The sequence below is a fragment of the Elephas maximus genome, chromosome 1, assembly GCF_024166365.1.
Source record: "Elephas maximus indicus isolate mEleMax1 chromosome 1, mEleMax1 primary haplotype, whole genome shotgun sequence".
Lineage (NCBI taxonomy): Eukaryota > Metazoa > Chordata > Mammalia > Proboscidea > Elephantidae > Elephas > Elephas maximus.
The window spans coordinates 78,353,377-78,425,465 of NC_064819.1; the positions used below are offsets into that span (position 1 = coordinate 78,353,377).

At 40.9% G+C, this 72,089-nt stretch overlaps 5 non-coding genes across 5 annotated transcripts; 1 reads left to right on the forward strand and 4 right to left on the reverse strand.

Moving 5' to 3' along the window:
* Nucleotides 1-3,417: 3,417 nt before the first annotated feature.
* Nucleotides 3,418-3,524, reverse strand: TRNAL-CAA (transfer RNA leucine (anticodon CAA)). Its single transcript has 2 exons — nucleotides 3,487-3,524; nucleotides 3,418-3,463 (listed from the first exon to the last, which is right to left on the reverse strand). It is a non-coding gene; the product is annotated as a tRNA-Leu (tRNA).
* A 17,646-nt stretch (nucleotides 3,525-21,170) lies between these two features.
* Nucleotides 21,171-21,242, reverse strand: TRNAW-CCA (transfer RNA tryptophan (anticodon CCA)). The gene has a single exon. It is a non-coding gene; the product is annotated as a tRNA-Trp (tRNA).
* A 6,682-nt stretch (nucleotides 21,243-27,924) lies between these two features.
* Nucleotides 27,925-27,997, forward strand: TRNAR-ACG (transfer RNA arginine (anticodon ACG)). Its single transcript has one exon. It is a non-coding gene; the product is annotated as a tRNA-Arg (tRNA).
* A 9,948-nt stretch (nucleotides 27,998-37,945) lies between these two features.
* TRNAL-UAA (transfer RNA leucine (anticodon UAA)) lies at nucleotides 37,946-38,052 on the reverse strand. Its single transcript has 2 exons — nucleotides 38,015-38,052; nucleotides 37,946-37,991 (listed from the first exon to the last, which is right to left on the reverse strand). It is a non-coding gene; the product is annotated as a tRNA-Leu (tRNA).
* Nucleotides 38,053-61,360: 23,308 nt separating this feature from the next.
* Nucleotides 61,361-61,467, reverse strand: TRNAL-CAA (transfer RNA leucine (anticodon CAA)). Its single transcript has 2 exons — nucleotides 61,430-61,467; nucleotides 61,361-61,406 (listed from the first exon to the last, which is right to left on the reverse strand). It is a non-coding gene; the product is annotated as a tRNA-Leu (tRNA).
* Nucleotides 61,468-72,089: the final 10,622 nt, after the last annotated feature.

Genomic DNA, 72,089 nt, shown 5'->3' on the forward strand with positions numbered 1-72,089 from the left:
CATCTCGTTTCTGCTATTCTTGGCAGATATATTACACATGTATTACATTTCTATATGTTGGTATTCGCCATTTTGAATCAGACAATCATACAGTCCACTATGCTGGGAATGACAACTTGACGAGGAATGGTGTTGCATTCATCATCAAAAAGAACGTTTCAAGATCTATCCTGAAGTACAACCCTGTCAGTGATAGGATAATATCCATACGCCTACAAGGAAGGCCAGTTAATACGACTATTATTCAAATTTACCCACCAACTACTAGAGCCAAAGATGAAGAAATAGGAGATTTTTATCAGCTGCTGCAGTCTGAAATTGATCGAATATGCAATCAAGATGCATTGATAATTACTGGCCATTGGAATGCGAAAGTTGGAAACAAAGAAGAAGAATCAGTAGTTTGAAAATATGGCCTTAGTGATAGAAACAATGCCAGAGATCGAATGACAGAATTTTGCAAGACTGACGACTTTTTCATTGCAAATACCTTATTTCACCAACATAAACGGTGACTATACACATGAACCTCACCAGGTGGAACACACAGAAATCAAATTTTCTACACCTGTGGAAAGAGACGATGGAAAGGCTCAATATCATCAGACAGAACAAGGCTAAGGGACGACTGTGGAACAGACCATCAATTGCTCATATGCAAGTTCAAGCTGAAACTGAAGAAAATTAGGGCAAGTCCACGAGAGTCAAAATATGACCTTGAGTATATCCCACCTGAATTTAGAGACCATCTGAAGAACAGATTTCACTCATTGAACACTAGTGACCAAAGACCAGACGAGTTGTGGAATGACATCAAGGACATCATCCATGAAGAAAGCAAGAGGTCATTGAAAAGACAGGAAAGAAAGAAAAGACCAAGATGGATGTCAGAGGAGACTCTGAAACTTGCTCTCGAACGTCGAGCAGCTAAAACGAAAGGAAGAATTGATGAAGTAAAAGAACTGAACAGAAGATTTCAAAGGGCCTCTCGAGAAGACAAAGTAGTATAATGACATGTGCAAAGAGTTGGAGATGGAAAACCAAAAGGGAAGAACATGCTCACCATTTCCCAAGCTGAAAGAATTGAAGAAAAAATTCAAGACTCAAGTTGCAATAGTAAAGGATTCCATGGGGAAAATATTAAATGACACAGGAAGCATCAAAAAAAGATGGAAGGAATACACAGAGTCATTATACCAAAAAGAATTAGTTGATGTTTAACCATTTCAAGAGGTGGCATATGATCATGAACTGATGGTACTTCTAGAAGAAGTCCAAGCTGCTCTGAAGGCATTGGTGAAAAACAAGGCTCCAGGAATTGATAGAATATCAATTGAGATGTTTCAACAAACAGATATAGCGCTGGAGGTGCTCACTCATCTATGCCAAGAAATATGGAAGACAACTTCCTGGCCAACTGACCAGAAAAGATCCATATTTATCCCTATTCCCAAGAAAGGTGATCCAACCGAATGTGGAAATTATAGAACAATATCATTAATATCACACGCAAGCAAAATTTTTCCGAAGATCATTCAAAAACGTCTGTAGCAGTATATCGACAGGGAAATGCCAGAAATTCAGGCGGCTTGCAGGAGAGAACGTGGAACCAGGGATATCATTGCTGATGTCAGATGGATCCTGGCTGAAAGCAGAGAATACCAGAAGGATGTTTACCTGTGTTTTATTGACTATGCTAAGGCATTCAACTGTATGGATCATAACAAACTATGGATAACTTTGCAAAGAATGGGAATTCCAGAACACTTAATTGTGCACATGAGGAACCTTTGCATAGACCAAGAGGCAGTTGTTCATGCAGAACGGGGCATACTGATTGGTTTAAAGTCAGAAAAGGTGTGTGTCAGGGTTGTATTCTTTCACCATACCTATTCAATCTGTATGCTGAGCAAATAATCCGAGAAGCTGGAGTATATAAAAATAACAGGGCATCAGCATTGGAGGAAGACTCATTAACAACCTGTGTTGTGCAGAGGACACAACCTTGCTTGCTGAAAGTGAAGAGGATTTGAAGCACCTACTAATGAAGATCAAAGACCACAGCCTTCAGTTTGGATTGCGCCTGAACACAAAGAAAACAAAAATGCTCACAACTGGACCAATGAGCAATATCATGATAAACAGAGAAAAGATTGAAGTTGTCAAGGATTTCATTTTACTTGGATCCACAATCAACAGCCATGGAAGCAGTAGTCAAGAAATCAAAGGACATTGCATTGGGTAAATCTGCTGCAAGGAACCTCTTTAAAGTTTTGAAAAGCAAAGATGTCACCTTGAAGACCATGGTGTGCCTGACGCAAGCCATAGTATTTTCAATGGCACCATATGCATGTGAAAGCTGAACAATGAATAAAGAAGACCAAAGAAGAATTGATGCCTTTGAATTGTGGTGTTGGCAAAGAATATTGAATGTTCCACGGACTGCAGAAAGAAAGAACAAATCTGTCTTAGAAGAAGTAGAACCAGAATGCTGCTTAGAAGCAAGGATGGCGGGACTGCATCTTACATACTTTGGACATGTTGTCAGGAGGGATCAGTCCCTGGAGAAGGACATCGTGCTTGGCAGAGTACAGGGTCAGCGGAAAAGAGGAAGACCCTCAACGAGGTGGATTGACACAGTGGCTGCAACAATGAGATCAAGTATAGCAACGATTGTAAGGATGGGTCAGTGTTTTGTTCTGCTGTGCATAGGGTCTCTATGAGTCGGAACGACTCCACGGCATCTAACAACAACAACAGTGCCGATTATGGATTTATTTTCTCTCAGCCCCAAATCATCCTTTTCCCTGCCTTGTGAAAATAAATCTGAGCCTTTAAAGTAGTTTTCCTTTGCTTCCTAGCCCTGAGGATTTGCCTGGAGAGAATGCTGGCTAGATATTGCGGGAGGAAGAGGGCTTCTCTTCCTGGTGTCCAGGTGTTGCTTGACCTGTGGCTTCCCCAGCGCGCTTGCCCCTTGCATGGCTTTCTCCTGCATCAGGCGCCACGAGGCTTTACATTTCGTCCGAAAGACTCTGGAAACATTCCAGAATTCTCTAGTTCAGGTCTTTTCATTTGTCAGCTGTTTGGCTTGAGTTGCCAGAGATGCCTCTTTCTTTGCTATGTTTTGCTGTGAGATCGGTACAGAGTCGCTAGGCCCTTGGCAAGAGTGCTCGTGGCTGGGCATTTTTGAGGTAAGAAGGGTTGCATTATGGACGGTGGGAAGAGAGTAAAGGCCAAGAAACGGAGAGTGATGGCCTAGTACTTGCGGGGGGAGGGGCAGGATGTGGCGAGGCAGATAGGAGGAGCTGGTTAAGAGCATGAGGAAAGTTAAGCCGGCAAGAGCAAGAAGAAATCTCCACTGTTGTGGGGTCCAAGCTTCAACTTTTAAAGAAGCCTGACAGGAACAAAACTGAACAGTGTCAGAAGTGGGATTCGAACCCACGCCTCCATCTGGAGACCAGAAACCCCGAGCGCGGGAAGCGAAAGCTTGAGTCTGGCGCCTTAGACCACTCGGCCATCCTGACACGTCCTCTAACCCCTTTACAGGATGGCAACCATAAAAAATGACTGAAAACTGGTTTGTTCACAAAAGAGAAAAAGATTATTTCTAAAAACAGAAAAGCAGGAAAGAATACATTTTACAGAGAACCTGGAACTTGCCCTGGACAACAGAAATAATGCAATAAAATTTTTTCTTTTTTTTTAAAGACCGGAGGCCACGCCACCCGCCCTACGTCCCCTTTTCCCAATGACCCCACCCCCGCCTCGCCCTAGCCTGCCCCTGAAGACCACGGAGTTACAGGATCCGCTTTAAAGAGTAGAGGCCTGGGGATGCAGATTTTATCCGCGCGGGGTTGAAATGGTCTTTCAGCAGCTTTCTGCGATGCCCACCCACAGTGTCTGTCGCCCACATTTTATTTCAAAAAGTTATATTAGTGGGGATTGGGCCCATGCTCGGGACTTAAATATTCCCTGTTCAACCCTGTTTCCGGCATTTTTACTTTTTCTGCAAGAGTACGCGTTTTCCACACTCCTCCAGTTTTCTTCCCTACGCACGCTCCCCTTCCACCCCAACCTCTTTTTCCCTTTCTTGTCTTCTCTGGTTGCCCTTTTCTTTCTCTCTCTCACATAATGTACCCCTCTTCTATTCTCTCTGCTGGCCGTGAAAGAAAGGATGTCAAATGAAAGTCAGAACGTGTTTAAAAAGAAGAAGAAGAAGAAAAAAAAAGTCGCCCTCGAGTCGTTTCCGACCCATAGCGACCTTATAGAACAGAGTAGAACTGCCCTTTAGGGTTTCAAAGAGCGCCTGGTGCGTTTGAACTGGTGACATTTTGGATAGCAGCCATTGCACTTAACCACTACACCACCCGGGTTTCCAGGATGTGTGTATAGGATACATAATAAGAGAAGCATGAGACCATAGACAACAACAACAGCAAGATCTTTGTCTTGGTGTCAAAGGTCTACATAGATGTTAGACAGATAGATAGGTAGACAGACAGATAGACAGATAATAGATGATAGACGTATTCCTACAGGTTTGTTTAAGGTAAGAGGCATTCATTCCCTGTTCACTTTCCATCCATAGTAACTATTTATTATGTAGGTCCCTAATTTAATTGATAGCTTTAGAGACTTCATTTTCTGTGGAAGATAATCTGAGTATTGTCTGTAGGGATTTGAAAACAACTAATGCGAGATCCTAATTTCTGTCCCCAACGATCAGAGATAAGTTGTTTTATTTTGTTTCTTTCTGCTTTCCTCCCTACCCTAGCTCTCATGTGAAGAACCAAAATACTGTTTTGAAGGCAAGGTAAAGTAGTAGAAAATGTGAGGTCTTGAATTAGACCTCTAGAATGTACTTGCGTTTATGCTTTATTACTTTAAAAAGTATGATGTTTTGTATTACTTTGACCTTCTGGGGACTGTTCCTTCACCTTTTAAGTAAAGGGAACCTAGTAGGAATGAATAGAAAAAAGGATTCGGAACAAAAACAAGATGATACATTTTTAAAAATAAACCTAACCATGCCAATAGGTGAGGAGTGGGTGTATTCCATAAGGCAAAAAAAAACTTAATGTTTGAGGTTATCATTTCTACTGGCCAAAATGGTACCACAACTGAGCAAAATTGTTTGCATTCATATGGATAAGTCATTCCCATGTATCTCAGGGCCATCACAAATTGGTTTGGAAAGAGAACAAGTTATGTTCCCTAACTTGGAGCAGTAACAGTTCTTTTCTTACATTCCCTAGGTCAGTCCTTTTATCATCTTAATGAGCTGATAGATGACCTAGGAATCTGGTGAAAATGCAGGTTTTTATTTAGTATATACACTGTACCTAAGACTCTCCTAGAGCTTTTGTTAAAACACAGATTTCTGGACGTGACCCCCAGAGATACTGATTTAGTAGGTCTAGAGTATGTTCCAAGAACATTGCATTTTTAGTGGGCTCCTGGGTGCTGCTGATACTACTGGTGAATGGACCACCCTTTGAGTAACACTCCTCTAAACCAATACTTCTCACACTGTAATGTGCATAGGAGTTGGCCTCAATATTTTGCTAAAACGCAGATTCTCTTTCAGTAGATGTGAGTGTGTCTGGAGATTCTGTGCTTCTAACCATCTCCCTGGTGCTGCAGATGTTGCTGATACAGAGACCAGACTTGGAATAGAAAGCTCTCAATGATCCCCAAATATTGCTGTACATTGGAATCCCCGGCAGATCTTTTAAAAACTCTGATGCCTGAGTGGCATCCCATAGGAATTAAATCATATTGTCTGTGGGTGGGAGCCAGCAAACCGTTATTTTATAGATATCCTTAAGTGATTCCAATGTGCAAAGTTTGGGAAGCATAGCTCTAGGCCATTTCTTTGTCATTGGTATTCTGATTATGCTACTCACGTGCTTATACTCTTTATTGTATATAATAAAATAAAATCTATTTTTATAGGGCAAAAATCTGACCATAATCTAGCATAGATCGTGTTTAACACCATCCACCATGTAACAAGAGTAAAGTAATTTTGTGTTTCTTCTCCACGCTATGCAGTCACCACAGAATACCAAAATGTACTGTGAGAATGATATGTTTTACATCTTAGGAAAGTATGGCTATTTGCTTGGCACCTTCCATAGCTCTAATTTATTAAATCATCTGTTATTCATATGTAAGAAGCAAAACTCACCAAAAACTTGGCCAAAAAACAAAAAAAAATATATATATATATGTTAAGAAGTGAAGTTATTAGAGACTAATTCACATAAATTATCTAAATATATATTAGTAATTAAAGTCTGTTGGCATCTATTATGTGCTGAATTTTGGAAAATCTTGATAATGTAAAAATAGAAACAAAAGTTTGTTTCATTACTCTTTTAGGTGAAATTAAAAAAAAATTTTTTTAATTGTACTTAAATGAAGGTTTACAAAACAAACTAGTTTCTCATCAAAAGGTTAGTACACACAATGTTGTATGACATTGGTGAATACCACGACATGTCAACACTCTCTCTTCTAAACACTGGGTTCCCTATTACCAGCTTTCTCATTCCCTCCTGCCTTCCAGTCCCTGCCCCAGGACTGGGGAGCCTCTTTAGACTTGTTTTGTTCCATGGGCCTTCAATCATTAGCTGAAGGGTGAACCTCGGGAGTGGCCTCATTACTGAGCTGAAAGGGTATCCGGGGGCCATACTCTCAGAGTTTCTCTATTCTCTGTCAGCCTAGCAAGTCTGGTCTTGCTTTTTGAATTAGAATTTTGTTCTACATTTTTCTCCAGCTCTGTTAAAAAAAAAAACCCTCTATTGTGATCCCTGCCAGAGCACTCAGTGGTGGTAGCCAGGCACCATCTAGACGTACTGGACTCAATCTGGTGGAGGCCATGTTAGATGCGGTCCCTTAGTCCTTGGGACTAATCTTTCCCTTGTATCTTTAGTATTCTTCATTATTCCTTGTTCCCAAAAGGGTGAGATCAGTGGAGTATCCTAGGTAGCCGCTCACAGGCTTTTAAGACCCTAGATGCTACTCAGCAAAGTAGAACGCAGAACACTTTCTTTATAAAGAATGTTATGCCCATTGAGCTAGATGCTCCCCATGGCCATGGTCCCCACAGCCTTTGGCCCAGGGATTTGGATCTTCAGGGAGTTTGGATGTGTCTATGGAACTACCATACGGTTTCCTTGTACAGGTTGTGCTGGCTTCCCCAGTATACTATGCTTTCTTACAGGTTGCCCAAGTTACCACTTATCCCATCCCCAACCCTCCTCTCCCTGCTAACCATCAAAGACTGTTTCTTTTTCTATAGAAACCTGTTCATGAGTTTTTATAGTAGTGGTCTCCTACACTATTTGTCCTTTTGTGATTGACTTATTTCACTCAACATAATGCCCTCCAGATTCATCCATGTCATCCATGTTATGAGATGCTTCACAGAATCATCATTGTTCTTTATCATTGTGTAACACTACCAGAGTTTGTCCATTCATCTGTTAATGGGCATCCAGGTTGTTTCTATCTTTTTACTATTGTGAACGATGCTGCAGTAAACATGAGTGTGCATATGTCAATTTGTGTGACAAGTCTTATTTCTCTAGGATATATTCCTAAGAGTTGGATTGATGGATCATACGGTATTTTTATTTCTAGCTTTCTAAGGAATCGTCATCATATTTTCCAAAAGGGTCGTATCACTTTGTATTCCCACCAGCAGTGCATGAGTTTGGATCTCCCCACAGCTTCTCCAACATTTGTTATTTCCTGTTTTATTGATTTGTGCCAATAACGGTGGGGTGAGACGGTATCGCATTGTGGTTTTGATTTGCATTTCTCTAATGGCTAGAGATCATGAGCATTTCCTCATCTGTCTGTTGGCTATTTGAATGTCTTCTTTGATTAAGCGTCTGTTCATTTCCTTTGTCCATTTTTTTATTGGCTTATTTGTCTTTTTGTTGTAGAGGTGCTGGATTTTCTTGTAGATTTTCAAGAATAAACCTTTGTCTGATTTGTAATAGCCAAAAATTTTTCCCAGTCTGTAGGTTCTCTTTTTACTCTTTTGATGAAGTCTTTTGATGAGCATAAGTGTTTAATTTCTAGAAGATTCCAGTTATCTCGCTTATCCTCTGGACCTTGTGTGTTGTTGGTTGTGGTTTGAATCCTCTTCACGCCGTGTATTAGGGCCTCTAGTGTTGATCTTGTTTTTTCTTCTATGAACTTTATAGATTTTGGCTTTATATTTAGGTCTTTGATCCATTTTGAGTTAGATTTTGTATATGGTGTGAGGTATAGGTCTTTTTTCATTTTTTTTGCAGATGGACTTCCATATTTTCCAGTACTATAAAAAGACTGTCTTTTCCCCATTTGATGGGCTTTGGGCCATAGGTGACCATAGGTGGATGGATTTACATCTGTGTGCTCAATTCTGTTCCATTGGTCAATGTATCTGTCCTTGTAGCTGTTTCAGCTGTTTTGACTACCACAGCTGTATATTAGGTTCTGAGGTCAGGTAGTGGGAGTCCTCCTACTTCATTCTTCTTCTTCAAGAGTGCTTTACTTATTCAGGGCTTCTTCCCTTTCCATATAAAGTTAATGATACGTTTTTCCATCTCTTTAAAGAATGTTGTTGATATTTGGATCGATATTACATTGTATCTGTAAATCACTTGAGTTGTCATTTTTACAATGTCAAGTCTACCTGTCCATGAGCGTGGTATGTTTTTCTGTTTATGTAGATCTCTTTTGGTTTCTTGCAGTAGTGTTTTATAGTTTTCTTTGTATAGGTCTTCTATATCCCTGGTTAGATATATTCCCAAGTATCTGGAGGTGTGGGGGGGATATTATAAATGGTATTGTTTTCTGGGTTTCATCGTTCTCTTTACTGGTGTATAGGAATCCAAATGATACTTGTATACTACTACTCTGCTGAACCTTTCTATTACTTCCAGTAATTTTCCTGTGGAGCCTTTTGGGTTTTCTAGGTATAGTATCATATCATCTGCAAATAGGGGTGGTGCAACTTCTTCCTTACTAATTTGGATGCCCGTTATTTCTGTTTCTTGCCTTATTGCTCTAACTAGGACTTTCAACACAATGTTAAGTAGGAGTGGTGATTAACGGCATCCTTTTGGGTGAAATTTTAAAAGCCTCTGATGACTCCTGATAGTAATAGAATTACATTTTTTAATATAGCTATTGGCTTTTAAAAGCTGGGCTAATTCAACACTAAGATAATAATGCATTTATTGATTTAAGTATCTTTTAAAAATAATAGTTCAAACCCCTGAGGGAGCAGGAGATCAGTGGGATGCAGAACCCAAATTCTCATAAAAAGACCATACTTAATGGTCTGACTGTGACTGGAGGAATCCCAGCGGTCATGGTCTCCAAACCTTCTGTTGGCACAGGACAGGAACCAGCCCCGAAGATAATTCATTAGACATGAAAGGGACTGGACAGTGGGTAGGAGAGAGATGCTGATGAAGAGTGAGCTAATTATATCAGGTGGACACTTGAGACTGTGTGTTGACATCTCCTGTCTGGAGGGGGGATGGGAGGATAGAGAGAGTTGGAAGCTGGCAAAATTGCCACAAAAGGAGAGACTGGAAGGGCTGACTCATTAGGGGGAGAGCAAGTGGGAGTAAGGAGTAAGATGTATATTAACTTATATGTGACAGACTGACTTGATTTGTAAACGTTCACTTGAAGCTCAATAAAAGTTAATAAAAAATAATAATAATTGTTCAACACTGAATTTATATGTCACTAGAAAGTAAGCTCTGGAAAGGAAGATTTCTTTTTTTAAACTCACAATAATGGAACCAGGAAGATTTAACCAGTTCAAAGGAAAATCCAAAGGACAGAGATGTTTACAGATGAGGACTATTGAAGCAAAGGTGAGCATGGATACAAGGTTAACCTCTTGCACAGTAAACCAACCAAACCAGGAGGAGAGAAACTATTTGTAGACAGAACAGAGTTTACACATCTATAGATGAGAACTATTTTGTATTGCTATCAGTTTTTTCATATTTACACAGTTGGACATTGAATCAGAATAGGTAGATAACCCAGAGGGGTATCTTCTAGACAATGCATCATTTTCCACTGACCCAGGACTTTTTATCCTACAGTGTTAATTAAATTTTTTATGTTTTTTTACCCCTATTCATTTATTTTTTTATTGTGTTTAATGTGAAAGTTTACAGTGCAAATTAGCTTCTTATTCAAAAATTTATACACATTGTTTTGTGACATTGGTTGAAATTCTAGCAATATGTCAGCACTCTCCCTTTTTCAATTTACACCCAGGGTTCCCCATGTCCATTCCTCCAGATCTCCTGTTGCTTCCTGCCTTCTCATCTTTGCTTTTGGTAGGTGTTGCTCATTAGGTCTCCTATACTTCATTGAACTAAGAAGCACATTCCTCACATGTGTTCTTGATTGTTCTATAGGCCTGTCTGATCTTTGGCTAAAAGGTGGATTTAGGGAGTGGCTTTAGTTCTGTCTTAGCAGGGTGTCAGAGGGCCATAGTTTCAGGCGTGCTCATTAAATCTTTGTTCATTAAGAAACAAGTACCATTATAAAAGACAAAAAAGGTCCTGGTGCCAATAAAATGTTTGCTTTCTAACATCTGATTTCATGAACATTAACTGTTTTTTTCTCCTTTATAGAGTAGTTTTATCTTTTTATGCCTGAGCTTGGACAGAATTGTTTCTGGTTATTGGAAAACCAAATACATGCTAGATGGTATAATTTATAAAGGCTAAATTAGAAAAGTGTTAACCTTCATCGCTTTCCACAAACCCCAGTCTACTGGAATCACAGTAATATCAAAATTTTTTGTGTGTGTGCTTTTCAGTTACAACGTTTTTTCCCAATAAAGGAAAGATACTGAAAGGGTTGCATTGGTAGGAATCAAAACTGATGAAAATACGGGAATCCTAAAGTCATGTTAATGTAGACATTAAGCTGTGGGGGTGGTTTCGATTCTCACGTTCAATACAATGCTCACATAACTTAAAAAGATACGTCTACTTCAGGTAACCTTAAAAAGCAACATTTTAAAAATAAGCTCTAGAAAAAAACATTACCTTGAAGTTATTAGTTGTCTTGCAATAAGGTTTAAAATACTCATGGTTTTACTATGGCTCCTGATGCAAATTGGAAACTATTTCCTAATATCCTGGATTTTTAAAATAAGCTTTGGATTGGCATTTTATGGAAATGATATACTAGCTTGGTTTCTACAGTGAAACAGAGGCAGAATGTAGCATTTCCTTACCAAATGCTAAAGTCAGTAAATATGGTTAGAATATATCAGTATGTTAGACATCCCAACTAGAGAGTGCGGTGGGAATGGTGGTGGGAAATGAAACCAGATGCTCAGCTAAAAGATAAATCCAGTGAAAACAGTAGAGTATGCATATATAAAACCTAAAATTGGGAAATCCTTGTGTCAGATTGAATAAAAATATCATTTTTATTTACTCTAAACAGAATAATTTTTAAATTCATTTTTGGAAAACAGTCAACTTCCCAGACATGATTACTGCTTTGCTTTTGTCTCTTGCTCCGGGGTTTGGACCTCAGCTTTATTGGTAGGCTAAACTCAGTGAAATTATCCCCTGAGGGTAATAAGGTTCTAGGGAATGATTCACATTAAAAGGGGTCACAGGAGCCTGATGTTATAAATCAGAATACAATTTGTTAACTTGGAGGGGAGTTTATAATTTTTCAAGACTGGTACTCATAGCCCGGTTTCAGGCCACCTTGATCCTGGTCATGAGGTTCTCTAGAGGGTGACTCGGTAGTGAGAAAGGGGTCTGGTGACATATCATCAAAGGAAAAGAAAATAACTCTTAAGGGATATTTCATCCAGGTTATGGAAAATCCTGATGAACTGGCCAAGGGTTTTTGTTTTTTTTCTTTAATTTTGTTGTGTTTTTGGTGGAAGTTTATAGCTCAAATTAGTTTTTCACTTAAAAATTTTATAAACAAACTGTTTTCTGACGTTAGTTACCATCCAAGGTTATTTTTTAAAGGAGATTCTTATATGTTGTTCTGTATCATGTTGCAAGAGCCCAACAATTACAGCTAAATTATCTACCACATCTTTCAGGATACAGAGAATGATAAGATATAAAAAAGAATGTAACATGCTTTATGCCATTCTGACTTTGTAACTCTTATTCTGTCTAATTCTCTTCCAATTAAGAGACAATTATGAATCTCCTATCATGTGTTTAGCACTAGATGTGGCTCTGGAGAAAACATACATAGTTCCTGCCCTCAAATGGTTGGAGTTTGAAGGAAGAGACAAGCTGGTAAGACATGCAATTTCACTTCAGTTAGTACAGTGACAGAAGCATTTCAAGATACTATGGCAGAAAAAATCATAGCATTTTTGAAGTTTATTGGATACTTTAAAGTAATCATACCACCTTTTCATGTACAAAACCCATGTTGGAAGCTCAGAGACTTTTTTGTTTTTGTTGTTATTGGTTTGTTTTTTGTTCATATCTATAAAAAGAAGCAAATAAGCAAAAAATTGTATCCACCTAAATGATAAATTTCTTCTCTGCCCTCCTATCTCTTTTTTCCCTCACATACAACTTCTATTTATGGTTCAAAATTCTGTTCCATTGTCCCTGCTCTCTGAATTCGATCGTGTCTGAGGATGGGTTCTCTAGAGAAGCAAAACCAGTAAAGCATATAAAAATATAGAGAGAGTGAAACATTTCTATCAAGGAAAAGGCTCACACAATTGTAGAGCCTGTAACGTCTCTATTCCGTGGGTCAGAAAGAGTATTCTCCTGATTCATGAAGCCTCAGGTGCTGGAGAGCCCAAGATCAGCAGGCCAGAAGCAGATTTGTTGCTGACAGACTGTGAAGATCAATGAATCCCAAGATCAGCACGCAAGACAGCACGTAAGCTGCTAACTCAAGCCCCAAGAACTGAAGGTCAAATAAACAGCAGCCAGCTGCATGATCCAGAGGGAGCAAAAGCCCCCCAGCGTTGCCAGAATGTCCACCCGCACTGAGTGTTGCTGACCTTCCCAAGGAAGCTTCCGTTGAACTGACTGGTTACTCACAGCAGATCCCATCATGGGGGTGATCATATATTAAATCTCAACATGGAAGTGATCGCAGCATTATACAACTACAAAAACATAAGACTCGTGGCCCAGCCAAATTGACAAACAATCTTAACTGTCACAGTCCACCACTTGGCACCTTGGCACCTGTACACACCTTTTTAAACCATACATAATTTCTGAATAAAGACAATTATCAAGTCATACTTGGGCCTAAAATGATGGAATGAACATACATACAACTGAAAATGCAATAACCCTCTTTATATCTTATAGTCTGCACCTGGTCATGTGCCTGTAGCTGGTATTTACAGCTACATTCTTCCATCATCCATTCCCTATTCCCTTTTCCTTCAGCAAGCGCCTCAGCTGGCCGTGGTTTTTTGCCTGATGCAGTGACCTAAACTTTCATTCCTGAAGGGTCTGGGCCATTATTAGTCGCGTTGGAATTGGGTTGCTGTAGTTTTCCATTGACTTTAATCACAAGACATGGTAGGGACCTCCTGCATTCCAGACAAACTCTTCTTTACCTGTGCAATGTCATATCAGTTCAATTTCCTCTTGGTAATCAGGTTCAATCACACCACCCAACATGATAACTCCCTTCTTTGCCTGTTGATCTAGAAGCATAAGGAACCCAAAGTGGCCAGGTTTCATTCTTAGTTTCCATTTCAGTGGAATCAGTCAGGTGACTCTTGCTGGGAGCATTACTCCTTTCAACTAAGACTTCTAGAGCTGCAGAACATAAAGACAAGGGCACAGGAAACAAAAATCTTGTGAGTGGTTCACTAGGGGTAATAGTGAGTGGTGCCACTCCCATTTACACCCCTGGATTCCTGGACCCATGAATCCTGGTGATGGGAAATATAGCACAATATATTGGATGCTGGTTTAGAGCGTACACAGCCTCCTGAGGAACATTGCCCCAGCCCTGCAAAGTATAGCCACCAAGTTGACACCATAATTGTTTCTTTAGGAGGCCATTACATCATTCTATCAAGACAGCTGTTCAGGGTGATGAGGAACATGGTAAGACCAGTGAATTCCATGAGCAGGGTCCCACTGATATAATTCACTTGCTGTGAAGCGAGTCCCTTGATCAGAACTAATGTTGTGTGGGATGCCATGACGGTAGGTAACGCATTCTGTAGGTACACATATGGTAGTTTTGACAGAAACATTTCACACAGGGAAGGCAAATCAATATCCAGAGTAAGTGTCTATTCCAGTAAAAACAAAGTATTGCACTTTCCATGATGGAAGTGGTCCAATGTAATCAACTTGCCACCAGGTTGCTAGCTAATCATCTTGAGGGCTGTTGCCATATTGGGGGATTCAATGCTGGTCTCTGCTGCTGGCAGATTGGGCATTCAGTAGTGGTTATAGCCAAGTCAGCTTTGGTGAGTGGAAGTCCATATGGCTGGACCCATGTATACCCTCCATCCCTGACACAACAGCCACTTTGTTCATGAGCCCAGTGAACAATGATGGAAGTTCCTGGGGAAAGAGGATGAGTAGTTTCCATAGAATGCATCAGCCTATTCACTTGATTTTTAAAATCCTTCTCTACAGAGGTCACCGTTTGATGAGAATTCATATAAGACACAAATATCTTCACTTCTTTGGCGCACTCAGACAGGTCTGTCAACATACTTCTTCCCCAGAAATCCTTGTCTCCAATTTTCCAGTCATGTTCCTTCCAAGTCCCTGACCATCAAGCCAAGCCATTGGCAACAGCCCATGAATCAGTGCACAACTGCACATTGGGCCATTTCTCCTTCCAAGCAAAGTGAACAACCAGGTGCACTGCTCCAAGTTCTGCCCATTGGGAGGATTTTCCTTCACTACTGCCCTTCAGGGAGGTCCCAGAAAAGGGCTATAGTGCTGCCGCTGTCCACTTTCAAGTGGTGTGTGCATATCACCCAGAACCATCTATAAACCAGGCAGGAGTTTTCTCTTCCTGAGTCAACTGATCATAAGGAACTCCCCATGAGGCCACAGATACAGATGGGGATATGGAAGATCATGTGATAGAAGTGGAGACCGCAGACACTTGGGCCACTTCCTCATGCAGGTTACTTGTCCATTCAGGTCCTGCTCAGGCCAAATCCGTATACAGCACTTCCATTTAATGATGGACTGCTACTGTGCACATTCAACTTTATGATTCTGTGGGTCAGACAACACCCAGTTCATGATGGGCAGCTCAGGCTACATGGTGACTGGGTGTTCCATGGTTAAGTATTCAGTCTCTACTAAGGCATAGTAACAACCCAAGAGCTGTTTCTGAAAAGGAGAGTACTTATCTGCAGAGGATGGCAGGGCTTTGCTCCAAAGTTCTAGGGGTCTGCACTGTGATTCACCAATAGGGGCCTGCCAAAGACTCCAAATGGCATCTCTATCTGCCATGGACACCTAAAGCAACAATGGATCAGCTGAATCATATGGCCCAAGTGGCAGAGTGGCTTGCACAGTAGGCTAAGCTTGTTTCAGAGCCTTCTCTTGTTCTGGGTCTGTCATGGATTGAATCATGTCTCCCCCCAGAATATGTGTAATAACTGGTCTGGGCCATGATTCCCAGTATTCTGTGATTTTCCTGTATGTTGTAAATCCTGTCTCTATGGAGTTAATGACAGAGGATGGGCAACAGTTGTGTTAGTGAGGCAGGACTCAACGTACAGCATTGCATTATCTCTTAAGGCAATCTCTTTAGACATAAAAGATAGAAGCAAGCAGAGAGACAGGGAACCTCATACCACCAAGAAAGCAGTTCCAGGAGCAGAGTGCATCCTTTGGATCTACACAAAGAAGCTCCTAGTCCAGGAGAAGATTGATGAGAAAGCTGATGGCGAGAGAAAGCCCTCCCCTGGAGCTGATACCTTAAATTTGGACTTTTAGTCTACTTCACTGTGAAGAGATAAATTTCTCTTTAGTAAAGCCATCCACTTGTAGTATTTTTGTTATACCAGCACTAGATAACGAAGACAGGGTTCCACCCAGAACTAGCAGCTTTACAAGTCACCTAATAAATAGGCCAGAGTAGCACACACAAATGAGGAATATGCTGCCTCCAAAATCCAAAGAAGCCCACTAGGCGTTGTGCCTTCTTTTTAATTCTGGAAGAAGCCAGACACGATAACTTTTCCTTCACTTTAGAGGCAATATCTTGATATTTTCCACACCACTGGACCCCTAGAAATTTCACTGAAGTGGAAGGGTCCTGAATTTTTGTGGGATTGATTTCCTCACACTCTAGCACACAAATGATTTACCATTAAGTCCAGACTCATTGACTCTTCTTCCTTACTCGATCCAATCGGCATAACGTCATCAATTTAATGAATCAGCGTGATGTCTCGGGGAAGGGAAATGTGATCAAGGTCCCTGTGGACTCAACTATGAATAGGGCTGGAGAGTTGATGTAGTCCTGTACAACTGAAGGTGTATGGCTAGCCTTTCCAGCTAAGGGGAAACTGCTTCTGATGGTCCTTCAAAACAAGTATGGAGAAAAAGGCATTAGCCAGATCAATAGCTGCATACTAGGTACCAGGAGATGCATTAATTTGCTCAAGCAGTGAGACTACATCTGGAACAGCAGTTGCAATTGGAGTCATTACCTGCTTAAGTTTTTGAAAATCCACTGTTATCCTCCAAGGTCCATCTGGTTTTTTTTGCAGGCCAAATAGGCGAGTTCAAAGGGGAGGTGGTGGGAATCTCCACCCTGCATCCTTCAAGTCAGTGGTGATGGCAGTAATCCTTGCAATCCTTCCAGGATTGTGGTATTGATTTTGGTTTACCATTTTCTTAGGTGGGGGCAGTTCTAATGGCTTCCATTTGGCTTTTATGACCATATAGGCCTTACTGTATTTGTCAGGGACCCAATCTGGATGTTCTGCCTGTTGCTGAGTATATCTATTTGAATTATGCATTCTGGAAGTGGGGAAATCACTACAGAATGGGTTCAGGGACCCACCAGACCTACTGTGAGACTGACATGAGTTACAGCTCCATTAATAACCGGATCTCCATATGTCCCCACACTGACAGAAGGACTCCAGTAATGTTTTGCATCTCTTGGAATTAACGTCAGTTCAGAGCCAGTAGCTAGTAATGCTAGAAAAGCCTGATTATTTCCTTTTCTCCAATGAACAGTCACTGTCGTAAAAGGCCATAGATGCCTTAGGGAATGGCTGGGAGAAAGACTAACAGTATAAATTTTTGGCAGCTTATTGGAGTCCTTCTTCAAGGGGACACGTCCTCCCCTTTAATTGAGGGGTTGTGGATCTGTAAACTAGCTCAAGTCTGGGTATTGATTTAGGGGCCGTGACTCTCTATTCTGGTGATTTGAGTTAGACTGCTGTTCACTTGACCTAGAATTCATCTGCTTGTACAGATCAAGTAAATATTTAGTAGATTTCCTATGTATTTCACTTCTAGGGACACCATGACTAGCTAGCCAATGCCATAAATCCATCGCAGTCAGACTATACTGATCATTGATTTGACTCTGCTGTCCATTATGGTAACCATGCCCACTTTGTCGATTGAATGCTGCCACTTGGCCCCTATCACCACGGTCTCCAAGTGTCTCCATTACCCTTAGGTGTCTTCGTTGAGTTAGGGCAATACCACTGTCAAATCTGACTCATATAAAATAGGAATCACAGATTAAAGGATGCTGGAACTCCCTTCACAAATTTCTTCCTCACAGTTGTGGTAAAAGGAGCATCTTCTGCACACTCCATGTGTTGGCCTGTGGGTCTAATCTGATAAACACACCCTAGCATGCCAATTTTCCTAAGCCTTGGGATACCTTCTTCTGCAATATACCAAGGGAGGCCTGGTACTTCAACTTCATTTAGTGTAGGCCACTGTGTAATCCATGCTTCAGCAACCCAACCAAATAAACTATTGGATCCTTTCCTAACTTCTTGAGCTGAAACAGTGAATGAAGAATCTGTGCTTAGTGAGCCCATGTCAATAAACTCAGGCAGATCCATCTTTATATGCCTTGCACCATTATCCTACACCCTTAATGGCAATTCCCACACATATTCCCCAGGTTTCTACTTGTGCATAATAGAAAAGTCAAGCAATTCTTTCGGAGTGTAGCGTATATCCTACTGGGTTACTCTTTCTACTTCATCTTTTTGGGCTCGCTGAGACTTAAGTCTAGTTATAGGTCTAGGAACGAAAATCTATACGGAAATTTTTTGAGTACATTCATCATTGTCTTGGAAAGCGTCTGCTTCATACAATGTCACAGACAATGAGTCAGGCAAAGGCACTTTAGATGCGATTGAGTTAACCTCATTAGATGGGAGTGGAGACGCTAATAGTTCTACTGGTAGGAGTGATTTAATGGAATTTAGGGGCTCAGTGTCTCCAGCTTCCTGATTGTCTGCCCATATGTCCCCATCTCAGGATTCAGGATCCCAATTCTTCCCAATAAATGCCCTCACTTTAACTTCAGATACCTCTTGAGTTTGCCAGTTGAGTTGGAGTTATTAATTCAGCTGCTCTTATAAAAAAGAGTCTAGGCTGGGTTTTTGACAATAGTAGCTCTATTACTACAAGAAATAAGGCTTTCTTTCAAGGCATGAATGGAAAATTTGAGGTCATTTATGCAGTGCTCAAGCTTTGATTCTGAAGCCCTGAGTGCATCTCTTTCTTTCTCTATTTTGTCTAGAGAAAGTAGGACCAACCAACCAGCTTCCTTATACTTCTCATTATAAAAAATTGTTGGAAGGTATCATACGTGCAATCACCCAGAACCTCATCTTTCACGAGTACCTGATCTATTGGTGGTGATTTTTTTTGTCTTTGAATTGGCACCTCATGCCATGAATTAACAGTGCCCTCTTTACTACTTGAAGCAGAGTCATCAACATCTTTGAGACTAATCAGACTTGAGACAATTTAGAAAATTCATCCTTGCAATTCTGTTTGTCTAAAACCATTCAGTATCAAATGCCTTAGGCTAGGTTGTCTAGAGAAGCAAAACCAGCAAAGCATATAAATATATATCTAAAGAGAGAAATTTATATCAAGAAAAGGGCTCACATGGTTGTAGAGGCTGTAACTTCCCTAGTCCGTGGGTCAGAAAAGAGGCTTTTCCTGATTTACGGGCTGGTGAACCAAAGATTGGCAGGCCAGAGACCAGGGCTGCTGCTAAAGAGTTGTGAAGATAGACGAATCCCACAATTGACAGGAAAGATCTCAGGTAAGCTAGTAGCTCAAGTCCTAAGAACCAGAGGTCAGACAAACAAGAGCCAGCTGATGTATTTAGAATGAGCAAAGCCCCTATCATTGCCAGAATATTTGCCCACAGCTGATGCAGGTGATTTGCCCAAGGAAACTCCCCTTCAACTGACTGGCTACTCATAGTAGATACCATCATGGGGGTGATCACTTATCAGATCTCAATAGTGAAGTGATCAAAACATTATACGACTGCCAATACCGTGAGAATCATGGCCCAGCCAAGTTGACACACGATCTTAACCATCACACTCCCTAAGTCCCATACTCTGTACTCTTGACACTAACACTGTCCATCGGAGGCAATCACTTCTGAATCTCTACTACATCTGGGTCAAATATGTGCTTGTCCTTTTATATTTCATAGTTTACCTTAATTATGAGTTGGTACTGCTGCTTCTTCCACTGGACTACTTATTTCTTCCAGAGCAGAAACTCCTATGTATGATTTCTCTTTCAAGAGAGCTGGCAGAAGATATGTTCAGTAATTTTTAAAAATAATTTCTATATTTTCCTCTTTTTAAATAAAACCATGTCATTATGAAACATTTGAAAAATACAAGTCAGCAAAAAAGAAACAAATTAAATTAGTGTCTAATCCCATACCCAGAGATAACCACTGTTAGTATTGTAGCGTTGGCATTAGCTAGTTAGACTTATGAATCATATGGCTGTAAATCTAACTGGATGATATAGTACCAGTAAATAGTTGCCGAATGCATCTTTTGTCCACTTCCAATGTCTTAAACATCTTTCTGTATCATGAGTTATTTTTCTTGGATATTATTTTAATGGCTGCTAAAACTTTACTCTGTGATAAATGATACATTTCTTTAACCTGTACTCCCCTGTTAGTGTTTTCTTTTGGTTGGCCATTAAAAGATGTGTGTCTGAATCATGCAGCAAAGGACATAGAACATCCCTTACAGAGGAAATGGCATAGGCAAAGGCCCTGTGGTGACAAGGAGCATAATGCATTGAGGAACTGAAAGAAATCCCCTGTGATATGGAGTTAGTAATCACAGTTAATTGTTTTCTTTTGTGTTAAGCAAGAGAAGTTCAGGATAAGATGTGCACTTACAAACCAGCAAAATCAGGAAACTGCTTTAACAGAGCAAGAGGAGATTTGGAGAGAGGAGTTAGGAGGTTCTGTCAAAATCCCTGGCAAGGAATAATTGGTGGAAGAAAGAGGTCATTGTGGTAATGAAAAGAAGTGGACAGATGGCATGTAACATATTAGGAGGTAAAACTTCGCATAACTGGCTGCTCAGATTGGGAAGTAAAGAAGAGAAAGTGTAGCCCAGGACAGCTCCAGGGTCTTGGCTCATGGGGGCTGGGATGAAACTGTGGGCCGGATGAGAAGAATGCAGAAAATGTTGGAGGCCTGTCAGAAAAGAAAGAGTCGGGAAGCAAAGAGCGCCAAGGAAGAGCCTGAGGATCGGCCAGTACTTAGGTGGATGGGGGGATCCTGAGCAGCTAAGGAACGCGAGAAGCTATAAGAAAGGAGACTATGTCGTTCCTGGTGTCAGCGAGGAAACTTAAATATCTTTTTAAAGTAAGGTAGCAAAAGATGCACGACCGATGTGGGGATTCTGTCTCCCATCTTAGAATCCCCAAAGCAAGCCAAAGGCAGAAGAGGAGATACAGTCACATTCCACTGAAACTCTAAAAAGGTAGATCATCTATTCTCTTTGCATAGATTCAGTCTCAGGCAGCCCTAACAGGTCGCACACTGGGGATCAACTTCAGGCAACTAAGCCTCGAAAGAAAGTAGACTGTCAAATGATTTTTGTTTCTCTCTCCAAAATGTAATCACTGTGACCCCGGCGTGATTTGAACACACAACCTTCTGATCTGGAGTCAGACGCGCTACCATTGTGCCACGAGGTCACAGGCAAGGGTCGATCCGCCTTCCTACCACAGAATTCTGAATCATTCCCCTCCCCTACCTCCAGATCCAAAATATTTATTTTTTAATCATTAACTTCGATTATTTTTCTCTCCACCTTTCACAGTTTTGCTAATGCTTCCTTGAGAAAAATTAAGGGATTGATCATAGTAAATATTAATCCCAAATGCTCCATATGGGGAAAGAAAAAACAAAAGGAAAAAACGTTCAATCTTTCCACTCGTCGAAATTTCTCTATTTTGAGAATAATCGTGTGTATATTCGTTTTAGACCCTCAGTGAAGCAGGAATAAAAAGGGCTGCAAAGTTGCCAGTATTGCTTTACCTGTAAATTCCCTAAACACCGCCCTCTTCCGTTACAAACTTCCAGCCTTGCGGAGGCCAGGCTTCGCATCTTCTACCTTGCTCCTCCCTATCCGCGCACCGGCTTCATCTTCAACCTGGAGAAAAGCTGCTTCTCCTCAAGGCATAGCGCCGGTGGCATCTCTTCCCAAAATTCTCACTTCCTCAGTAAGAATCCGTGGGCTGTGCGGGCTCTATTGTGTGCACTTGACATTCACTCTACAAGGTGAGTCCCAGACAAACCGCAGGCATTTACCGAGCGCTTTTTTTTTTTTTTTTTTTAGCACTGACTACTATTCGCGTGTTACAAGCTTTTTAATTCGTATTATCTTAGGTATGTGGTAGAAAACGATTCCATTTTCTGCCTGGATGGTGAAGATCTGAAAGCCAGGCCTTTGAGGATAGTAACTCGTTAGAAATGGAAATTCTCCGCCACACCCCCAAAACCCACACCCTAGCCATACTGAATTTGACACTCTGGGCTTGAGGCCCAGAAATCTGTGTTTTAACAAACCTTCCAGGTGATCGTGCTGCACGGAAAAGTCTGAGAATCTCTGACCCAGCCTAGAGACCCTATACTTTATGCTCTGCAGAAAGTAAACTTCCAGTCTTCTTCCAGAACTGAGGAAGGGCAGTTTCCAAATGAAGCTAGTGCTGAAATTCCTGAGACAATGAGGCCATTCTATGCGGGGTGGGATGTGGGTTCTGTGGTGAAAATCTGGTTGCCTCTTTGCTTTTCCCACTATTTGTTTAGGATTCAGCTTCCTAAGGTCTGACAATTCAGCTATCACTTCTCAAAAGGCTTTCCAGATTACAAACTCCGTTGCTGTTATCTCCTCTCTGGAAATTTTTGTCCTATGTGAATTTGTATTTTACAGTTATTCGAGTATGATTTCCGGGGAGGAAAAAGTGAATTTTTGTGTTTAATCCACAATCAGTCTTTATCTGGATAGCAAGGGAGTGGAGGTTCCCTGGATCTGTAAAGCAACTCGGTTTTGTCTTGGCTTAGTTTACCCCTCTCCTCCTTCAGCTCTCAGCTCAAGCATTTCCTCCCTGGCGCGCCCTTTCTCCCTAGTTCCCTTAAAAAGATAAAGCACACTATCAATTAAAGCATTCTATCTATTAATATCACCATATTTCAATCATTTTAGCATTATATTCCTCTCCTTGGTGGTTATCTAGTTGTAACTTTACAGTATATTTCATCATTAGGTTAAATTTTTTTCGCTAATATATACTTTTATCGCACAGATGAAGAGCAGCAGATCATTTTTCTTTTAAAAAACGTTTTCAGCATCTACTGTGAGGAAACTACATGGCCTAATGGATAAGGCGTCTGACTTCGGATCAGAAGTTTAAGGGTTTGAATCCCTTCGTGGTTGCTTGACAGCGTTTGTATTTCTATTGGAAGAATCCAAAAACGTTTTGTTCGTAGTGAGATTCCTGCTCCCTTTTAATACTTTTCTCGGTTAAAGCCGGAAATAAGAAATTTACTCATTTTCACCCTAAGAGTTTAAATAAATCTCCATATATTTCCCCTCCACATTCTTTGCCTTTCTTTTTGTTTCTTTTGTTTTATCCAAGTGTCTTTTGTTTATATCTCATTACCACGATACAGCCGGTCCATTCTCTAGGTCGGCGCTACTCAAAATTTCCTCTTTGGAACCGCAGCAGCCCCTGGGAGCCGCTTAAAAATGCAAATTTTTAGCTGTACATTCTGCAGCTCCAGGCCACCCTCTGTTTACTGGATTAGCGTCTCTGGAGGTGAGGCCCAGGAATCCGGGTTTTAACAAGTTATCCAGGTGATTCCTGTATGCACTCGAGTTTGAGAACCGCTGGAGACTTTACACTCTGCATACTGTCGCGCTCTTCCCGTCCACTTCGCCAGAAAGTGCAAACTCTTCCAAGTCTTTTAGCGCCCATCAACCTGAGTTCCCAGGTTGCTACGCAAAGACTGGGAGGCGCGGCAGGAGGGAGAGCACCCAAAAAAACCCATCGCCGTCAAGTCGGTTCCGACTCATAGCGACCCTATAGGACAGGGGAGAACTGCCCCCATAGAGTTTCCAAGGAGCGCCTGGCGGATTTGAACTGCCGAACTCGTTTAGCAGCAGTAGCACTTAACCACTATGCCACCAGGGTTTCGTAAGAGGGAGAGAGAGGCAAGAGAAAGGGCAACAACCATGACCAGAATGACTCTCACATATGTGGAAGGAATGGTAGAACGAAAACAATCACTATCTCCAACCCCCAGAGAAATAGTAGACCTAGGCAAAGAGCATTAGCGATCTTAAAACCATTTGGCAAAGGGTTACTGGGAAATAACAGAGGTGCAAGGTACTAAACTTACCACTCACCAATTACTTGCCAATTGGAAAGTGCAAACAGAGAGAACCCTGGGAGCACTACTTTATTTTCAGTATCATTGGGATATCCTGACAAGTGCCTCTTGATGTGAAGTAAGTACTGTTTAAAGTACACAGTATCAGGCCAAAATTTTTTAACATGAATCTAATCAGTTAATCAAAAGGATAGAATCAATCCTTTAGACTTCCACTGTACAGGAAATGTTGTTTGGTGCTGTGGAGTTGGTTCCAACTCATAGGGACCCTATGCACAACAGAATGAAACACTGCCCGGTCCTTCGCCATCCTTACAGTAGTTTTTATGCTTGAGCTCATTGTTGCAGCCACTGTGCCAATCCACCTCACTGAGGGTCTTCCTCTTTTCCACTGACCCTATACTGTACCAAGCATGATGTCCTTCTCCAGGGACTCATCCCTCCTGACAACATGTCCAAGGTATGTAAGGCGCAATCTCGCCATCCTTGCTTCTAAGGAGCATTCTGGCTTTACTTCTTCTAAGACAGATTTGTTCATTCTTTTGGCAGTCCATGTTATATTCAATATTCTTCACCAACACCACAATTCAAAGGCGTCAATTCTTCTTCGTTCTTCCGTATTCATCGTCCAGCTTTCACATGCATATGATGCAGTTGAAAATACCATGGCTTGGATCAGGCGCACTGTAGTCTTGAAGGTGACATCTTGCTTCGAAACTTTAAAGAGGTCCTATGCAGAAGATTTGCCAAATGCAGTGTATCTCTTGATTTCTTGATTGCTGCTTCCATGGCTGTTGATTGTGGATCCAAGTAAAATGAAAACCTTCACAACTTCAATCTTTTCTCCGTTTATCATGATATTGCTCACTGGTCCAGTTGTGAAGATTTTTGTTTTCTTTATGTTTATGTACAAGAAATAGAGGAATAAATTAAAAGATTGTGTGAGGACACAATGAGACAAATCCACAAGACAATTGGCTTGGACTTTTTACAAAGGTCAATGTCAAAGCAAAGTAAAAACAACAAAAAATGATACAATGCTGGTCTAGATTAAAAGAGATTGAGGAAACAATGAAATAAATGAATGGCCTTTGATTGGATCCTGTTTGAATACAGTTCTGAAACACATTTTGTTGTTGCTATTAGTTCTTATCCACTATTATTACATCCTTATTAAAATGAAAAGTAGCATGGAATAGATGATATATGGTAAGATAGAGTACATTGTAAAGAACCTATGGGCATCTGTAGTTGTGGTTGAGCGGTTCAGATGAGGGACTAGAATTTCATTGGGGTCACCCTTTGCAACTAGGAGCATTAACTTTCATGTCTTCGTCTCCATCTCTGCCCACTAATTACCATATTGTAGTGCAAGCTACTTTTTTAGGTATTAACCTTTCCCTTGGATCTTTTACAAGTTACCTAACAATGGATTTCTCATTGCCCTGGAAGGAATTGTTTTGGATGACTAAACTAAGTCAAGGGAACCAATAGAACCTTGTTTTGTTTCAATTCTGAGGCTTCTTGGGTTCAAATTCCCATTGACTGAAGAAAATCAAGCTAAAAGAAGGTCTTCACATAGTTGCATTTAGAACGACACAGTAATCCCACTACTTCCTTTTCTACAGCCATAACGGATGCAGCACTTGATTTAGGTCGCGATGTCTCCTAAATCAAGATCCTTGGAAGACAGCTGCCTATTCAAATGGCTGGAAGAAATCCATATCTGTATCCATTCCAAAGAAAGGTGATCCAAAAAATTGCAGAAATTATCAAACAATATCATCACTATCACACTAAAGCAAAATTTTGCTGAAAAACATTCAAAAGTGGTTGCAACAGTACATCAACAGGAAACTTCCATAAATTCAAGCCAGATTCAGAAGAGGTGTGGAACAAGGGATATCATGGCTGATGTCAGATGGATCATGGCTGAAAGCAGAGAATACTAGAAAGATGTTTACCTGTATTTTTTTTTTAATTTTTGCAAATAGATGTTTATGTTTATTTAATTTCGATCAAGCATTTGGGATAATATTTAAATATGTTTAGCCTGATTAATCGTAATGCTATGCTGGAAGAAACAAATTTGATGGTGCCTTCTAAAATATATATTCACCTCACATTCTTAGCTTCCACCCAAATCCTTGCCGATGTAAATATTTTCTGGTCTTTCTCTAGAAACCAAAATTCCTGCATCTGGCATAAATAGATAACTCCTGTGCAGGAACTCAGGTGGTGGAGAGAAGAGCACTAAAGGTTCTTGCTAATTTCAAAAAGTCAACATATAAATCAAAAGACGTTCCGAGGTCCTAGTCCCACCTTACATAAAGAGGTGGGGCAAATTAAGGCAATGTTCCCAGGCCACATCAGAGAGACAGGGTGAAAAAATTCCAGGGAGCTTGAGGGTAAATGAAGCCATATGGTAAAAGTATTAACAAAGGACATGCTAGATTAGTCTAAACTTTTAAAGGGCACCAACAGTGCTTTTTCTAAGCTAAATCTGAGTTAATGGCAAGAGTCATCCTATTAAAGCAAAAGATGGAATTTGTCTAAACGATTTTTGCAATGGGTAACATTAACCAGGTCTCATGGGTGTGACTGACATTAATTATCATTCTGTATTGTAGCTGAGCTCCCCAGAATTCAGGATGAGTGGGAAATAACAGAGTCAGATGGTACAGTTGCACTGGATGGTCCAGCTCAGTCCCTAGCCTGAAGAATCAGCAAATACTCTTCCCCAATCAAAGCCTGAGACTCTGATGTAAAACGTTATCCAGTTGGGCATCTTTTCTTTTCAGTAAACAATTCACCATTTGAGCAAGAATTAGATCAGGGTATTATCAATGTGTGATTTTGGTATCCCCAAGGGCTACCATGTTTTTTTGACTATGCGAAGGTATTTGACTTCGTCAATCATAACAAATTATGAATAACATTGCAAAGAATGGGAATTCCAGAACACTGAATTGTGCTCGTGAGAAACCTGTGCTTAGACCAAGAGACAGTTCTTAGAACAGAACAAGGGGATACTGCGTGGTTTAAAGTCAGGAAAGGTATGCGTCAGGGTTGTATCCTTTCACCATACTTATTCAATATGTATGCTGAGCAAATAATCCAAGAAGCTGGACTATATGAAGAAGAATGTGGCATCACGATTGGAGGAAGACTCATTAACAGTCTGTCCTATACAGATGACACAATCTTCCTTGCTCAAAGTGAAGAGAACTTGAGACACTTACTGATGAAGATCAAACACTACAGCCTTCAGTGTGGATTTCACTTCAACATAAAGAAAACAACAATCCTCACAACTGGACTAATAAGCAACATCATGATAAATGGAGAAAAGCTTGACATTGTCATGGATTTCATTTTATTTGGATCCACAATCAACACTCAAGAAAGCAGCAGTCAAGAATTCAAAGGACACATTGCACTGGTCAAATGGGCTGCAAAAGACCTCTTTAAAGTGTTGAAAAGCAGACAAGGCACTTTAAGGACTGAGGTGTGCCCCACCGAAGCCAAAGTATTTTCAATTACCTCATATGCATGTGAAAGCTAGACACTGAATAAGGAAGATGGAAGAAGAATCAATGCCTTTGATTTATGGTGTTGATGAAGAATATTGAATATACATCGGACTGCCAGAAGAACGAACTAATCTGTTTGGAAGAAGTAGAACTAGAATGCTCATTGGAAGAGAGCATGGCAACATTTCATCTAACATACTTCGGACATGCTATCAGGAGGGTCCAGTCCCCGGAGAAAAGCATCATGCTTCGTAGAGTAGAGGGTCAGAGAAAAAGAGGAAGACCCTCAATGAGACACGTTGAGCAGTGACTACAACAATGGGCTCAAGCATAACGACTGTGAGGATGGCGCAGGACAGAGCAGTGTTTCGTTTTCTTGTACATGGGGTACCTATGAATCAGAACCCACTCAAGGGCGCCTAGAAATTACTACGATGCTGCTTCTCTGGGTGGGCCAGTGGCACAATGGATAACGCATCTGACTACGGATCAGAAGAATCCAGGTTCAAATCCTGGCTGGCTTATTACCCTTCTCTAATTTTGAAGTTCCACACACAAAAAAAGTTACTGTGGAAATATTAGGTTCTGAGAAATAACTCCACTAGAAATTTCGTTCTCTCACTGGCAAGTATTTGTTATGCATCTACCAAGTACAAAGTGCAGTGAGGAATGAAAGACAGCAGAGAGACTCCGTGGTCTGATGTCTTGTAATGATCTCATTAGTGCTGCCTTTTGTTCTCATTTCTCTCTCATTGGAACTAAATACAAAGGCGGTATTTCTGCCTCTTACAGTGTTCTGTAGGTGTTTTTGTGTCATTTGTTTGACTGATTGATTTAATTTTGAAGAAATAACACTATCTTAGGCTGGGTTCTCTAGAGGAGCAAACCAGTGAAGGGTGCAGGTACATATATAAATATATATCCAGTTGCCACTGTGTCTCTTCCAACTGGGACCACAGAATAGAACAAGCATATAGGGTTTGCAAGAAGCAGCTGGTGGACTCTAACTGTGTGTGGTTACCAGACAAAGGATTTAACCACTGCACCACCAGGGCCCCCTAATTAAGCAGTCCTTTTTAAAATCCTTCTTGAGTCATCCCAACTGGAACATGTTCTCTCCTGTTGAGACCCTGACTGATACAAACCCAGATAGAAATGATGACGCCATTACGAGTGGCTAGAAATAGTTCAGAGGAGGGAGGGGTGGCTAATAGATAATATTATCAATGTTTTGAATATTGGGTAACAACATAAAAATAGACATATACTATTTTTATAATACTTATAAAAATACAGAAAGATCACTGGGTCTTTAGGCTGCTTTTTAAGGAGGAGATGAAGGCCTGGTAGTAAACAGCAATTGCTTGTGATACTCAAATTCTCTCTCAGAAAGATGATTCTGAAGGATCAAAGACTCAAGGCTGTATTTATTCTGTTCCAGAAAGAAAGAGATATGGTTTTGCCTCTTTTTGCCATTTGAGGAAAACGATGAGCTTTTTTCTAACCTAGGAAATATTCCATTTACCTTTTAGTGGGCCTTCTCCTCACGAATCTTTAAGAATGTATTTTCGTTGCTGTTGCATGCCCTTGAGTGGATTCCAATTCATAGCAACCCTACAGGACAGAGTAGAACCGCCTCACAGGTTTTCCTAACCTGTAATTTTTAGTGGAGCAGGTCTTCTAGTCTTTTCTCTGGCAGGCCTGCTAGTGAAACATGATTCCTGTGGTCAGGGAGGCTAAGAGTTCATTAGATAAAAAATTGATCATAAAAACAACAATTATAATATAGTTTCTTTAAGTCTACAGCTGGCTATTTTAGCCAGGACTCTTTAACTTGCAATTGATTTAAATGAACTACAGATTATTTTATCAGAAAGAAACACTTGTTAGCTCCCTTACATTGGCTTAGGTTGACACTAACTGTGCATTGGTAGCTTTTAGGAGGTTTCTTACAGTTGAATTTCCTATATTATTAACAATTCAGCTGCTTTATTTCCGTTTTTCCTGGGAAGCTTTCTTTTTAAATTCTCTGTATTTGTTAGTAGGGAGTTCCCCTATTCTGAGAAGGTAAGCATAATAAGGACTCTGATTCTTAGAGATTTGGCTTTAAGGAAACCCAAATAACCCATTGCCCTCTAGTCCACCTCATAGCAACCCTACAAGACAGCATAGAACTACCCTGTATGGTTTCTGAAGCTGTAATTTCTAGATCTTTCTCCTGTGGAGGAGTGCCTGGAGGGTTCGAACCCCTACCTTTCGGTGCTTTACCAGTATTCTAGGAAAAATAACTCTTGAAGTCACCTAACCAAGGGGAAAAGTAAGCAGCCAAGGTGGCAGTAATATTCGAACTCACTACCCCTGGTTTAAGACCAGGGGTCTAACCCTTGAAAAACCCAGCCTTAAAAAAAATCTAACCCGTTGAGGTCAAGTCACTTCCAACTCATAGCAACCCTATAGCTCCAAAAAAAAAAAAAAATTTTTTTTTTTTTTTTTTTTTTAGGAGGCAGCTATGACCCCCTTTGTCCTGAAGCTGATGACTGACACAGTCAAACACTGGCTTTTTAGTTTTATTTGGTTCCTAGAAAACTTGACGCTCCACCCTCATTCCCTCTCTGGCCTTCTGGGATGTTTTCAAACAAATTCCACACTCTCTGCAAGTTTTAACATCTCCTCCAAGGACTTTTGTCAGAAGAAGTACAGGGCCCCTAATAAGCATCCTGAGAGTCTGCTACTTTTGCTCCAATCCAGTGTAGTCGAGACTGGGGTTCTACACGTCGACAAGAAATGGTAATAACCGCCTGTTGGTTGCCAAGATAGGGAGTTTGGGGTGGGGTCTTCGGGGCCCTCTTGATTTTACTTACAGCCAGCCCCTCCGCTCTGCAGTACTTTTCTCAGGGGTTGGAGCCAAGATTTTCCGAACTTCAGTTCTTAGAGCCTTGGGGGAAAACACGCGAACTCTGTCTCATTTTTCCCTATACCAGAAATCAGAAGAAGTCGACTGAGCGGGGAGACTAGGGGTGCAGCAGTCTGGAAGGGGGAGCTGAGGCGACCTCCTGGGAACAGAAACCCAATCCAGAGGCTTCTCCTGTTGTGCCCTGGTCTTTGAGGCTGAAAGATTATTTCCAGCGTGGATCCAGGTCTGAAATCCTGGGGCTGTGTTTCGTATTCTCCACCGGGTGGCGTTGAAATCCACGCGCGTCGTGGAAAGAAACCAGAAAATTGTTAAAAGATAAATTCCGGTATTATTGGAGCTTTGAGGGGCGCTTCACAATAGCTATTCAGGGACTTGGTGTGGAAAAACAGCAACCATAATGTAAGGAGAGCAGAATAAAAACCAAACTCAACCGTGGATCCTAAACCTCCTGTTCCACGTCATGGGCCCAACGCTACAGGCCATCCGAAAAGGAGCAAGAATTGTTTTCCTCACTATCTTCATACTCAGAAAAACCCAGTGCCCTCGAGTTGATTCCGACTCCTAGCGACCCTATAGGACAGAGGAGAACTGACTCACAGAGTTTCCAAGGAGCGCCGGGCTGATTCCAACTGCCCACCCTTTGGTTAGCAGCGGTAGCACTTAAACCACTACAAAACCAAACCCAGTGCCTTCGAGTCGGTTCCGACTCCTAGTGACCATATAGGACAGAATAGAACTGGCCCATAGAGTTTCCAAGGAGCTCCTGGCAGATGAAACTGCTGACCCTTTGGTTAGCAGCCCTAGCACTTAACCACTGCGCCACCAGGGTTTCCACGCGCTAGTTCCCACCCACTGCCCTAGAGTCCATTCTGACTTCAGAGTCGCTAGTTAGGAGGTGGGAAATCCAGGCTCTGTGCATCTGTTCCATCTGGGGATACAGCTCTCTCGCCTTCCAGAAAAGAGGCTGCAAAATCTACTGTTTAAGATCATGCCAGTCAGTCAGCTCTTCAAAAGGTCTCAAAAGCAAAAAACCAAAACTGTTACCATGGAGTCCATTCTGACTCATAGAGATGTTGTAGGAGGGAGTAAAATTGCCCTATACGTTTAAAAGGAGTAGCCTGTGGTTTCCAACTGTCGGATTTCCAACCTTTCCGATTAGCAGCCATACCTCTCAACCTCTGCACTACCAGGGCTACCAAAAGCCTTTGCACGGTAAGAAAAGCAATCACACACTCCCCCCTTCACTCTTTAGGTCAAGGACAGACAAAATAATCTCCCATGTGACCTGGAGTTCATAAATGCAAAGGATGGGAAAACAAAACAAAACAAGAAGTGAGCATATTAATGCAGCTGAGAGTGAGGAGAAATGAGGGGGTGAGGGGCGATTTTTGTCACTGTTCTCCAGCAGCCAGTTTACTGAGCTTTTTAGGATTTGGGGAATCAATTAAATCAGGATTCAGAAAATATAGGACCTGGCCTGGCCCATTGTTTATGTGACAATAAGCCGGATACTTAATTGTTCCAAACTTTTCTGTATTGTTATTTATTTCCACCTCTTGTACAAAAGAAAATCTTTGCCTAAATGGAACTACTTGTAATGAGTGTTTGCAGAGCAAATATTGCACTGATTTCCAAATCTAGGACTATGTTCAAAAGAGGAAATCGAAAATGCAAGAACGTTACTGTTCATGTCACAGACTTTCTTGTTGTGGTAGGCCCAGTCCTTGAAGCTCCTGCCCACAACTGGTCAGGAAGGGACGGATGAGAAGTGGACTTGGGTATATCTAGGCTGCAGCAGTATATTGACAGGGACTGCCAGAAATTCAAGCTGCATTTGGAAGAGCATGTGTAACAACGGATATCGTTGCTGATGTCAGATGAATCTTGGCTAAAAGCAGAGCACGCCAGAAAAACGTTTACCTGTATTTTGTTGACTATGTAAAGGCATTCGACTGTGTGGATCATAACAAATGACAGGTAACAATTCGAAGAATGGGAATTCCAGAACACTTAATTGTGCTCATGCAGAACCTGTACATAGACCAAAAGGCAGTCTTTCAAACAGAACAAGGGGATACTGCGTTGTTAAAAATCAGGAAATGTATCTGTCAGCACCGTATCCTTTCAATATATTTATTCGATCTGTGTGCTGAGTAAATTATTGGAGAAGCTGGACTATAGAAAGAATAACATGGCATCAGAAATAGAGGAAGACTCATGGTAGACATTCACACACTACTGGAAATCATGGCCTAGCCAAGTTGACACACACATTTTGCGGGACTCAACTCAATCCTTGACAACCCATTGACAACGTACAATGTGCAGATGGCACAAACCTACTTGCTGAAAATGAAGAGAATTTGAAGCACTTACTGATGAAGACCAAAGACTACAACCTGCAGTATGGATTACAGTTCCACATAAAGAAAACAAAAATCTTCACTACTGGACCAATAAGCAACATTATGATAAATAGAAAACATATTGAAATTGTCAAGAATTTCATTTTACTTGCATTCATGATCAATGCACGTGGAAACAGAGGTCAAAAAATAAATTGACGTATTGCCTCGGGCAAGTCTGCTGCAAAAGCCCTCTTTAAAGTGTTCAAAAGCAAAGATATCACTTTGAGAACTAACGTGAGTCTGACCCAAGCCATAAGATTTTCAGTCATCTCATATTCATGGAAAATGTGAACAATGAAAAAGGAAAATCAAAGAAGAATTGATGCTTTGAATTGTGGTATTGGAGAAGAATATTGAATATACCTCAGACTGCCAGAAGAAAGAACAAATTTATCTTGGAAGAAGTACAGCCAAAATGCTCCTTAGAAGAGAGGTTGGTGAGAATTCAGCTCACATACTTTGGACATGTTATAGGAGGGGCCAGTCCCTGGAGAAGGACATCATGTAGAGGGTCAGCACAAAAGATGAAGACCCTCAAAGAGATGGACTGACACAGTGGCTGCAACAATGATTGTGAGGATGGCGCAGGAATGGAGACTGTTCTTTTCTGCTGTGCATGGGGTTGCTACGTCAGAATCGACTCAACAGCACATAACAACAACAGCAGTTGTATTAATCAGTATTCCAGCAGGAAGCAGGTCATGCATTCAAAGAGTGTATTGAGGGGAGATCATTGAAAGGCCTCTTTATAGAGTTAAGGAAACTAATAAGATGTGAGGAAACCCTGAGGGATCAGAACACTGGAAGTCTCTAGCATCCCTATGCATAAAGGGGTGGGGGAAGGAGTGGAGTTGCCAGAACCTGGCAAGAGCTCTCGCCATGGGAGAGGAGTCACCCATCAGGAGCTGTGCCCATGGGAGAAACACAGCCTCGAAGGAATGAGAAGAAAGAATATTTGTATCTACCTCTCTCTCTTCCTGCCACCTGATCTCTTGCTAGTGCTTCCCATTGGAATTCTGAATCCAACCAGAAGCCAGGGACCAAGAAAGCCCAAGTAAAGCAGCCTTCCAAGGTAAAGAGCAGAGCAGAAAGTGGACCTGGATGGGCAAATGGAGAATAAATCAGCACACTGGTGTTGTAATTTGTGTGACAGCTTCCTACTTTTGGTTGGGCATGAATTTCTATTCAACATAAATCTTGGATAATAAGGTAAATTGGAAGTTGAGCAGCTTATAGGAAATATTTACTTCTAGACATTTTTTGTTAGGGGCATAGCCATTGTAAGAAGGATTACAAATATATTTGCCATAAACTTTCACAAAGTTAGGATGCATCCATCAAATATAGATTCCTCCCAACAGATGCACCCCGGTGAGACTAGTGTGCAGAATGCATATCTTCTGTCCAGTAAGGCTGAAGAGGCACCTGTTTCTGGGGAGGATGTGGTGAAGGTCTGTCTCAAGCTATACATTGGTTTATGCCAAGCAGCCAGGTAAGGATGCAGTGATATTTCTCGGTTGTACTGTTTCTGCTGAAGGGCAACATAGTCTGTTTCTCTTGGGGAGTCTGGGAGGTTCAGAACACTATTTTGTAAACCTCCTTCTACTTATACTCTGTCTTGGTTATCTAGCGCTGCTATAACAGAAATTCCACAAGTGGATGGCTTTAACAAAGAGAAGTTATTCTCCCACAGTAGGCTAAAAGTCTGAATTCAGGGCACCAAATGTAGTGGAAAGCCTTCTCTCTCTGTGTCACCTCTGGAGGAAGGTCCTTGTCATCAATCTTCCCTTGATCTAGGAACTTCTCTGCACAGGAACCCCAGGTCCAAAGAATGAGCTCTGCTCTCGGTGATGTTTTTTGGTGGTATGAAGCCTCCCACTCTCTGCTTGCTTCTCTTATCTTTAATCTCTTGTAAGATAAAAGGTGATGTGGGCCACACCCCAGGGAAACTCCCTTTACATTGGATCAGGGATGTTACCTGAGTAAGGGTGCTACATCCCACCTTAATCCTCTTTAACATAAGCTAATCTATTTTGGGGGGGGGTAATCTGGCCTCATTAACCACAGGCAGAGATTAAGATTTACAATGCTTTCAGAAGTTACGCCAAATGGAGGAGAACCACACAATACTGGGAATCGTGGCATAACCAAGTTGACACATAATTTGGGATGCACAATTCAATCCATGACATACTCCTATAACGAATTCTCTTTGTAAAATGCGTAATAATGATCTATATTCTGATGTCGTAATGTTTCTCTAATACCAAACCAAAAAAAAAAAAAAAAACAATTGCCGTCAATCAATTGCAACTCATCATGACACCACGTGTTGCAGAGTAGAACTGAGCTCCATGGAGTTTTCAAGCCTATGACGTTTCGGAAGCAGATCACCTTTTCTGAGATGACTCTGGGTGTGTTTGAGCCTCTAACTTTTCAGTTAGCAGCTAAGTGTTTAACCATTTGCACCACCAAGGACTCATTTCTCTAATACTGATGGTCAGCAAAGTTGTCGACTAGAGAACATCAGTTACTGGTTCACAAAAATGTAACCTTGCAGCAGAATATAATTGAATGCACTACGGCGTTCATTAAGGAACTCTTTCTACAACTTAAAAATAAATAAATCATCAATCGATCAATAGAAGTAAACAAAATGCTTAGTAATACAATTGGTTTACATTCTGACACAACCTGTGTATATCAAAATGGTGCTGACTGGTAGCAAACACATGATCTGCAAACCACATTTTCAGTGGCTGTGCTCTACATCAGATTCTGTGGAGATATCATCATAGTCATTTACTTCAAAATGGCAAGTACACACTGACAGTGATCAAAAACATTGGTATGACACATTGGTAACTAGCTGGTTCTGTTGGACTAAGTGATGGTTCACAAAGCAATGTCCCAATTTTGTAATCCAGTAGTTCCTTTTGAAGGCAGGTATCTGACAAACAGGGCTCAACTAGAATTCATAACATCTCTCCTTAAACCTAAAGAAAGCCCAATGTGGTCATAATTGTTACAGCCTTTTCAACTCCCTAACAGGTAATGGAAGAAGCACTTTTGCCTCCTCATTTGTAGGAGGGGAAGGAGGCAGCAGTAGAAGCTGAGAAGGTATAGATACATTTCTAGCTAGGCATAAATAACTTTAGCTAGGTTCAAAGAGGCTGGAAGGAACTCCCAAGAGTGCCAAAGATTCCATAAACCAGCCATTCTATTTTGCTTCCAGGAAGAGTCAGAACACAAGAGCTTATTGGCCTTGTGGGAAGTCTGCAGATAGTATTCTTCACCTTCGTAGTAGTTGGGTCGGTACTGGGTTGTTGGGTTAGTACTGGGTAGGTAAAGAAACATATTACAGTGCACCACAGTGCAGAAAGAAGGCTAATAGAGCTTCCAGTGCAGCACGATTCAGTGGTAGTGTGCTTAGTTCTCTGCTTTCCGTAGAGCTCGAAGCCCTAGATTCATACCCCAAACCACTCTAAGTCATACTGCTCCATAAATGGAATCTTGTCCAGAATAGAGAGAAATTGTTAGCCTGAGAAGCCTGGAGTTGGTTCCAAAATAAGCAGGTCTGGATCCTTTCCCTTCCCCTAATGTCAAATATGAACACAAGCTCTCAGTCTTGTTTGAAATTTGAGCTCCATTATTTGAATTTTTTTCTTTCTCTTTTATAGTGTTAATTTATGATATTATATTTTAGTCATGATTATCGTTGCACAATTATGGTTGCATTAGAAATTGCCTGAAAACCCAGGGTCATAAAACAGTAACATTGGTTTGTTCAAAAATCTGTGATTTGACAGGCTTGCGGGGGTGGGTAGGTGGAATAGCTCATATGGGATCCACTCAGCTAGGGTGGGTTGAAAGCTGAGGCTAGAATCATCTGAATGGTTGTTCATTCATCAGTCTGTTTGTGGCAGGACTTGAATCCTTCTGAGGTCTGAACAAAGGGTTTTACAATCATGCCCTTAGCTTCATCTTTAGACCCTGCTTTTCTCAACAATGCCTTAGGTCTGATGTTTTCCTGGAAGCATTTTTGTTAATTGAAGCATTGTTTGTCATCTGGAGAGGCTGAAACTGAGACAGTTTTATTTTTTAATAACGACCAAGTCATGGCTCCTTTAAAATTAAAGATTCTTTCTTTAGTTTATCTCACTGTCTCATAGGCACACACCCTTTTTACTGTAGGCAGCTAGAAAAAGCCAGGGGTCACCTTCAACACTTTGCCTGGAAATATTCTTAGCTAAATCAAATATACCTAAATCTTTAGGTATATATTCTTACTTTCTGCATTACCACAGTGACAGTATTGCTAAACTTTCTGTCTGTAGATAACGAGGGCCCCCTTTTCTTCTGCTTCTAATATTTTCCTCATTCTCCTGACTAGGCAGCAGATATAAACAGTCTTCCTGTTTTGGGCCCCTTTCACTAACAGTCTCCTGAAGGTCTTGCCAGTTTCCACTTGCTGCCTAGTCCCAAAGCCACATGCCTTGGGGTGTGTTACAGCAGTATCTCATTTTCAGGTAAAGATATATAGATACATATCTGTATTAGTTTGTGCCCATTATGGATTTACTGACTTTCAGCCCCAAATCATCCTTTTACCTGCTTTGTGAAAATATATCTGGGTCTTAAAATATTTTTCCTTTGCTTCCTAGTACTGAGGATTTACCTGGAGAGACTGCAAGACAAAGAGGGTTTTGCTCCCTGGTGTTCAGGAGATGCTTGGCCTGGGGCATCCCCAGTGCTCTTGCCCCATGCATGGCTTTCTCCTGCATCAGAAGGTCTAAATTTCGTCTGAATGGCTCTGGAAACTTTCCAGAATTCTCCAGTTCAGGACTTTTCATTTGTCGACTGTTTGGTTTGAGTTGCGCTGGGACGTTGGCAAGAGTATTCAGGGCTGGGCCTCTTTGAGGCAGAAAGGGTTGCACTATGGACACTGGGAAGAGAGTGAAGGTCCAGAAACGGAGAGTGATGGCCCAGTACTTGGGGGCCCCCAAACCGGGCGACCCCGAAAGGGCGAGCGAGTGTGATCTCAAAGGCAGGAGGAGAGTTAAGGCGGCCAAGACCTAGAAGAAACCTTAGGTGTTGAGGGCCCGAAGGTTAAACTTTGAATAGACCCTGACCGTAACAAAAGAAAACCGTGTCAGAAGTGGGATTCGAACCCACGCCTCCAGTTGGAGACCAGAAACCCCAAACGAAGAAAGGGATACCTTAAGTCTGGTGCCTTAGACCACTTGGCCATCCTGACACTGCGTGTAGCACTTACACATGATGACAACCGTACTTTATGATGGATGTTGCCTTCAAGACAGGAAAAGATTATTTCTAAAAACATTAAAGCAGGAAAGAACACATTTTACAGGGAACCTGAGACTTGCCCTGGAGAACAGATTTAACGCAGTTCTAAAGACCGGAGCCTAAAGACTGCAGCCTACGCCACGCCACCCACCCCACAGGCCGTTTTCCCACTGCTCCCCTTCCCCCCAGCCCAGACTGCCCAGAAAGACCGCGAGTTACAACATCAGCTTTAAGGAGTAGAGGACGCAGGACGCGGATTTGAAAGACGTTTCGACAAAAAAAAAGAATTGTCGAAACGTCTTTCAACAGCTTTTCCCGAGGCTTACAGTATCTCTCGCCCATATTTTATTTTAAGACGTTGTATTAGTGGGGACTGAACCCGTACGCCGAACTTAAGTATTCGCCGAACAATTCTATTGTCGGCATTTTTACTTCCGGAAGTGAAGGCGGATTGCGTGACCATTTTCCACACTCCTCCAGTTTCCTTCCCTACGCACGCCCTCCGTAACCCAAACTCTCTTTCCTTTTCTTTTCTTACCTTTTTCTTCTTGCCCTTTCCTTTCTGTCATATACCATACCCCTTCTATTCTTTCTGCCGTCCGTGGGAGACAGGATGGGAAGGGAAATCAGCGCGGTCATAGGTTACAGAATAATAAATAGAAATACGAGCCCAGAGACAAAAACAACAAAAAGATCTTTGTCTTGGAATAAAATCTTAACATAGGTAGATAGACAGACAGACAGTTGGATAATAAATTATAGATAGGTACATCCCTAGAGGTTCGGTTCAGGTGAGAGGCATTCATTCACTGTTCACTTTCCATCCTGTCTCACAGTAACGTTTTATTAGTTACACCCTCAAATTGATAGTTTCAGAGACTTCATTTTCTGTGGAAGACATCGAAATATTGTATGCATGGACTGGCAACTACTAACGTAAATCCTAATTTGTGTGCCCAATGATCAGGGTAAGTTGTTTTATTTTGTTTCTTTCTGCTTTCCTCCCTACCCCAGTCCTCATATGAAGAACATAAATATTGTTTTGAAAGCAATGGAAAGCAGTAGGAAATGTGAGGTCTGGAATTAGGTGTAAGTAATTTATGCTTCATTTACTTAATAAAGTGTGATATTTTACATTACTTTGACTCTCTGGGAACCCTTTCTTCACCGTTTAAGTAAAGATAACCAAGCAGTAAGGAATAGAAGAAAGATTCAGAACAAAAGCAAGATAATACATTAAAAAAAAAAAAAAACCTAACCATGTTGATAAGTGAGGAGTGGGTTATGGTAGAATTAGAACAATCACTATATGCAACCCCCAGAGAAATAATAGGCCTAGGCGAAGTGCATTGACAATCTTAAAACCATTAGACAAAGGGTTATTGGAAAATAACAGATGTGCATGGTACTAAAGTTATCACCCCACATATTACTTGCCAATTGGAAAGGGAAAAAATGAAGAACCCTGGGAGCACCACTTTATTGTCACTATCATTGGGGTATCCTGACAAATGACTCCTGAAGTGAAGTAAGTACTATATAAAATACACATTTCAGGCCAAAAATGTTGAACGTGAACCTACTCAATTAATTGAAATGATATAACCAATTCTTTAGACTTCCAGTGTACAAGAAATAGAGGAATAAATTAAAAGATTGCGTAAGGAGACAATGAGAGAAATCCAGAAGGTAGGGCATTCCAGGAGACAATTGGCCTGGACTTTTTTTTTTTTTAAGTCAATGTCAAAACAAAGAAAAACAACGAACAGTGATGGGACGCTGGTCTAGACTAAAAGAGATTAAGAGAACAAACAAATGCAATGAATGACCTTGATTGGATCCTGGTTAGAAAAAGCGTTTCTGAAAGATGTTGTTATTAGTTACTGTCAGTTATTATTAAGTCCTTATTAAAACAAAAAATGGCATGGAATAGATGATATATGGCAACAGAGAGCCCATTGCAAAAACCTAGAAGCATCTATACTTATGGTCAACTGGTTAAGGCAATGGACTAGAAATCCATTGTGGTCACCCCAAGGGACTACAAACAGTGACTTTTGTGTCTTCATTTCACTCTCTGATCATGAATTACCATACTGCATTGAAAGCTACTTTTAAAAATATTAATCTTTCTCTTGTATCCTTTAAAAGTTCCTAAAAATGGATTTCTCATTGCCCTGGAAGGAATTATTTTGGATGACCATACTCTGTCAAGTGAATCAGTAGAACCTTGTTTTGTTTCAGTTCTTAGGTTTCTCAGATTCAAAATCCCAATGACTGAATGTCATGAGTTGAACTATTTTCCCCCAAAAGTGTGTGTATCACCTTGGTTAGGCCATGATTCCCAGAATTGTGTGGTTGCCTTCCACCTTGTGATTGTAATGTTATGTTGAAAGGATTGGTGTGGGATTGCAGTGTGGGTCAGGTCACCTCCCTGATCCAAGGTAAAGGGAGTTTCCCTGGGGTGTGTCCCACACCACCTTTTATATCTCAAGAGATGAAAGGAAAGGGAAGCCAGCAGAGAGTTGGGGGCCACATGCCACCAAGAAAGCAGCACAAGGAGCAGAGTGCGTCCTTCAGACTCGGGGTCCCTACACCTGAGAAGCTCCTCAACCAGAAGACTGAGGACAAGGACATTGCTCCAGAGCCAACAAAGACAGAAAGCCTTCCCCTGGAGCTGACACCTCGAATTCAGACTTGTAACCTACCAGACTGTGAGAGTATAAATTCATCTTTGTTAAAGCCATCCACTTTTGGTTTTTCTGTTCTAGCAGTACTAGATGACTAAGACACTGAGGAAAGCAAGCTAAAAGAAGGGCTTCACACAGTCACCTTTAGAAAAACACAGAAACCCCACCACTTCCTTTTTCTATAGGCCTAACAGGCGTAGCACTTGATTTGGGATGCAATGTCACCTAAATCAAGAAATTTGGAAGATGGCTACCTATTCAACTGACTGGAAGAGATCCATATTTGTACCCATTCCAAAGAAAGCAGATCCAACAGATGGCAGAAATTATCTAACAATATCGTTATATAATACACAAGTAAAATTTTGCTGAAGATCATTGAAAAGTGGTTGTAGCAGCACTTTGACAGATAACTGCCAGAAATTCAAGCCAGATTCAGAAGAGGATGTGGATTAAGGGATATCAGATATCAGATCATGACCGAAAGCAGAAAATATGAGAAAGATGTTTCCCTGTGTTTTATTTCCTTCTTTTTGAAAATGGGTTTTTAGCTTTACTTAATTTTTTTTAATTAACTTTTATCAAGCTTCAAGTGAACATTTACAAATCCAATGAGTCTGTCACATGTAAGTTTACATACATCTTACTCCCTTCTCCCACTTGCTCTCCCCCTATTGAGTCAGCCCCTTCAGTCTCTCGTTTCGTGCCAATTTTGCCATCTTCCCTCTCTCTCTATCTTCCCATCCCCCCTCCAGTCAAGAGTTGCCAACACACTCTCCAGTGTCCACCTGATTTAATTAGCTCACTCTTCATCAGCATCTCTCTCCCCGCTGCTGACCAGTCCCTTTCATGTCTGATGAGTTGTCTTCGGGGATGGTTCCTGTCCTGTGCCAACAGAAGGTCTGGGGAGCATTGCCGCCGGGATTCCTCCAGTCGCAGTCAGACCATTAAGTATGGTCTTTTTATGAGAATTTGGGGTCTGCATCCCACTGATCTCCTGCTCCCTCAGGAGTTCTCTGTTGTGCTCCCTGACAGGGCAGTCATCGATTGTGGCCAGGCACCAACTAGTTCTTCTGGTCTCAGGATGATGTAGGTCTCTGGTTCATGTGGCCCTTTCTGTCTCTTGGGTTCTTAGTTGTCGTGTGACCTTGGTGTTCTTCATTTTCCTTTGCTCCAGGTGGGTTGAGACCAATTGATGCATCTTAGATGGCCGCTTGTTAGCATTTAGGGACCCCAGATGCCACATTTCAAAGTGGGATGCAGAATGTTTTCATAATAGAATTATTTTGCCAGTTGACTTAGAAGTCCCCTCAAACCATGTTCCCCAGACTCCCGCCCCTGCTCCGCTGACCTTTGAAGCATTCATTTTATCCCGGAAACTTCTTTGTTTTAGTCCAGTCCAATTGGGCTGACCTTTCTTGTATTGAGTGTTGTCTTTCCCTTCACCCAAAGCAGTTCTTATCTACTGATTGATCAATAAAAAACCCTCTCCCTCCCTCCCTCCCTCCCCCCTTCGTAACCACAAAAGTATGTGTTCTTCTCAGTTTTTTCTATTTCTCAAGAGCTTATAATAGTGGTCTTATACAATATTTGTCCTTTTGCCTCTGACTCATTTCGCTCAGCATAATGCCTTCCAGGTTCCTCCATGTTATGAAATGTTTCAGAGATTCGTCACTGTTCTTTATCGATGCATAGTATTCCATTGTGTGAATATACCACAATTTATTTACCCATTCATCCATTGACGGACACCTTGGTTGCTTCCAGCTTTTTGCTATTGTAAACAGAGCTGCAATAAACATGGGTGTGCATATATCTGTTTGTGTGAAGGCTCTTGTATCTCTAGGGTATATTCCGAGGAGTGGGATTTCTGGGTTGTATGGTAGTTCTATTTCTAACTGTTTAAGATAACGCCAGATGGATTTCCAAAGTGGTTGTACCATTTTACATTCCCACCAGCAGTGTATAAGAGTTCCAATCTCTCCGCAGCCTCTCCAACATTTATTATTCTGTGTTTTTTGGATTAATGCCAGTCTAGTTGGTGTGAGATGCAATCTCATCGTAGTTTTAATTTGCATTTCTCTAATGGCTAATGATCAAGAGCATTTTCTCATGTATCTCTTGGCTGCCTGAATATCTTCTTTAGTGAAATGTGTGTTCATATCCTTTGCCCACTTCTTGATTGGGTTGTTTGTCTTTTTGTGGTTGAGTTTTGACAGAATCATGTAGATTTTAGAGATCAGGCGCTGGTCGGAGATATCATAGCTGAAAATTCTTTCCCAGTCTGTAGGTGGTCTTTTTACTCTCTTGGTGAAGTCTTTAGATGAGCATAGGTGTTTGATTTTTAGGAGCTCCCAGTTATCTGGTTTCTCTTCATCATTTTTGGTAATGTTTTGTATTCTGTTTATGCCCTGTATTAAGGCTCCTAGGGTTGTCCCAATTTTTTCTTCCATGATCTTTATCGTTTTAGTCTTTATGTTTAGGTCTTTGATCCACTTGGAGTTAGTTTTTGTGCATGGTGTGAGGTATGGGTCCTGTTTCATTTTTTTGCAAATGGATATCCAGTTATGCCAGCACCATTTGTTGAAAAGACTATCTTTTCCCCAATTAACTGACACTGGGCCTTTGTCAAATATCAGCTGCTCATACATGGATGGATTTATATCTGGATTCTCAATTCTGTTCCATTGGTCTATGTGCCTGTTGTTGTACCAGTACCAGGCTGTTTTGACTACTGTGGCTGTATAATAGCTTCTGAAATCAGGTAGAGTGAGGCCTCCCACTTTCTTCTTCTTTTTCGGTAATGCTTTGCTTATCCGTGGGTTCTTTCCCTTCCATATGAAATTGGTGATTTGTTTCTCTATCCCCTTAAAATATGACATTGGAATTTGGATAGGGAGTGCGTTAAATGTATAGATGGCTTTTGGTAGAATAGACATTTTTACTATGTTAAGTCTTCCTATCCATGAGCAAAGTATGTTTTTCCACTTAAGTATGTCCTTTTGAATTTCTTGTAGTAGAGCTTTGTAGTTTTCTTTGTATAGGTCTTTTACATCCTTGGTAAGATTTATTCCTAAGTATTTTATCTTCTTGGGGGCTACTGTGAATGGTATTCATTTGGTTATTTCCTCTTCGGTGTTCTTTTTGTTGATGTAGAGGAATCCAAGTGATTTTTGCATGTTTATTTTATAACCTGAGACTCTGCCAAACTCTTCTATTAGTTTCAGTAGTTTCTGGAGGATTCCTTGGGGTTTTCTGTGTATACGATCATGTCATCTGCAAATAGTGATAGCTTTACTTCCTCCTTGCTAATCCAGATACCCTTTATTTCTTTGTCTTGCCTAATTGCCCTGGCTAGGACTTCAAGTACGATGTTGAATAAGAGCGGTGATAAAGGGCATCCTTGTCTGGTTCCCGTTCTCAAGGGAAATGCTTTCAGGTTCTCTCCTTTTAGAGTGATATTGGCTGTTGGCTTTGCATAGATGCCCTTTATTATGTTGAGGAATTTTCCTTCAATTCCTATTTTGGTAAGAGTTTTTATCATAAATGGGTGTTGAACTTTGTCAAATGCCTTTTCTGCATCTATTGATAAGATCATGTGGTTTTTATCTTTTGTTTTATTTATGTGATGGATTACATTAATGGTTTTTCTGATATTAAACCAGCCTTGCATACCTGGTATAAATCCCACTTGATCAGGGTGAATTACTTTTTGATGTGTTGTTGGATTCTATTGGCTAGGATTTTGTTGAGGATTTTTTCATCTATCTTCATGAGGGATATAGGTCTATAATTTTCTTTTTTTGTAATGTCTTTACCTGGTTTTGGTATCAGGGAGATGGTAGCTTCATAGAATGAGTTGGGTAGTATTCCGTCTTTTTCTATGCTTTGAAATACCTTCAGTAGTAGTGGTATTAAGTCTTCTCTGAAGGTTTGGTAGAACTCTGCAGTGAAGCCGTCCGGGCCAGGACTTTTTTTTGTTGGGAGTTTTTTGATTACCGTTTCAATCTCTTTTTTTGTTATGGGTCTATTTAGTTGTTCTACTTCTGAATGTGTTAGTTTAGGTAGGTAGTGTTTTTCCAAGAATTTATCCATTTCTTCTAGGTTTTCAAATTTGTTAGAGTACAATTTTTCGTAGTAATCTGAAATGATTCTTTTAATTTCATTTGGTTCTCTTGTGATGTGGTCCTTCTCGTTTCTTAATTCGGGTTATTTGTTTCCTTTCCTGTATTTCTTTAGTCAGTCTAGCCAATGGTTTATCAATTTTGTTAATTTTTTCAAAGAACCAGCTTTTGGCTTTGTTAATTCTTTCAATTGTTTTTCTGTTCTCTAATTCATTTAGTTCAGCTCTAATTTTTATTAATTGTTTTCTTCTGGTGCCTGATGGGTTCTTTTGTTGCTCACTTTCTATTTGTTCAAGTTGTCGGGACAGTTCTCTGCTTTTGGCTCTTTCTTGTTTTTGTATCTGTGCATTTATCGATATAAATTGACCTCTGAGCACTGCTTTTGCTGTGTCCCAGAGGTTTTGATAGGAAGTATTTTCATTCTCGTTGCATTCTATGAATTTCCTTATTCCCTCCTTGATGTCTTCTATAACCCAGTCTTTTTTCAGGAGGGTATTGTTCCGTTTCCAAGTATTTGATTTCTTTTCCCTAGTTTTTCTGTTATTGATTTCTAGTTTCATTGCCTTGTGGTCTGAGAAGATGCTTTGTAATATTTCGATGTTTTGGACTCTGCAAAGATTTGTTTTATGACCTAATATGTGGTCTATTCTAGAGAATGTTCCATGTGCACTAGAAAAAAAAGTATATTTTGCAGCAGTTGGGTGGAGAGTTCTGTATAAGTCAATGAGGTTAAGTTGGTTGATTGTTGTAATTAGGTCTTCCGTGTCTCTATTGAGCTTCTTACTGAATGTCCTGTCCTTCTCCGAAAGTGGTGTGTTGAAGTCTCCTACTATAAATGTGGAGGTGTCTATCTCACTTTTCAATTCTGTTAAAATTTGATTTATGTATCTTGCAGCCGTGTCATTGGGTGCATAAATATTTAATATGGTTATGTCTTCCTGATCAATTGTCCCTTTTATCATTATATAGTGACCTTCTTTATCCTTTGTGGTGGATTTAAGTCTAAAGTCTATTTTGTCAGAAATTAATATTGCTACTCCTCTTCTTTTTTGCTTATTGTTTGCTTGATATATTTTTTTCCATCCTTTGAGTTTTAGTTTGTTTGTGTCTCTAAGTCTAAGGTGTGTCTCTTGTAGGCAGCATATAGATGGATCGTGTTTCTTTATCCAGTCCGTGACTCTCTGTCTCTTTATTGGTGCATTTAGTCCATTTACATCCAGTGTAATTATAGATAAATAAGTTTTTAGTGCTGTCATTTTGATGCCTTTTCATGTGTGTTGTTGGCCATTTCATTTTTCCACATACTTTTTTGTGCTGAGACGTTTTTCTTAGTAGATTGTGAGATCCTCATTTTCATAATGTTTAACTTTATGTTAGTTGAGTCGTTACGTTTTTCTTGGCTTTTTTCTTGAGTTATGGAGTTGATATTCCTTTTTGTGGTTACCTTATTATTTACCTCTATTTTTCTAAGTAAAAACCTAACTTGTATCGTTCTATATCGCCTTGTGTCACTCTCCATCTGGCAGTTCAATGCCTCCTATATTTAGTCCCTCTTTTTGATTATTGTGATCTTTTACCTATTGACTTCCATGATTCCCTGTTATGTGTATTATTTTACTTATTTATTTATTTTTTAGAATTAATCTTAATTTGTTTGTTTTTGTGATTTCCCTATTTGAGTTGATATCAGGACGTTCTGTTTTGTGACCTTGTATTGTGCTGGTACCTGATATTATTGGTTTTCTGACCAATCTCCTTTAGCATTTCTTGTAGCCTTGGTTTGGTTTTTGCAAATTCTCTAAACTTGTGTTTATCTGTAAATATCTTAATTTCTCCTTCATATTTCAGAGAGAGTTTTGCTGAATATATGATCCTTGGTTGGCAGTTTTTCTCCTTCAGTGCTCTGTATACGTCGTCCCATTCCCTTCTTGCCTGCATGGTTTCTGCTGAGTAGTCTGAACTTATTCTTATTGATTCTCCCTTGAAGGAAATCTTTCTTTTCTCCCTGGCTGCTTTTAAAATTTTCTGTTTATCTTTGGTTTTGGTGAGTTTGATGATAATATGTCTTGGTGTTTTTCTTTTTGGATCAATCTTGAATGGGGTTCGATGAGCATCTTGGATAGATATCCTTTCGTCTTTCATGATGTCAGGGAAGTTTTCTGTCAGGAGTTCTTCAACTATTTTCTCTGTGTTTTCTGTCCCCCCTCCCTGTTCTGGGACTCCAATCACTCGCAAGTTATCCTTCTTGATAGAGTCCCACATGATTCTTAGAGCTTCTTCATTTTTTTAAATTCTTTTATCTGATTTTTTTTTTCAGCTCTGTTGGTGTTGATTCCCTGGTCCTCCAGATGTCCCAGTCTACATTCTAATTGCTCGAGTCTGCTCCTCTGACTTCCTATTGCATTGTCTAATTCTGTAATTTTATTGTTAATCTTTTGGATTTCTACATGCTGTCTCTCTATGGATTCTTGCAGCTTATTAATTTTTTCACTATGTTCTTGAATAATCTTTTTGAGTTCTTCAACAGTTTTATCAGTGTGTTCCTTGGCTTTTTCTGCAGTTAGCCTAATTTCATTTGTGATATCTTTAAGCATTCTGTAAATTAGTTTTTTATATTCTGTATCTGATAATTCCAGGATTGTATCTTCATTTGGGAAAGATTTTGATTCTTTTGTTTGGGGGGTTGGAGAAGCTGTCACGGTCTGCTTCTTTATGTGGTTTTATACGGACTGCTGTCTCCGAGCCATTACTGGGAAACTAGTTTTTCCAGAAAATCCGCTAAAAAAAAAATGCAGTCAGATCCCTATCAGAGTTCTCCCTCTGGCTCAGGCTATTCGGATGTTAATGGAGCCACCTGGGGAGGGTGGGGGAGGGATCAGAGAGCTAGGAGTGTAGCACCTCAGGATATAGCCAGAGTTGTTTGTCTTACTTGGAATGACTCTTATATCTGAGATTTCCGCGGGGCGCATCGCCTATATGTACTGGCTGTGTGGAGATTGCCCCCCGGGGGGTCTGGCCCGCTGGCCTCATGGTCAGATCCTCCGCTGTCAGCCCCACCCCCAAGGTTAAGGCTCCCCTACTGGGACGGTGCACTCCCAACTCCAAAATCAGTCGTTGCCTCCCGGGGACTCCCCGTCCCGCCGCCCGCATCACGCGCCACTCCCGCGAACCTGGTGGGCTCCCCTCCCCTCCTCGGCTCAGGAGAGTGGAGTAGTTCCCCGGGCCTGATCCGCGACTGCACGTCCCGGCTGGGACGCCGCTCTCCCCGCTCCAGACCAGCCACTGCCTCCCAGGGACTTCTTCCACGGCTGCACCGCCACGCCGCCCACGTGAACCCAGAACCGGTTGGGGCCGCCCTGGGGTCAATTCAGGGGGATGGAGCTGTACCCCGCGCTCACGCCCCGCCCGCACCCACCAAAATCCCTGTGAGACGGCTCCCCGGCTAGGACGCTGCTCTCCCCGCTCCAAGACCTGTCACTGCCTCCTGGGGAATTCTCCCTCTGGCGCACTACGCCGCTTGCGCAAACCGGTTGAGCGCTGCCCACGTGAACGGCTGGTCCCCCCCCCCCGCCCGGGTCAATTCAGGGGAATGTAACTGGTCCCCACGCTGGCCCCACGCCCGCTCCCCGCCAAAATACCGGCGGGAGGGCTCCCCGGCTGGGATGCTGCTCTCTCCGCTCCAAGACCAGTCACTGTCTCCCGGGGACTTCTCCCACTGGCTGCGCCGCCACGCTGCCCGCGCCTACCGGCTGGGCTCCCTCCCAGGATGAGTTTGGGGGCTAGGGCTGGGCCCCTTGTCTGTACCGTCTGCCCCCCTGGGCTCTGCCCCAAATCGGGCTCCGAAGGTCACCTGACTGGTACGCTGGCTCCTGGCTCTGAAAACAATTGCTGTCCCCCCGTATTTGTTCGTTTTCTGTCTCTAAATCTGTGTTTGTTGTTCAGAGTTCGTAGATTGTTATGTATGTGATTGATTCACTTGTTTTTCCGAGTCTTTGTTGCAAGAGGGATCCACAGTAGCGTCCACCTAGTTGGCCATCTTGGCCCCGTCTCCCCTTTACTTAATTTTGATCAAACATTTGGGATAATATTTAAATGATTAGCCTGATGAATCAAAGTACTATGCTAGAAGAAACAGATTGGATGGTGTATTCTAAAATACTTATTTTCCTCACATTCTTAGCTTCCATTGAAACCTTTGACGATGTAAATATTTTCTGATCTCTCTCTAGAAGCCAAAATCCCTGCATCCAGCATGAACAGATAACTCCTGAGCAGGAACCCAGTTGTGGAGAGAAAAGCACGAAACGTTCTTGTTCATTTCAAGAGGACAGCACATAAACCGAAAGAAGCTCTGAGGACCTTTTGCCACATCACATAAACCAAGAAAAACCAAACCTGTTACCTTCGAGTGGAATCTCAGTCACAGTGACTCTATATGACAGAGTGGAACTGCCCCATAGGATATCCAAGAACACCTGGTGGATTTGAACTGCCGACTTTTATTGGAAGAGGTAGCTCTTAACCACTATGCAACCATGGTTCCCTGAGACCTATGGCTGGCTTAATTAGTCAGGACTGTTTAAGTTGCAGTTCATTGAAACTAACCACAAATTTCTTTATCAGATCAGGAAAACCCTGATGGCATGGTGGTTAAGACTTTGGATGCTAACGGAAAGGTCGACTATTGAAATCCACTAGGTGCTTTTTAGAAACCCTATGGAGCAGTTCTTCGCTGTCTCATAAAGCAGATATGAGTCGGAATGGACTCGACGGAAACCGGTTTGGTTTTTGGTTTTATCGGAAAGGGGCACTCGTTAACTCGCTTATATTGTCTTAGATTGACACTACCTGTACATTGGTAGCTTTTAGCACGTTTCTTACAGCTGAATTTCCTGTACTATCAACAACCCAGCTGCTTTGTTTCCATTTTTGCTTAGGAATCTTCATTTTAGAATTCTCTAATTTTGTTAGCAGAAAGCTCCTGTATTCTGAGAAGGTAGGTAAGCAAAATAACGGGCTCGAATTCCTAGAGATTTGGCTTCAGGAAAACCCAAATAACCCATTGACCTCCAGTCCGACTCACAGCGAATTGTAGATCGGGATAGAACTAACCTGTAGGGTTTCTGAGGCTGTACTTCATACATGATTCTCCTGTGAAGGAGTACCTGGAGGGTTCGAACTGCTGCCTTCCGATGCTTTACCACTTTTCTAGGAAACACAACCCTTCAAACCATCTAGCCAAAGAGAAAAACAAATAGCTACGGTTCCAGTGTGATTCAAACTTACAACTCCCAGTTTACAAGACGAGCATTCTAGCCCCTGAACCACTGAGGTTTCACAGGGAAGCAACTATTCCCTGGTCCTGAAGCTGATGATTGACACACTCAAACTTCTTTTTAGTTTTTGGTTTCTAGAAAATTTGACTTTCCACTGTCATTCCCTCTCTGGTTTTCTGGGATGTTTTCAAACAAGTCCCACACTCTGCTGGTTTTAACATCCCATCCATTGACTTTTGTCAAAAGAAGTACAAGACCCCTAATCTGGCTCCTGAGAATTTGGATCAAAGCCGGGATAATCAAAGATCAGGAACTACAAGTCGACCAGAGATGGAAATGACAGCCTGTCTGTGGGGAAGATACAGAATTTGGGTGGAGACTTCAGTGCCCTCTTGATTTTTCTTACTGCCAGACCCTCCCCTCTGGGGTATTTTTCTCACGGGTATTCAGAATTTCAGTTCTTAGAGCCTTGGGGGGAAACAGGGGAACTCTCTCCCATTTTTCCCAATAGTAGAAATGAAAAGAGAGAGCTAGACTGAAGGAGAGGGTAAGAGTGAGGCAGCCTGATAGGGGTAGATGAGGCGACCTCCTGGGAACAGGAGCCTAATGGAGAGACGACTCCTGTTGTTTGCTGGTCTTTGAGGCTGAAAATTTCCTAGAGTCAATTCAGGTCTCCAATCTTGGGGCCCTGTTTCTTATTCCCCTTTGGGCCGCGCTGAAATCCAAATAGAAGAGACCTGTCTGAGAGCGCTCTGGCAAAGGAACCAGAAAATTTTTACAGGATAAATTCCGCCATCCTTGGAGCTTTGAGAGGGCATCAGAAAAGCTGTTTTGGGACTCGGCAGAGGCAATCAACAACCATAATATAAAGAGAGCAGGATAAAAAGGAAATTCAGCCAGGGATCCTAGACCTCCTGTTCCAAGTCGTGGGCCCTGCGCAGCTCGCCCTAGAGAACATTCGAAAACAAGCAGGAATTCTTTTCCTCTCTACTTTCATGCTTTGATTAAAAAAAAAAAAAAAAAATTTTTTTTTTAGCTCACCATAAACAGTAGGTAGTGGTAATAAGAGAAAAACAAAAAGCAAAACCCTCTACTACTGACAAATACAAGCAACTTATTAAAACAACTCAGAAAAATAGGAATCGCTGGTTGGGAGTTGGGGAATCCAGGCTCTGTGCGTCTTTTGCAACTCGGGAATACACCTCTCTGTATTCCAGAAAAGAGGCTGCAAAGTCTATTGTTTAAGCCCAAACCAGCCAGACAGTTCTCCAAAAGCCCTCAACAACAAAAAACCTAACCCGCTGCCCTCAAGCCGATTCTGACTCACAGCGATCCCCTAAGGACAGAGTAGGACTGTCTCACAGGATTTAGAATCAGTGGATGGTGGCTTCAAACTGCCCACCTCTTGAACTACCAGACATAGCTCTTAAGCACTGCACCACCAGGGCTCCTAAAGAGTCACAAAGGGTATGAAAAGCAATCATACCTTCCACGTTTTGATCTCTTTGGTCAAGTACAGTCAAAATAATGTCCCACGTGACCTGGAGTTCATAAATGCAAATGACAGGAAAACAAAACAAAACAAAAAGTGGGCATATTAATTTAGCCTAGAGTGAGGAGAATGAGGGGGGTAAGAGGCGAATTTTGTCACTGTTCTCCAGCAGCAGGAATCCTGAGCTACTTAGAATTTGGGGGACCAATTATTCCTGATTCAGGAAATGTAGGACTTGCCCTATTGTTCATGTCACAATAAACCAGATTCTGAATTTTTCTGAAATTTTATTTGTTGTTATTAATTTCCACCTCTTGTACAAAAAGAAATCTGTGCCTAATTCAAAATTCTTGTAATGAATATTTTCAGAGCAACCATTGGACTGTTTTCCAAATTTAAGGGTGCGTTCAAGAGGGAGAATGACAGATGTGGGGACATTACTGTTCATGTCACAAACTTTGTTGTTCTTCTAGGCCCAATCCGTGCAACACCTGCTCTCAAGTTGATCCAGAGGGGAAGGGTGGGAGGAGGACTTGGGTAAATATAGGTTGCAGCACTACATTGACAAAGAACTGCGAGAAATTCAAGCTGGATGCAGAAGAGAAGGTGAAACAAGGGATATCATTGCTGATGTCAGATGAAACTTGGCTAAAAGCAGAAACACCAGAAAAATGTTTACCTGTGTTTTATTGACTGTACAAAGACATTCGACTGTGTGGGCAATGACAAATTATGGATAACAATTCGAAGGGAATTCAAGAACACTTAATTGTGCTCATGTAGAACCTGTACATAAGCCAGGAGGCAATCAAGGGAACAGAACAAGGGGATACTGCATGGCTTAATTCAGGAAACGTATGCATTAGGGTTGTATCCTTTCAACATACTAATTCAATCTGTGTGCTGAACAAATAATCCAAGAAGAACATGGCATCAGGATTAGAGGAAGACTCATGTCCTAGTCATCTAGTGTTGATATATCCGAAATACCACAAGTGGATGGCTTTAACAATCAGATGTTTATTCTCTCACAGTCTAGTAGGCTAGAAGTCCAGATACAGGGAGCCAGCTCCAGGGGAAGGCTTTCTCTGTTGGCTCTAGAGGAAAGTCCCCGTCATCAATCTTTCTCTGGTCTAGGAGCTTCTCAGCACAGGGATCTCTGGTCCAAAGGAGGCTCATTGTTCCTGACTCTACTTTCTTGATGGTATGAGGTCTCCCTGTCTCTCTGTTCACTTCTCTCTTTAATATCTCAAAAGAGATTGACTTAAGACACAAGCTAATCTTGTAGATTGAGTCCTGCCTCAATAAAACAACTGACTCTAATCCTGCCACATTAATCCTCAGAGAGACAGGATTTACAACTCGTAGAAAAATGACATCAGATGATGGAATGGTGGACAATCACACAATACGGAGAACCACGGCCTGCACAAGTTCACGCATATTTTGGGGGGAAATGATTCAATCCATGACAACTCATTGACAACCTACGATATGCAGATGACACAACCTTGCTTACCCCAAGAAAAGAGGATTTGAAGCACTTAATGATGAAGACCAAAGACTACAGCCTTCAATATGAACTAAACTTCAACATAAATAAAACAAAAATCCTCCCAACTGGAGCAGCAAGCAACATCATGATAAATGGAGAACATAATGAAGTCATCAAGAATTTCATTTTATTGGATCCAAAATCAATGTACATGGAGAAAGAGGTCAAAAATCAAATGACGTATTGCATTGGGCAAACTTCCTGCAAAGGACCTCTTTAAAGTATTCAAAGGCAAAGATGTCAGTTTGAGGACTAAGGTGCACCACACCCAAGCCATGATATTTTCAATCAACGCATATGCGTTGGAAGGCTGGACAACAAAAAGGAACACTGAAGTAGAATCGATGCCTTTGAATTATGCTGTGGGAGAAGAATATTGACTAGACTACGGGCTGCCAGAAGAACGAAAAAATTTGTCTTGGAAGAAGTATGGCCAGATGCTCCTTAGAAGTGAGGATGCTGAGGCTCCATCTCACCTACTTTGGACATATTATCAGGAGGGGCCAGTTCCTGGAAAAGGACATCGTGCTTGGTAAAGTAGACTGTCAGTGAAAGAGAGGAAGACCCTCAATGAGATTGTTTGACACCGCGGCTGCAAAAATGATTGTGAGGATGGTGCAGGACTGGACGGTATTTCTTCTGTTGTGCATAGGATTGCTATGAGTCAGAACCAACTAGATGGGGTCTAACAGTAACAGTTGTATTAATCAGTATTTCAGCAGAAAGCAGGTCACACATTGAAACAGTGAAATGAGAAAAGACCACTGCTTGATAGACAGTTAAGGAAACTAATAAAATGGGAGGAAACACTGAGCAACCGGAACACTGGGAGTCCTTAGAATCCCTAGGCATAAAAAGGCAGGGAAAAGCAGGGGAGTTGCCTGAATTTGGTAAGAGCTCTTGCCATGGGAGAGGAGCCACCCACTAGAAGTTGTGCCCATGGGAGAAATACAGCCTAGCTGGAATTAGTGGGAGGAATTTTTGCATCTACCTCTCCCTCTCTTCCTGCCATCTGATCTCCTGCTAGTACATCCCATTGGCTGAATCCTGCCAGAAGCCAGGGTGCAAGAAAGCCCAAGTAAAGCAGCCTTCTAAGGTACAGAGCAGAGAAGAAAATGGTCCTGGAAGGGCAAGTGGAGAATGAATCAGTACACTGGTGCTGTAATTTGTGTGATTCCTTCCTACATTTGGTTGGAGCGTGAATTTCTATTCTATGTAAACCTTGGATAATAAGGTAGATTGGAGTTTGAGCAGCTGATAGGAAGTGGTTACCTCTCGACCTTTTTTATTAGGGGCATAACCATGGCAAGAAGGAACACAAATATGTTTGCCATAAACTTCCATAAAGTGAGGATGCAGGCATCAAATATAGATTCTTTCCAACAGAGGCAACCCAGTGAGACTGGTATGTGGAAGGCATATCTTTTGTCAAGTAAGGCAGAGGCGGTATCTGGTTGTGGGGAGAACGTGGTGAAGCTCTGCCTTCAGCTGTAATTTCGTTTATGCCAAGCAGCCAGTGAAGGCTGCAGTGATATTTCTTGGCTGTATGGTTTCTGCTAGAGGGCAACATAGTCTGTTTCTTTTGGGGACTTTGTGAGCTTCAGAGTACTATTTTGTATACCTCTTTCATTTTGAATTGCAGAATACTGATCTATATTCTAATGTTGGAGTCTTACTCTAATACCACTCCAAAAAACCAAACCAATTGCCATCAAGTCAGTTGCAACTCATAATGACCCCATGTGTTGCACAGTAGAAATGAGCTCCATAGAGTTTTCATGTCTGCGACCTTTCAGAAGCAGATAACCTTTTCCAATGTGCCCACAAATGGGTTTGAAACTCCAGTCGTTCAGTTAGCAGCCAGGTTCTTAATCCTTTATACCACCAGGGACTCAACTCTCCAGTACCAGTGGTGTGCAAAGTTATCAGTTAGGGAACATCAGTTACTGGTTCTCAAAAGATGTAAACTTTCACCAGAATACAATTAAATGCACTGCTGACTTCACTGAAGAACTCTTTCCACAACTAATGAATAAATGAATAATCAACCAACTGATCAACAGAACTAGACAAAATGATTAGTGATACAGCTGATTTACATGCTCAAAATGGTGCTGGCTGGTAGCAAACACTTACAGATTAGCACTGGTCTGTAGACCACATTTTCAGTGGCTGTGCTCTACATCATATTCTATGGAGATAAATCATAGTCATTTACTTTAAAATAGCAAGTATCGGCTGAAAATGTCCACACACATTGGCATGATCTTGAGTCCATAGGAACCTAGCTACTTCTGTTGGACTAAGTGATGGTACACAAAGAAAAGAGAGGTCCCAATTTCATAATACAGTATTTCTTATCCAACAAACAGGACTCACTTAGAATTCATAACATCTCTCCTTAAACCTAAAGACAGCCTAATGTGGTTGTAATTGTTTTAGGTCTTTCAACTCCCTAAAAGGTACGATTTAGTGAAACAAGTACTTTTGCCACCTCCTTTGTAGGATGGGAAGGAAGCAGCCGAAGAAGCTGAGAAGTTGTCAGTACATTTCTAGCCAGGCATAAATAACTTGAGCTAGGTTTGAATAGGCTGGAAAGAAGTCCCAAGAATGCCAGAGATTCCATAAATGAGCCATTCCCTTTCTCTTCCAAGAAGACTAAAAACACAAGAGTTTATTGGCCTTGTGGGAATTCTGTAGAAAGTCTTTATCATCTTCTTAGGTAAAGAAACATTATCAATGCGCATCAGAGTGTGAAAAGAAGACAAATAGAGCCTCCAGTGTAGCACAATTCTGTGGGTAGTAGGCCTAGTTCTCTGCTTTCCACAGAGCTCTAAGTCCTAGATTCTTATCCCACACCACTCTAAGTCATGCCTCTCCATAAATAAAAGCTTGTCCAGAATGGAGAGAAATTGTTAGCCTGAGAAGCTTGCAGTTGGTTCCAAAATGAGCATGTCTGGATCCTTTCCCTTCTTCAAATGTTAAATATGAATGAATACAAGCTCCAACATCTTGATTGAAATTTGAGCTCCGTGATTTGAATTTCTTCTCTTTTATAGTGTTCATTTGTGATATTATCTTTTTGTCATGATTGTTACTTTAAAAATTGCCAAAAAAACCAGGGAGATAAAACAATAACATTGGTTTGTTCAAAAATCTGTAAGTTGGCAGACCTAGCAGGGTGGAGAGGTTAGCTCATCTGGGCTCCTTTCAGGTAGGGTGTCTTGAAAGCTGGGCCTAAAATCACCTGAATGCTTGTTCATTCATAAGTCTCTTTGAGGGACAAGTGGAATCTGTCTGAGGTCTGAACAAAACATTTTATGATTATGCCCTTAGCTTCGTTTTTAGACCCTATTTTCTGACAATCTCTTGGGTCTGCTGTTTTCCCAGAAGTCTTTTCTTATGTGACATTGTTTGTCATCTGGAGGGGCTGGAAATGAGAAGGTTTTATTTCTTAAGATACACCAAGTCGTGGTTCTTTTATACTTAACAATTCACCCATTTCATCTTAAAAAAAAAAAACCAAACCCAGTGCCATCAAGTCAATTCCAACTCATAGCTTTACCTTAGGCAGCTAGAAAATGCCAGGGGTCACCTTCAACACATTGCCTGGAAATATCCTTAGCTAAATCACCTAAAAAATAAGAAAAAAATTTTTTTAAATCACCCAGTTCATTGGGTATATTTTTTACCTTCTGTGTTAGCACAATAACAGTGCTGCTAAACTTTCTGTCACTAGATAACAAGGGGGCCCTTTACTTCTGCTTCTAATAATAGTTTCCTCATTCTCCTGACTAGGCAACATAAAGAAATTGTCTTCCCATTTGGGGGACATTTTCACTAACTTTCTCCTGAAGGTCTTACCAGTTTCCAACTGCTGCCCAGTTCCAAAGCCACATGCTTTCAGGTTTGTTATAGCAGTATCTCATTTTCAGGTTAAAAAAAAAAATGTATATATATATATATATACACGTACATACTGGTGGTGAAATCATTAAGTGCTACAGCTGTTAACCGAAGGGTCGGCAGTTTGAATCCGCCAGGGGCTCCTTGGAAACTCTATGGCCCATTCCACTGTGTCCTATAGAATCACTATGAGTTGGAATCGACCTGAGGGCACTGGGTTTGGTTTTTTTTTTTTTTTTTTTTTGGTAGTACTAGGGAACCCAAGGTTGAGAAGGGAGAGTGTTGACATGTTGTGGGTTTGTTAACCAATGTCATAAAACAGTATGTCCAGATGTGTCTGTCAGTTTGTCATACTGTGGGGGCTTGCGTGTTGTTGTGAAGCTGGAAGCTATGCCACCAGTATTCAGATACCAGCAGGGTAACCCATGGAGGGCAGGTTTCAGCTGAGCTTCCAGACTAAGACAGACTAGGAAGAAGGACCTGGCAGTCTACTTCTGAAAAACATTAGCCAGTGAAAACCTTATAAATAGCAGCAAAACATTGTCTGATATAGTGCTGGAAGATGAGCCCCTCAGGTTGGAAGGCACACAAAAGATGACTGGGGAAGAGCTGCCTCCTCAAAGTAGAGTCGACCTTAATGACGTGGATGGAGTAAAGCTTTCGGGACGTTCATTTGCTGACGTGGCTTGACTGAGAATGAGGAGAAAGATCTGCAAACATCCATTAATAATCGAAATCTGGAATGTACAAAGTATGAATCTAGGAAAATTGGAAATGGTCAAAAATGAAATGGAACGCATAAACATCAATATCCTAGGCATTAGTGAGCTGAAATGGGCTGGTATTGGCCATTTTGAATTGGACAATCATACAGTCTACCATGCTGGGAATGACAACTTGAAGAGGAATGGTGTTGCATTCATTGTCAAAAAGAACGTTTCAAGATGTATCCTGAAGTATAACACTGTCAGTGATAGGGTAATATCCATACACCTACAAGGAAGGCCACTTAATATGACTATTATTCAAATTTAAACACCAACCACTAGAGCCAAAGATGAAGAAATAGAAGATTTTTATTAGCTGCTGCAGTCTGAAATTGATCAAACATGAAATCAGGATGCATTCATAATTACTGGCAATTGGAATGTGAAAGTTGGAAACAAAGAAGAAGGATCAGTAGTTGGAAAATATGGCCTTGGGGATAGAAACAAAGCCGGAGATCGAATGATAGAATTTTGCAAGACCAAGGACTTTTTCATTGCAAATACCTTATTTCACCAACGTAAACGGTGACTATACACATGGACCTCACCAGATGGAACACACAGAAATCAAATTGACGGCATCTGTAGAAAGAGACAATGGAAAAGCTCAATATCATCAGTCAGAACAAGGCCAGGGGACGACTGTGGAACAGACCATCAATTCCTCATATGCAAGTTCAAGCTGAAACTGAAGAAAATTAGGGCAAGTCCACAAGAGTCAAAATATGACCTTGAGTATATCCCACCTGAATTTAGAGACCATCTGAAGAACAGATTTGGTGCATTGAACACTAGTGACTGAAGACCAGATGAATTGTGGAATGACATCAAGGACATCATATATGAAGAAAGCAAGAGGTCATTGAAAAGAAAGAAAAGACCAAGGTGGATGTCAGAGGTGACTCTGAAACTTGCTCTTGAATGTTGAGCAGCTAAAGCAAAAGGAAGAATTGGTGAAGTAAAAGAATTGAATAGAAGATTTCGAAGGGCATCTCGAGAAGACAAAGCAAAGTATTATAATCACATGTGCAAAGAGCTGGAGATAGAAAACCAAAAGGGAAGAACATGCCTGGCGTTTCTCAAGCTGAAACAACTGAAGAAAAAATTCAAGTCTCAAGTTGCAATAGTGAAGAATTCCATGGGGAAAATATTAAACGACCCAGAAAGGATGAAAAGAAGATGGAAGGAATACACAGAGTCATTATACCAAAAAGAATTAATTAGTCGATATTCAACCATTTCAAGAGGTGGCATAGGATCAAGAACCGAAGGTACTGCAAGAAGAAGTCCAAAATGCTTTGAAAGAATTGGTGAAAAACAAGGCTCCAGGAATTGATGGAATATCAATTGAGATGTTTCAACAAACAGATGTAGCACTGGAGGTGCTCACTCGTCTATGCCAAGAAATATGGAAGACAGCTTTCTGCCAACTGACTAGAAAAGATCCATATTTATCCCTATTCCCAAGAAAGGTGATCCAACCGAATGTGGAAATTATAGAACAACATCATTAATACCACACGCAAGGAAAATTTTGCTGAAGATCATTCAAAAACAGCTGCAGCAGTATATCGACATGGTACCGCCAGAAATTCAGGTCGGTTTCAGAAGAGGACGTGGAACCAGGGATATCATTGCTGATGTCAGATGGATCCTGGCTGAAAGCAGAGAATACCAGAAGGATGTTTACCTGTGTTTTATTGACTATGCTAAGGCATTCGACTATGTGGATCCTAACAAACTATGAATAACACTGCGAAGAATGGGAATTCCAGAACACTTAACTGTGCTCATGAGGAACCTTTACATAGATCAAGAGGCAGTTGTTCGGACAGAACAAGGGGATACTGATTGGTTTAAAGTTAGGGAAGGTGTGCGTCAGGGTTGTGTTCTTTCACCATACCTATTCAATCTGTATGCTGAACAAATAATATGAAAAGCTGGACTATATGGAGAAGAAAGGGGCATCAGTATTGGAGGAAGACTCATTAACAACCTATGTTATGCAGAGGACACAACCTTGCTGGCTGAAAGTGAAGAGGACTTGAAGCACTTACAAATGAAGATCAAAGACCACAGCCTTCAGTATGGATTACACTTCAACATAAAGAAAACAAAAATCCTCACAACTGGACCAATGAGCAACATCATGATAAACGGAGAAAAGATTGAAGTTGTCAAGGATTTCATTTTACTTGGATCCACAATCAACAGCCATCGAAGCAGTAGTCAAGAAATCAAAAGATGCATTGCATTGGGTAAATCTGCTGCAAGGGACCTCTTTAAAGTTTTGAAAAGCAAAGATGTCGTCTTGAAGACTAAGGTGTGCCTGACCCAAGCCATGGTATGTTCAATCGCACCATATGCACGAGAAAGTTGTACAATGAATAAAGAAGACCAAAGAAGAATTGAAGCCTTTGAATTGCAGTGCTGTTAAAAAATATTGAATGTACCATGGGCTGCCAAAAAACGAAGAAATCTGTTTTAGAAGAAGTACAACCAGAATGCTCCTTAAAAGCAAGGATGGCGGGACTGCATCTTACATACTTTGGACATGTTGTCAGGAGGGGTCAGTCCCTGGAGAAGGACATCATGCTTGGCAGAATACAGGGTCAGCGGAAAAGAGGAAGACCCTTAACGAGGTGGATTGACACAGTGGCTGCAACATTGAGCTCAAGCATAACAACGATTGTAAGGATGGCTCAGGACCGGAAAGTGTTTCCTTCTGTTGTGCATAGCGTTGCTATGAGTCAAAATGACTCAATTGCACCTAACAACAACAACAGTGCTGATATGGATTTATTTTCTCTCAGCCCCAAATCATCCTTTTCCCTGCTTTGTGAAAATAAATCTGAGTCTTTAGTTTTCCTTTGCTTCCTAGCCCTGAGGATTTGCCTGGAGAGAATGCTGGCTAGATATTGCAGGAGAAAGAGGGCTTTGTTGCTTGACCTGTGGCTTCCCCAGTGCTCTTGCCCCTTGCATGGCTTTCTCATGCATCAGGTGCCACAGGGCTTTAAATTTCGTTCGAAAGACTCTGGAAACATTCCAGAATTCTCTAGTTCAGGTCTTTTCATTTGTCAGCTGTTTGGTTTGAGTTGCCTCTTTCCTTGTTATGCTTTGCTGTGAGATCGGTACAGAGTCGCTAGGCCGTTGGCAAGAGTATTCGGGGCTGGGCATCTCTGAGGCAAAAAGGGTTGCATTATGGACAGTGGGGAGAGAGTAAAGGCCAAGGAACCGAGAATGATGGTTTAGTGCTGGGGCGGGGGGCAGGATAGGGCGAGGCAGACAGGAGGAGCTGGTTAAGAGCATGAGGAGAGTTAAGTCCCCAAGAGCAAGAAAAAACCTCCGCTGTGGTGGGCTCCAAGATTCAACTTTTAAGGAAGCCTAAGAGGAAATCGCCTCGAGGGCACTAGGTTTCTTTTTCGGGAACAGGAACAAAACGAGACATTGTCAGAAGTGGGATTCGAACCCACGCCTCCACCTGGAGACCAGAAACCCCGAGCGCGGGAAGCGAAAGCTTGAGTCTGGCGCCTTAGACCACTCGGCCATCCTGACAAGCCTGGAGCTCCCGTACAGGATGGCAACCATAAAAAATGACTGAAAACTGATTCGTTCACAAAAGAGAAAAAGATGATTTCTAAAAGCAGGAAAGAATACATTTTACAGAGAACCTGGAACTTGCCTTGGACAACAGAATTAATGCAATCCTAAACCCTGGAGGCCACGCCACCCACTCCACGTCCCCTTTTCCCAATGACCCCACCCGCGCCTCGCCCGAGCCTGCCCCTGAAGACCCCGGAGTTACAAGACAGGCTTTAAGGAGTAGAGGACACGGGATGCAGATTTTATCGGCGCGGGGTTGAAATGGTCTTTCAGCAGCTTTCTGCGATGCCCAAAGTATCTGTCTCCCACATTTTATTCTAAGAAGTTATATTAGTGGGGATTGGGCCTATGCTCGGGACTTAAATAATCCCTGTTCAATCCTGTTTTCGGCATTTTCACTTTTTCTGCAAGGGTACGCAGACGGCTTGAGCGTTTTCCATATTCTTCCAGTTTCCTTCCTTACTCAAGCTCCCCTTCCACCCCAACCTCTTTTTCCCTTTCTTGTCTTCTCTGGCTGCCCTTTTCTTTCTCTCTCTCACTCAGTATACCCGTCTTCTATTCTCTCTGCCGGCCGTGAAAGAAAGGATGTCAAATGAAAATCAGAACGTGTTTAAAAAGAAGTCGAAGAAGAAAATCGCCGTCGAGTCGTTTCCGACTCATAGTGACCTTATAGAATAGAGTAGAACTGCCTCATAGGGTTTCCAAGGAGCGCCTGGTGCTTTTGAACTGCTGACGTTTTGGATAGTAGCCCTTGCACTTAAACACTATGCCGCCCGGGTTTCCAGGATGTGTGTATAGGATACATAATAAGAGAAGTATGAGACCATAGACAACAACAACAAAAAGATCTTTGTCTTGGTGTCAAATCTCTACATAGATGTTAGATAGATAGGTAGACAGATAGATAGATAGATAGGTAATAGATGATAGATATATTCCTACAGGTTTGTTTAATGTAAGAGGCATTCATTCAGTGTTCACTTTCCATCCTATCTCATAGGTAGGTCCCTAATTGATAGCTTAAGAGACTTCATTTTCTGTGGACGATAATCTAAGTATTGTATGTAGGGATTTGAAAACAACTGATGAAAGATCCTAATTTCTGTCCCCAACGATCAGGGATAAGTTGTTTTATTCTGTTTCTTTCTGCTTTCCTCCCTACCCTAGCTCTCATGTGAAGAACCAAAATACTGTTTTGAAGGCAAGGTAAAGTAGTAGAAAATGTGAGGTCTTGAATTAGATGTAAGTGTACTTGCATTTACACTTTATTACTTTAAAAAGTACGATGTTTTATATTACTTTGGCCTTCTGGGGACTGTTTCTTCACCTTGTAAGTAATGGCAACCAAGTAGGAATGAACAGAAGGAAAGACTGAGAACAAAAGCAACATGATACATTTTTAAAAATAAACCTAATCATGCCAATAGGTGAGGAGTGGGTGTATTCTTAAAAATACACAAAAAAAAACCTTAATGTTTGAGGTTATCTTTTCTATTGGGCAAAATGGTACCACGACTGAACAAAATTGTTTGCATTGATGTGGACAAGTCATTCCCATGTATCTCAGGGCCATCACAAATTGGTTTGGAAAGAGAACAAGTTATGTTCCCTAACTTGAAGCAGTAACAGTTCTTTTCTTACATTCCCTAGGTCAGTCCTTTTATCATCTTAATGAGCTGATAGATGACCTAGGAATCTGGTGAAAATGCAGGTTTTTATTTAGTATATACACTGCACCTAAGACTCTCCTAGAGCTTTTTTAAAACACAGATTTCTGTACGTGACCCCCAGAGATACTGATTTAGTAGGTCTAGAGTATGTTCCAAGAACATTGCATTTTTAGTGGGCTCCTGGGTGCTGCTGACACTACTGGTGAATGGACCACGCTTTGAGTAACACTGCTCTAAACCAATACTTCTCACACTGTAATGTGCATAGGAGTTGGCCTCAATATTTTGCTAAAATGCAGATTCTCTTTCAGTAGATGTGAGTGTGTCTGGAGATTCTGTGCTTCTAACCATCTCCCTGGTGCTGTAGATGTTGCTGATACAGGGACCAGACTTGGAATAGAAAGCTCTCAATATTCCCAAATACTGCTGTACATTGGAATCCCCAGCAGATCTTTTAAAAACTCTGATGCTTGAGTGGCATCCCATAGGAATTAAATCATATTGTCTGTGGGTGGGAGCCAGCAAACCGTTATTTTATAAATATCCTTAAGTGATTCCAAGGTGCAAAGTTTGGGAAGCATAGCTCTAGGCCATTTCTTTGTCCTTGGCTATTCTGTTTATGCTACTCGCGTGCTTACAGTTTTTACTTTATATAATTAAATAAAGTCTATTTTTATAGGGCAAAAATCCAACCATAATCTAGCATAGATCGTGTTTAACACCATCCACCATGTAACAAGAGTAAAGTAATTTTGCGTTTCTTCTCCGCGTTATGCAGCCACCACAGAATACCAAAACGTACTGTGAGAATGCTATGTTTTACATCTTAGGAAAGTATGGCTATTTTGCTTGGCACCTTCCATAGCTCTAATTTATTAAATCATCTGTTATTCATATGTAAGAAGGTCTTGGTGAAAAAAAAAATATATATGTTAAGAAGTGATTAGAGACTAATTAACATAAATTATCTAAATATATTAGTAATTAAAATCTGTTGGCATCTATTTTGTGCTGAATTTTGGAAAATCTTGATAATGTAAAAACAGAAACAAAAATTTGTTTCATTACTCTTTTAGATGAAATTTTTTAATTTTTTTTTTTTGTACTTTAAATGAAGGTTTACAAAACAAAGTAGTTTCTCAACAGCAAGTTAGTACACACAATGTTGTATGACATTGGTTAATACCATGACATGTCAACACTCTCCCTTCTAAACACTGGGTTCCCTATTACCAGCTTTCCCATTCCCTCCTGCCTTCCAGTCCCTGCCCCAGGGCTGGGGTGACTTTTTCGTCTTGTTTTGTTCCATGGGCCTTCAATCATTGGGTGAAGGGTGAACCTCAGGAGTGGCCTCATTAATGAGCTGAAAGGGTGTCCGGGGACCCTACTCTCAGAGTTTCTCCAGCCTCTGTCAGGCCAGCAAGTCTGGTCTTGCTTTTTGAGTTAGAATTTTGTTCTACGTTTTTCTCCAGCTCTGTTAGGGGCCCTCTATTGTGATCCCTGGCCGAGCAGTCAGTGGTGGTAGCCAGGCACCATCTAGTTGTACTGTACTCAATCTGGTGGAGGCCATGTTCGATGTGGTCCCTTAGTCCTTGGGACTAATCTTTCCCTTGTATCTTTAGTTTTCTTCATTATTCCTTGCTCCCAAAGGGTTCAGATCAGTGGAGTATCCTAGGTGGCTGCTCACAGGCTTTTAAGACCCCAGATGCTACTCAGCAAAGTAGAACGTAGAACATTTTCTTCATAAACTATGTTATGCTAACTGAACTAGATGTTCCCCATGACCATGGTCCCCATAGCCTTCGGCCCAGGGAGTTGGACGTTCAGGGAGTTTGGATGTGTCTATGGAACTACCATAAGCTTTCCTTGTACGGGTTGTGCTGGCTTCCCCAGTATTCTATGCTGTCTTACCGGTTGCCCAAGTTACCACTTACCTATTGTCTATTAAGTGTTTTACCATCCCCAACTCTCCCCTCCCCCATAACCATCAAAGACTGTTTCTTTTTGTATGCAAACCTGTTCATGAGTTTTTATAGTAGTGGTCTCATACAAAATTTGTCCTTTTGTGATTGACTTATTTCACTTAACATAATGTCCTCCAGATTCATCCATGTTATGAGATGCTTCACAGATTCATCATTGTTCTTCATCATTGTGTAACACTGCATTGTGTGTATGTACCACAGTTTGTCCATTCATCTGTTGATGGGCATCTAGGCTGTTTCTATCTTTCTACTATTGTGAACAATGCTACATTAAACATGACTGTGCATATATTTATTTGTGTGACAACTCTTATTTCTCTAGGATATATTCCTAAGAGTTGGATTGATGGATCATATGGTATTTTTATTTCTAGCTTTCTAAGGAAGTGTCATCCCATTTTCCAAAATGGTTGTATCATTTTGCATTTCCACCAGCAGTGCATGAGTTTGGATCTCCCCACAGCCTCTCCAACATTTGTTATTTCCTGTTTTATTGATTTGTGCCAATAACGGTGGGGTGAGACGGTATTGCATTGTGGTTTGGATTTGCATTTCTCTAATGGCTAGAGATCATGAGCATTTCCTCATCTGTCTGTTGGCTGTTTGAATATCTTTTTTGGTGAAGCGTCTGTTCATTTCCTTTGTCCATTTTTTAATTGGATTATTTGTCTTCTTGTTGTACAGGTGCTGGATTTTCTTGTAGATTTTGAAGAATAAACCTTTGTCTGATTTGTTATAGCTGAAATTTTTTTCCCAGTCTGTAGGTTCTCTTTTTACTCCTTTGATGAAGTCTTTTGATGAGCATAAGTGTTTAATTTCTAGAAGATTCCAGTTATCTCGCTTATCCTCTGGACCTTGTGTGTTGTTTGTTGTGGTTTGTATCCTGTTAATGCCATGTATTAGGGCCTCTAGTGTTGATCTTGTTTTTTCTTCTATGAACTTTGTAGTTTTTGGCTTTATATTTAGGTCTTTGATCCATTTTGAGTTAGTTTTTTTATATGGTGTGAGGTATAGGTCTTTTTTCATTTTTTCTGCTGATGGACTTCCAGATTTTACCAGTACTTTTTTTTTTTTTTTTTTTTTTGCTAAAAAGGCTGTCTTTTCCCCTTTTGATGGGCTTTGGGCCATAGGTGACCATAGGTGGATGGATTTACATCTGTGTGCTCAATTCTGTTTCATTCGTCAATGTATCTGTCCTTGTAGCTGTTTCAGCTGTTTTGACTACCACAGCTGTATATTAGGTTCTGAGGTCAGGCAGTGGGAGTCCTCCTACTTCACTCTTCTTCTTCAATAGTGCTTTACTTATTCAGGGCTTCTTCCCTTTCCATATAATGTTAATGATAAGTTTTTCCATCTCTTTAAAGAATGTTGTTGATATTTGAATCGGTATTATATTGTATTCTTAAATCACTGTGGGTAGAGTTGTCATTTTCACAATGTTGAGTCTACCTATCCATGAGCTTGGTATGTTTTTCTATTTACGTAGATCTCTTTTGGTTCCTTGCAGTAGTGTTTTATAGTTTTCTTTGTATAGGTCTTCTATATCCCTGGTTAGATTTACTCCCACATATTTGGGGGGGGGATGGTTATTATAAAAGGTGTTGTTTTCCTGATTTACTTTTCATTGTTCTCTTTATTGGTATGTAGGAATCCAAATGATTCTTGTATACACCTACTTTGCTGAACCTTTCCATTAGTTCCAGTAGTTTTCCTGTGGAGCCTTTTGGGTTTTCTAGGTATAGTATCATATCACCCGCAAATAGGGATGGTTTAACTTCTTCATTACTAATTTGGATGCCCTTTATTTCTGTTTCTTGCCTTATTTCTCTAGCTAGGACTTTCAACACAATGTTAAATAGGAGTGGTGATTAAGGACATCCTTTTGGGTGAAATTTTAAAAGCCTCTGACGACTCCTGATATTAATACAATTACATTTTTTAATATAGCTATTGGCTTTTAAAAGCTGGGCTAATTCAATACTAAGATAATAAATGCATTTATCGATTTAAATGTCTTTTAAAAATAATTGTTTGACACTGAATTTATATGTCACTAGAAAGTAAATGGCATTTTTTTTTAGAAAGTAAACTCTTGGAAGGCAAGATTTCTTTTTTTAAATTCATTACAATGGAATCAGGCAGATTTAACCAGTTCAAAGAAAATCCAAAGAACAGAGATGTTTACAGATGAGGACTATTGAAGCAAAGGTGAGAGTGGATACAAAGTTAACCTCTTGCAGAGTAAACCAACCTAACCAGGAGGAGAGAAACTATATGTAGACAGCACAGAGTTTATACATCTATAGACATGAATTATTTTGTATTGCTATCAGCTTTTTAATATTTACACAATTGGAAATTGAAATCGAATAGAGAGATAACCCAGAGGGGTATCTTCTAGAGAATGCATCATTTTCCACTGACCCAGGACTTTTTATCCTACAGTGTTAAATTTTTACATTTTTTTTCTTTCATCCCTATTTATTTATTTTTTATTGTGTTTTACATGAAAGTTTACAGCCCAAATTAGCTTCTTATTCAAAAATTTATACACATTGTTTTGTGACATTGGTTGAAATTCTAGCAATACGTCAGCACTCCCCCTTTTTCAATTTACACCCAGGGTTCCCCATGTCCATTCCTCCAGATCTCCTGTTGCTTCCTGCCTTCTCATCTTTGCTTTTGGGTAGGTGTTGCTCATTAGGTCTCCTATACTTCATTGAACTAAGAAGCACGTTCCTCACATGTGTTCTTGATTGCTCTGTAGGCCTGTCTGATCTTTGGCTAAAAGGTGGATTTAGGGAGTGGCTTTAGTTCTGTCTTAGCAGGGTGTCAGAGGGCCATAGTTTCAGGAGTGCTGATTAAATCTTTGTTCATTAAAAAACAATTACCATTATAAAAGATAAAAAAAAAGTCCTAGTGCCAATAAAACATTTGCTTTCTAACATCTAATTTCGTGAACATTAACTTTTTTTTTCTCCTTTTTACAGTAGTTTCATCTTTTTATACTTGAGCTTGGACAGAATTGTTTCTGATTATTGGAAAACCAAATGCATGCTAGTTAGTATAATTTATAAAGGCAAAATTGGAAAAGTGTTAGCCTTCATCTCTTTCCACAAACCCGGGGCTACTGGAATTACAGTAATATAAAAATAATTTTTGTTTGTGGTTTTCAGTGAAAACGGTTTTTCCCAATAAAGGAAAGATACTGAAAGGGTTGTATTGGCAGGAATCAAAACAGATGAAAATACTGGAATACTAAAGTCATGTTAATGTAGACATTAAGCTGTGGGGATGGTTTCAATTCTCACATTCAATACAAGGCTCACATAAATTAAAAAGATACATCTACTTCAGGTAACCCTAAAAAGCAATATTTTAAAAATAAGTTCTACATAACAGAGGACCCCTGAGGGAGCAGGAGAACAGTGGGATGCAGACCCCAAATTCTCATAAAAAGACCAGATGTAATGGTCTGACTGAGACTAGAAGAATCCCGGCGGTCATGGTCCCCAAACCTTCTGTTGGCCCAGGACAGGAGCCATTCCCGAAGACAACTCATCAGACATGGAAGGGACTGGACAATGGGTTGGAGAGAGACGCTGATGAAGAGTGAGCTACTTGTATCAGGTGGACACTTGAGACTGTTTTGGCATCTCCTGTCTGTAGGGGAGATGGGAGGGTAGAGAGGGTTAGAAACTGGCAAAGCCATCACGAAAGGAGAGAGTGGAAGGAGGGAGCAGGCTGACTCATTGGGGGGACGGTAAGTGGGAGTATGGAGTAAGGTGTTTATAAGCTTATATATGACAGACTGACTTGATTTGTAAACTTTCACTTAAAGCACAATAAAAATTATTTTTAAAAAAGCTCTAGAAAAAACATTAGCTATAAGTTATTAGTTGTCTTGCAATAAGGTTTAAAATACTCACAGTTTTACTATGGCTTCTGATAGGAATTAGAATCTATTTTCTAATATCCTGGGTTTTTAAAATAAGCTTTGGATTGGCATTTTATGGAAATGTTATATTAGCTTAGTTTCTACAGTGAAACAGAGGCAGAATGTAACATTTCCTTACCAAATGCTGGAATCAGTAAATATGGTTATAATATATCAGTATGTTAGACATCCTAACTAGAGTATGAGGTGGGAATGGTGGTGGGAAATGAAAACAAATGCTCAACTAAAAGACAAATCTAGTGAAAACAGAAGAGTATGCATAAAAAAGCCTAATTGGGAAATCCATGTGTGAGATTCAATAAAAATATCATTTTTGTTTACTCAAAAGAGAATAATTTTTAATTCATTTTTGGAAATCAGTCAACTTCCTAGACATGACTGCTGCTTTGCTTTTGTCTCTTATTCTAGGGATTGGACCTCAGCTTTATTGGTAGGCTAAACTCAGTGAAATTATCACCTGAGGGTAATAAGGTTCTAGGGACTGATTCACATTAAAAGGGGTCACAGGAGCCTGATGTTATAAATCAGAATACAATTTGTTAACTTGAAGGGGAGTTTATAACTTTTCAAGACTGGTATACATAGCCACATTTTAGGCCACGTTGATCCTGGTCATGAGTTTCTCTAGAGGGTGACTCAGTAGCGAGAAGGGGGTCTGGTGGCATACCATCAAAGGAAAAGAAAAAACTCTTAAGAGATATTTCATCTGGGTTATGATAAAACCTGATGAACTGGCCAAGGGTGTTTTTTTTTTTTTTTTTAATTTTGCTCTTTTTTGGTGAAAGTTTATAGCTCAAATGAGTTTTTCACTTAAAAATTTTATACACAAATTGTTTTGTGACATTAGTTACCATCCAAGGTTATTTTTTAAAGGAGATTCTTATATGTTGTTCTGTATCATGTTGCAAGAGCCCAACAATTACAGCTAAATTATCTACCACATCTTTCAGGATACAGAGAATGATAAGATATAAAAAACAATGTAACATGCTTTATGCCATTCTGACTTCTTAACTCTTATTCTGTCTAATTTTCTTCCAATTAACAGACAATTATGAATCTCCTACCATGTGTTTAGCACTAGATGTGGCTCTGGAGAAAACACACATAGTTCCTGCCCTCAAGCGGTCAGGGTTTGAAGGAAGAGACAAACTGGTAAGACATGCAATTTCACTTCAGTTAGTACAGTGACTGAAGCATTTCAAGATACTAAGGAAGATCAAAAACATAGAGTTTTTGACATTTATTGGATAGTTTAAAATAATCATACCACCTTTTCATGTACAAAACCCACGTTGGAAGCTCAGAGGTTTTGTTTTTGTTGTTGTTGGTTAGTTTTTTGTTCAGATATGTAAAAAGAAGCAAATAAGCAAAATTGTATCCACCTAAGTTATAATTTCTTCTCTGTCCTCCTATCTCTTTTTTCCCTCATATATAACATCTATTTATGGTTCAGAATTCTGCTCCGTTATCCCTGCTCTCTGAATTCCTTCGTATCTGAGGGTGGGTTCTCTAGAGAAGCAAAACCAGTAAAGCATATAAAAATTATTATAGAGACTGAAACATTTCTATCAAGGAAATGGCTCACACAATTGTAGAGGCTGTATCGTCTCAATTCTGTGGGTCAGGAAAGAGTATTCTCCTGATTCACGAAGCCTCAGGTGCTGGAGAGCCCAAGATCAGCAGGCCAGAAGCAGATTTGTTGCTGACAGACTGTGAAGATCAATGAATCCCAAGATCAGCATGCAAGACAGCAGGTAAGCTGCTAACTCAAGCCCCAAGAACTGAAGGTCAAATGAACAGCAGCCAGCTGCATGATCCACAAGGAGAAAAAGCCCCCCAGCCTTGCCAGAATGTCCACCCGCACTCAGTGTAGCTGACATGCCCAAGGAAGCTCCCCTTAAACTGACTGGTTACTCACAGCAGATCCCATCATGGGGGTGATCATACATTAAATCTCAACAAGGAAGTGATCGCAACATTATACGACTACAAAAACATGAGACTCATGGCCCAGCCAAATTGACAAACAATCTTAACCATCACAGTCTGCCACTTGTCACCTTGGCACCTGTACACATCTTCTTAAACCATACATAATTTCTGAATAAAGACAATTATCAAGTCATACTTGGGCCTAAAATGATCGAATGAACATACATACAACTGAAAATGCAATAACCCTCTTTATATCTTATAGTCTGCACCTGGTCATGTGGCTGTAACTGGTATTTACAACTACATTCTTCCATCATCCATTCCCTATTCCCTTTTCCTTCAGCAAGCACCTCAGCTGACTGTGGTTCTTTGTCCGCTGGGGTGACCTAAACCTTCATTCTTGAAGGGTCGGGGCCATTATTAGTCATGTAGGAATTGGGTTGCTGTAATTTTCCATTGACTTTAATCACAAGGCATGGTAGTACTAAGAGATGTCCCCAAGGGACCTCCTGCATTCCAGACAAACTCTTCTTTACCTCCATAATGTAATATCAATTCGACTTCCTCTTGGTAATCAGAATCAGTCACACCACCCAATATGCCTGTTGATCTAGAGGCATAAGGAATCCAAAGTGGCCAGGTGGCATTCTTAGCTTCCAGTTCAGTGGAATCAGTCAGGTGTCTCCTGGTGGGAGTATTTCTCCCTTTGGAACTAAGACTTCTAGACCTACAGAGCGTAAAGTCACGGGCACAGGAAACAAAAATCCTGTGAGTAGTTCACTAGGGGTAATAGTGAGTGGTGATACTCCCATTTACACCCCTGGATTCCTGGAACCATGAATCCTGGCTATGAGAAATATACCACAATATATTGGACCCTGGTTTAGAGCATACACAGCCTCCTGGGGAACATTGCCCCAACCCTGCAAAGTATTGCCACCTAGTTGGCACCATAATTGTGTCTTTAGGAGCCCGTTACATCATTCTATCAAGACAGCTGTTCAGGATGATGAGGAACATGGT